This window comes from Pseudophryne corroboree, chromosome 3 (assembly GCF_028390025.1).
Source record: "Pseudophryne corroboree isolate aPseCor3 chromosome 3, aPseCor3.hap2, whole genome shotgun sequence".
Lineage (NCBI taxonomy): Eukaryota > Metazoa > Chordata > Amphibia > Anura > Myobatrachidae > Pseudophryne > Pseudophryne corroboree.
The window spans coordinates 680643404-680715492 of record NC_086446.1 but is presented as its reverse complement, the minus strand read 5'-3'; positions in this window follow the sequence as shown (position 1 = coordinate 680715492).

Here is a 72089-nt window from a genome sequence, read left to right as displayed (position 1 = left end):
GGGTTGGGGAAGAGGCGGTGATAGCCTCAGTTGTCCAAAACGGAGGCATGTTGTCTCTGTTTTAGGGAAGTGCCGAGGCCAGGATCTCCTTCAGAAAACAGATATTTCCTAGCCTGATCTTGGTAGGAGCTGTGTCCGGCTGATGTAGTCACGAGTGATCTGATGCTGCGCCCTCGGACACAGCACTGGATCTTAAATGTTACTTATACCAGACACCGCCTGCTACATTACCATATCTGTGCATTGCAGCTGCTTCCAAGTAAGTGATGCACTCTCCAACCATGCAAATATGTAATAGCCTGTGAGGTCCAGGCTGAGTGGGAAGTACTGTGAGCATACCCGTATTTTTAAAGCAGCAATCATTTACAAGGGAAAACCCAGGTCAGTTTTGCCTTGTAAAAATCAGGGCATATTTGCAGAATTTCCCGCACAGTGGGCAGATCTCAGGCTATTACATATTGCCCCACATCTGAATCAGACACCAGAAGCATATGAAGGGACCTATGTCCTGCTTTGCACAAGGCAGAAACTAGGATTTTCGTCACCCGGGGCAAGGCGGTAATTTGCCGCCCACCACCCCCACCCCTCAAAAAATAAAAAAACAACCAAATTGGAAACAAACAAACAAACAAACAAACAAACAAACCCTGTCAGACTAAAATAATCATATTATCGAAAATTTTGAAAAAAAAGGGGGATACAAATGCCCTAAGCGTAACATGCCCCCCCAGCAGCGTGTTCCACTACATGCCCCCTGTGTGTCCCCATACATTGCACTACACTACACTGCACTACACTTACACTGCACTACATTCCCATATCCACTGCACTACATCACTATACTACATCCCCTACATGCTAAACTACATTACTACACTACAGCGTGTCCTCTCAATGGTGTGTAGCCGGCAGCTTGTTATCGGTTGGTGGTGTGCAGGCAGCCGGGATCATAGCCTACTGAAAAACACTGCACCAACGTCTCGCTAGTCGCAGCACTGCACAGCAAAGAAGAGAGTTTAAGACAGTAGCCGGCATAGGAGAGATCCTGTCACGATCCTGACTGTAGTTCTCGTATTCGGTGACTTACCCCTGCCATCTGTCCTGGATCCTGTGCCTTTTTGCTCACTGAGATAAACAGCATGCCAATACCATGAGTTTCCTGAGTTCTCTGCCTGGAAGGTAATAGTTAACGAGCTCCATCTGTGGTGATCTTCTGTGTGAGTCTGAATTCAGCAATCTGAAGTTTGGGCCTAAAAGGCCAGCATCCTGTGTTTGCAGAAGTTCAGGCTTCAGTGTTCTCTTGGCCTGCTAGGCCTCGCTCCACTTCACAGCCTAGTCTAGAGTACTCACATGACAGTGACTGTTTCACCTGACCCAGAGCTGTCCAATCCTGTGCCAGCCTGAGACTCTCTGAATCACCTGACACTGCCTACCAATCATCAAGGACCAGGAAGTATAAGTCTGAAGGCTGGAGTTGGAAACGCTGCCAGTTCCTCGTGTCACACACAGCTCTGTGTGAGCTTTGAAGCTGAGCTCCCTAAAGGTAACCCTTGTACTTCAGTTCCTGTAAAAACTGTGTTCCTTTGTTACCCAGTTTGGATTACATTTGTGTTACCATTGATATCCAGTATTTCCACAAGTCTCAACTTAAAGGCACAGTACAGTATTCCTCAGTCTCAACTTAAAGGCACAGTTGCAGTGTTTCATCTTAAAGGCACAGTACAGTATTCCACAGTCTCAACTTAAAGGCACAGTCACAGTATTCCACAGTCTCAACTTAAAGGCACAGTTGCAGTGTTTCATCTTAAAGGCACAGTCGCAGTATTCCACAGTCTCATCTGAAAACCACAGCTGCATTATTCTACCGTCACAGCCGCAGGGTTCTTCAGCCTCGTACTAGAGTTACAGCCACACTCATCGTTCTACTTTCAGTTGCGTTTCCAGTTATATCCGGTACCAGCCCGCATTACAGTTGCATCCCAGTCTCACCGGTAACCAGCCCAGTTATCAGTCTCACCAGTAACCAGTCCGTCTTACTATCTTGCCAGTAACCTTGAGTACATAAGCCCCTACTCCTGTGACACTATATCCAGTACAGTCTCACCTATACATTCATCATCCTGCTATCAAAGTCCCTGGTGATCCAGTGGTCAGGATACAGCTTCCTCTGCCGAGGCCCGGGTTCGATCCCCGGTCAGGGATTGCTCCTTCTTTTCTCACTGATTCCTACAGACCAGCCTAATATTCACATAGTCCTCCAGTTGCCCGCACAGACTTCACTAACACCGGGTTCACAAAACCACAGTCATGACAGATCCCAGGTACTGGAGCTCATCTGCACAGCATTGGAGCCAGCTGTGGGCAGACAGGTGGGTCTGAGAGACTGCCCCTGGAGCCGTCTGCTGTCTTACTGGAGCAGCACATCACCGCTGGTGAAAAACAAACAAAACCCTGTTCCTCTGTAACTCCTCGGCGCCCCCCTCAAATCCTGCACCTGGGGTACACGCCCCCTTAGCGCGCCCCCGTTCCCCATTTGCGGCCCTGCTTTGCAGTATCCACATCTACTGATTGTCTGGCTTTCTTGGGCACATCTGTGTAAGCTCATCACCAAAAAGGATTATCCCTTCACAATATAATGTATTGGATTTTATTTTTCATTATTTATGCATTGTTGCATTTATGGTATTATACTATGTGATGTTTCCTTTGTTATGGCTCCAGTGTCATCTGATACTTCCCCAGACATGACTGACTACAAATTACAAGGGAAGTATTACTCCTTTCCTACCACTCACGGCTTTGTCAAATTTGTAATAATAGAGTCATAAATGTAAACTGTATCCAGATCCTCTCTATCAAGTTCAACTCTTAAGGATTTCATGGATCCGTTTAAAGTTTACGCTACTTGTTTCCTGCACCAATGTTTTGGTATATCAATGTAGTGTCTCAATACATAATACCAGTAAAATGAAGAAAGAAAAACTGAAAGCAATATTAAATGTTTTTCCTACAAACTGCATTATTAAAAATTCCCTCCAATGGCCAATAAGGATACTGTTTCGTAACACATTGCAATTAATATATTACAAATAACAGTGCACAAATGAACATTACCTTGATACCAAAGTTACTTCCACATGTAATGCCACCTAGCATGAATGTGCAGAAGTGAAGACCTTCAGTGATGTAGGATGAATAGAATCATGTCAGATACGTATACTTACAGTCGGAATGCCAGCTGTCTGGATTTCGGCTTCAGTTTCCTGACCCTGTTGGAATTCCGGTGTCGACATTCTGATGGGTGTTGGGTTTCTGGCGTCGGTATTCCGACTGCCGGGATCCTGACATCCAATATCTTAACCGCATCCCCTGCTGACACAGGAGCCAGGAACAGGTAAGGTAAAAGTTGTACTATCAATGAGCAGGTGCAACTCAGAGGTTTAAATAGGGTGCTCTGATCAGTTACTGGATGCTCAAGTCATGTGGGAACTAGCTCCTTGTCAAGTGGACAAACACGCAGTCAGCTGATCAATCCAACATGGCGTTTCCCATGCAGTGTCGGCTTCAGGAGAAACTCCATCACTTATATCGTAACTTGACACAGCATGTTTATATTTGCTGTTCAGACCAGTGGAAGCACACCAGCCAATTAAATTACAGCGCTGTGTGCATTAAGAGGAACTCAGAGCCTGTTGTGTGACATTTCACTTCTAGAGAGAGTCTTGAGCATAGATCAGGACCAGACTCCAAATCAGGTTTTCCTACACCCTTCAACTATTTTTAAATCCCTTGGGACCTGATAATCATGCAGTTTACCACTAAATTAAATAAGAAAGCTATTTACTAAGCACCTAACACTGGAGATTTCAACAATCTATGGGAACATTGCAGTTGTGTAATCAATAGACACATATGTATACATACAGTATACTCTAATAATAATACTAATACGTGAAATCTTTAAACAAACATTGCAGATTACACAAGTATTATTTTATAGCCAAGAGAATCACAGAGCAATACAGGTACTACCAAAATGAGGCTAAAAAAACATAAATTAAAGGCATCCCACCATTACAATTGTTATTCCAATTAATTTGATTTTATTTAATTTCCTATTCATTTCCATTTAATCTAAACAACAGGATAAATTATTAAACATTTTTAAGTTTGACCATTTCATTAAGGCAGAGGGGTCAAAGCATTGGTGTATTTATAATGTGTGCATTGTGTGCAGTGCGCATCGGCCCCTGAGGTCAGTGGGGCCCACACGGCACACACTGCCGACGGCAGCAGTGCTGCAGAATGCACTGGTAAAATGGTGTGGAAAATGGCTGCTGCAACATTTTTACAGAGATTTGTAAATGTGCATTAGAGTCTGAGCTTCTAGGGCCCAGACTATGCAGCGCTGCTGACAAAGAGGAGAGGCCCGGATGGAGGAGGTTGCACATGGGCACCCTCCTCTCTTATAATGACCCTGGGTCAGTGCCATATTAAAGTATAAGCTCACTGAACAACTGCCCATGGCCCAACAATTCTAGATGCCTTCAAGCAGGGGTGGATGGTGGCCACACAGAGTGGCGAGGCAGCATTCTCCACCTGCCTCCCAGCCTGCAGCCAGACAGTGAATGCCTGTGAGCATGCTAATTGGTTGATTTGCTTGAGCTATCCACTTATCAGAGTGCTGATAGCCATTCAGTGTATGTAAGAATGTGGAGAGACGACACAGAACTGCAGGAAGTTATCATTTTTTTTTACATTTGGTTTCTATGAAGAGCTTTGTAGGGGCCCAGGGCATTAACTGCTGTTAAGACAGCCCTGAGAGGGGTACCAAAGATTGTAATTAAAAGGTCCAACAATTTACACATTTACACAATTAGCCCTCCTCCCCCTTTGGACCCTCCCTTTCACTTGTTCTGTATCTTTAACTTACAGTGATAAACATGTCTTGATAAACTAGTCACACACCAGAGGCGGCGTTCGCCGTGCTTACCCCTGCGTGTCTGCTGGTCGGTGTTGCGGCCTCTGCCTTCGGTGGGCCACGGGCTCCGGCGTCTGGTTGGCGCGGCTACCGGCGGTTCTCCGGGGCATGGGCGCCGCCATGACACCCGGTATCACGTGGACGGGGGGCAGGTGACGTCATCAGACTGCTCTGCCAATCCAGCGCTGGCGGGAGATTCAAAGTCAGACGCCAGACAGAGCTTCAGTGCCTGAGTATCGTCTTTCCCTGACGTAAATGCCAGTGCTCCTGTTCCCGGCAAGGATTCCTGCAGTCGTACCCCAGTGCCCTCGGCATTTCCAGCTGCCAGTTCACTGCTCCAGCTTCGGTGTATTCAGCAGCCGGTAACCTTCCTGTGTTCCAGTCATCCGTGCTCCTAGGAATCAGAGTCTCAAGTCTCCGTTCACAAGTTCCATAGTCCAACAGCGTCCCAAACCCCTGCACTTCAATTCCTCACTTCATCAGCGTCTCAGTCTCCTTTCTCAAGTTCTACAGATCCACAGCGTCAGAAACCCCTGCACTTCAATTCCTCACTTCATCAGCGTCTCAGTCTCCGTTCACAAGTTCTACAGATCCACAGCGTCAGAAACCCCTGCACTTCAGTTCCTCACTTCATCAGCGTCTCAGTCTCCGTTCACAAGTTCTACAGATCCACAGCGTCAAAAACCCCTTCATTTCAAATCCTCACATCATCAGCGTCTCAGTCTCCGTTCACAAGTTCTACAGATCCACAGCGTCTAAAACCCCTGCACTCCAATCCTTCACATCCTCAGCGTCTCAGTCTCTATTCACAAGTTCTACAAACTCAAAGCGTCTGAAACCCCTGCACTTCAGTTTCTCACATCATCAGCGTCTCTGTCACCATTCACAAGTTCTTCAATCATCTACATTAATAATCATCATTCATAAGGTCCACAGGTTATCAGTGATTTTCAACATCACCCACAGTTTCTTCAATTACCAGCATTCCCATTACTGCTCACTTAACCCTCCAGTGGGTCTGGACTTTCACTTCATTTATTCCGTTGGCATTTGACTTTAAGTTGTTTTCTTTTGCAATAAAGCTCTTTCTTATTTCAGCGAACTCCACTGTCAGCGTCCTGTATGAGGAGATCCTATATCAGGCCCTCCCTTCTCCAACTCAGTTGTGGTTCCTCTTCCCAACCATCGGAAGAATCCCCGAGTTCACAACACCCTCAGTCTAGGCCAGTGACAGTATACTCAGGCCACATGGACCCGGGGAATCGGAACCCAGAGGCAAGCGCCATGCAGGACCTAGTTTCCCGAGTGCAGAGTCAGGAGGCAGCACAGAATCAGGTGATGCATTATCTCCAGGAATTTTCTGGTCGGCTGGATCAAATTCAGACTTCGCTGGCTTCAGTGGTTCTAGCTCCAGTTCCAGTATCCGCTCCAGTGGTTGTCTCTGGCAATGTTTCCTCCTTGTCCAGAACCAGGTCACGCCTTCAGCTTCCCACTCCTCCTCGTTATAACGGGAATCCAAAGAATTGCCGTGGATTCCTCAATCAGTGTGAGGTACATTTCGAACTCCTCTCACACAACTTCCCTACGGATCGGTCTAAAGTGGCATACATTATCTCATTACTTGAAGGTTCAGCGTTGGAGTGGGTGTCACCGTTATGGGAGCGTTCTGATCCGTTAGTTTCCAGTTATACCAACTTCTTGGCCTCGTTCCGAAGGATCTTTGATGAGCCTGGCAGGACGACTGCTGCCTCAGCTGACTTGCTCCGAGTTCGACAAGGCTCTCGTACTGTGGGACAGTATGTAATTCACTTTCAAACTATAGCTTCTGAACTGAGCTGGAATAATGATGCCCTTCGGGCTGCTTTCTGGAACGGGCTCTCGGATTGTTTAAAAGACGAATTGATTACTACAGATTTGCCAGATTCCTTGGAACAGTTGATCTCACTCTGTGTAAAGGTGGATCTTCGTATGCAGGAACGAGCTGGTGAACGTAGTCGGTCTGACCGGTCGAAGCTCCGATCTCTTCCTTCTAAGCAGACAGTTAATTCCAGTCCAGACGAACCCATGCAGATCAATCGGTCTCGGCTATCCCTAGAAGAGCGTCGGCGTGAGGGTAGACTTTGCCTCTACTGTGGAGCCGCGGATCATTTCCTCAAGTCTTGCAAGTCTCGCCCAGGAAACGGGCAGTCCTAGCCTGTTCCGGAGAAGTCAAGTTAGGAGTGGTTTCTCAATCTTCTCCGGCAGTGGATTGTTTACTTTCAGTGTCTTTGTTTTCTGAATCAGAAGTCAAAACCGTTAAGGCTCTGTTGGACTCAGGAGCTGCGGGGAACTTTATTTCTCTTTCCTGCGCCCAGAGTTTGGGCTTGATGTTACAGTCGGTCGAACGACCTATTACGATAACTGCTATTAACGGTGTCCAAATTCCTAATGCTTTGATTACAAGTCAGACCATGCCAATTAAGCTGCAAGTGAAAGCTTTGCACCAAGAACAACTGGAGTTCCTTGTGATTCAGGAGATGTCTCACGATCTCGTCCTTGGTCTTCCCTGGCTCAAGCTTCATAACCCTCATGTCGACTGGAGGTCGACACAAATAATTTCTTGGAGTCCTTTCTGTCACTCGAATTATCTTACTCCTGTCTTCCCACTTCGTGCATCGGTTAAGTCGGACGTGGAATCTATTCCAGAGGCTTATCGAGAGTTTACAGATGTCTTCTCGGAACAGGCGGCTGATAAATTACCTCCGCATAGACCCTGGGATTGTCCTATTGAGCTTATTCCGGGGAAAATGCCACCTCGAGGTCGTACCTATCCTTTGTCAGTTCCTGAGACTCAAGCCATGACAGAATATATTAAGTCTAATCTACAGAAGGGATTCATCCGACCCTCCACTTCCCCAGCGGGAGCAGGCTTCTTCTTCGTGAAGAAAAAAGATGGAGGCCTGAGGCCATGTATCGATTATCGTGATCTAAATGAAGTCACCATTAAGAACAAGTATCCTCTGCCGCTCATCACAGAGCTTTTTGATAGAGTTCGTGGAGCTCGAGTCTTTACTAAGCTTGACTTAAGGGGAGCATATAACTTAATACGTATCCGACAAGGGGACGAATGGAAGACGGCCTTCAATACTAGGGACGGGCATTATGAGTACCTGGTAATGCCGTTTGGCCTCAGCAACGCCCCCGCCGTCTTCCAGGGATTCATTAATTAAGTTTTCCGGGACATGTTGTACCTGAATGTGGTGGTATATTTGGACGACATCCTGATATTTTCGAAGAATCTCTCTGAGCACAGATTACAAGTTAAGGAAGTACTCCTTCGGTTGCGTGAGAACCATCTTTATGGCAAAATTTCCAAGTGCACTTTTGAGGTCCCATCTATTCCATTTTTGGGCTACATTATTTCTGGAACAGAGTTGCATATGGATCCGGAGAAACTTTCTGCCATTCGGGACTGGACTCAACCTCTTTCCCTGAAAGCAGTGCAACGATTTCTAGGATTCGCAAATTACTACCGGAAATTTACAAGGGGTTTCTCTACTATTGTGGTGCCTATTACTGCCCTAACCAAGAAAGGGGCTGACCCAAGCCTTTGGTCCTCTGAAGCAGTAGCTGCGTTCGCACAGCTGAAGGCAGCCTTTACGTCCGCCCCGGTACTTCAGCAGCCAGATTTCCTAAAACCATTCTTCCTGGAGGTTGATGCTTCTATGGTAGGCATAGGTGCCGTACTTTCACAGTACGCCCCAGACGGGAAGTTACATCCGTGCGGTTTCCATTCTCGCAAGTTCTCCCCTGCTGAATTAAATTACACCATTGGAGACAAAGAGCTGCTGGCAATTAAATCTGCTTTAGAAGAATGGAGATATCTTCTGGAGGGTGCAAAACACTTAATTAGAATTTTTACGGATCACAAGACAAGAATTTATGGAATCTCAAGACGGCCCAGTGCTTGAATCCCCGTCAAGCAAGATGGGCGCTCTTCTTTGCAAGATTTTCGTTCATCATTAAGTACCGGGCTGGAACTCTTAACACCAAGGCGGATGCCCTATCCTGTTCCGTAATGGCTTCGGATGAGGAGAATACAGTCGAAAAAGCATTGATCCTCAGTCCCGTCTCTATCTCTGCGGCTCCCACTGAGTTGGGTCCTCCTCCTGGAAGAATGTCTGTGCCAGCTAAATTTCGACCAAGACTATTGCAGGGGGCTCACATTTCCAAGTTTTCTGGCCATCCGGGAGTTCAAAAGATGTGGGAATTTCTGCGAAGATCTTACTGGTGGGACACTATGAAGAAGGACGTCCAAGAGTATGTCAACTCGTGTCCTCAATGTGCTCAGCACAAAACTCTACGTCTGCCGCCTGCGGGATTGTTGCACCCATTGTCCATTCCTAAAAGGCCTTGGACCCATATCTCTGTGGACTTTGTTACTGTACTGCCTCTCTCCAAGGGTCATAACACTGTCTGGGTGATTATCGACGGATTCTCTAAGATGGCACATTTTGTTCCGTTGACCGGATAACCATCAGCTTCTAAGTTGGCTTTGTTATTTATTCGGGAGCACTTCCGCCTGCACGGGTTACCTCTAGAAATAGTCTCGGATTGAGGGGTACAGTTTACGGCAAGATTCTGGAGAGCCCTCTGCTCGGCTCTACAAATAAAACTCAAGTTCTCATCTGCTTATCATCCACAGACCAATGGGCAAACTGAACGCGTCAATCAAGATTTAGAGACTTTTCTCCGTGTTTACCTCTCTCCTTCACAAGATAACTGGGTGGAGTTGTTGCCTTGGTCCGATTTCGCCCATAACCATCTATATCACTCTTCGTCTGGTGAGTCTCCATTTTTTATTAATTACGGATTTCATCCCCAAGTTCCGGAATTACCCATTTGTCCTCCAGAGGAAGTTCCTGCTGCAGCCTCTACTCTTTCAGCCAAATCTGGAGTCGAGTTCATGCCAATCTCAAGAGAGTTTCCGGTCGCTATAAGTTCTTTGCAGATAGGAAACGACGGGCAGCTCCTCAATACAAGGTTGGTGACAGGGTATGGCTCTCTACCCACAATCGTTTAAAGGTGCCCACTATGAAGTTTGCTCCAAGGTTCATCGGTCCTTATCCCGTGTTACAAGTCTTGAATCCGGTTGTCTGCAAATTGGGGTTGCCTTCCCATCTCCGGATACCAAATGCCTTCCATGTCTCTCTTCTTCTGCCTCTTGTTTTGAACCGGTTTCATTCCAAGTCCCCAAGGCCAACCTCTGCAGAGGCTGAGGAGGGTACGGACTTCGAGATCAAAGCTATTCTTGATTCCCGCTATCTTCACAAGAATCTACAGTATTTGGTGGAATGGAAAGGTTTTGGCCCCGAGGAAAGGAGCTGGGTCAAAGCTACTGAAGTTTCGGCTCCTCGACTGGTGCGGATGTTCCATTCCAGACATCCAACAAAACCTGGAAAGTGTCCAGGGGCCACTCCTGGAGGAGGAGGTACTGTCACACACCAGAGGCGGCGTTCGCCGCGCTTACCCCTGCGTGTCTGCTGGTCGGTGTTGCGGCCTCTGCCTTCGGTGGGCCACGGGCTCCGGCGTGTGGTTGGCATGGCTACCGGCGGTTCTCCGGGGCATGGGCGCCGCCATGACACCCGGCATCACGTGGACGGGGGGCAGGTGACGTCATCAGACTGCTCGGCCAATCCAGCGCTGGCGGGACATTCAAAGTCAGACGCCAGACAGAGCTTCAGTGCCTGAGTATCGTCTTTCCCTGACGTAGATGCCAGTGCTCCTGTTCCCGGCAAGGATTCCTGCAGTCGTACCCCAGTGCCCTCGGCATTTCCAGCTGCCAGTTCACTGCTCCAGCTTCGGTGTATTCAGCGGCCGGTAACCTTCCTGTGTTCCAGTCATCCGTGCTCCTAGGAATCAGAGTCTCAAGTCTCCGTTCACAAGTTCCATAGTCCAACAGCGTCTCAAACCCCTGCACTTCAATTCCTCACTTCATCAGCGTCTCAGTCTCCGTTCTCAAGTTCTACAGATCCACTGCGTCAGAAACCCCTGCACTTCAATTCCTCACTTCATCAGTGTCTCAGTCTCCGTTCACAAGTTCTACAGATCCACAGCGTCAGAAACCCCTGCACTTCAGTTCCTCACTTCCTCAGCGTCTCAGTCTCCGTTCACAAGTTCTACAGATCCACAGCGTCAAAAACCCCTTCATTTCAAATCCTCACATCATCAGCGTCTCAGTCTCCGTTCACAAGTTCTACAGATCCACAGCGTCTAAAACCCCTGCACTCCAATCCTTCACATCCTCAGCGTCTCAGTCTCCATTCATAAGTTCTACAAACTCAAAGCGTCTGAAACCCCTGCACTTCAGTTTCTCACATCATCAGCGTCTCTGTCACCATTCACAAGTTCTTCAATCATCTACATTAATAATCATCATTCATAAGGTCCACAGGTTATCAGTGATTTTCAACATCACCCACAGTTTCTTCAATTACCAGCATTCCCATTACTGCTCACTTAACCCTTCAGTGGGTCTGGACTTTCCCTTCATTTATTCCGTTGGCATTTGACTTTAAGTTGTTTTCCTTTACAATAAAGCTCTTTCTTATTTCAGCGAACTCCACTGTCAGCGTCCTGTATGAGGAGATCCTATATCAGGCCCTCCCTTCTCCAACTCAGTTGTGGTTCCTCTTCCCAACCATCGGAAGAATCCCCGAGTTCACAACACCCTCAGTCTAGGCCAGTGACAGCGTCTTCAGTCCCTTCAACATGTTTCCCCAGTGGTGAGGCCACCGGCCGCAGTCACATTGAATAAGACATATTAACTAAATAGAATTACAATTCAGAAAACCAGGGCTGTAAGTAGTGTGTGTGTAGAGTGTGCACCGCACATAGCACTGCAGAGTAGGGGGCGCTGTTGGCAGCGTTTGTCAGATATCAATTATCGATTTACTTTCACTTGTAGCTTCCCCCCTTTCCGAAGCCCAGCATCTCCAGACCGCACCTGTCTCCTACCCCCACCGCTTTTTTTGGTTAATACCTATACAGCAAATCTCATAGTTTTTATGCGGGATCAAGTGGCTCAGTGGGTGGGGTGTTTGCCTGGGATGCATCAGTTTGTGGGTTTGAGTCCTGGGTGTGGAATTATATTAAAATGTGCTACTTAATGAGGGATATGGTGGCTGAATGGCAGCAACTACTCGGGTTGAGTGCATGAATGTGGTATAAAGAGGAGCTGTGCTCAAATCTATTTTCTTGCAGTGCTCTATAAGTGTGTGTGTATAAAATATAAGTGTGTGTGTGTGTGTGTGTGTGTGTGTGTGTGTGTGTGTGTGTGTGTGTGTGTGTGTGTGTGGCAAGGGGCATCATAGCATGGGATTTCTCTGGGATCACTTTTGTCATGCCCCCCCCCCCCCCTTTTTAAAAAATTGGGTGGGGACAGGGGGGGGGGGGGGGGGGGAGGTTACGACAATTCTCTTTCTGGCACAGGACGCAGGGAGCCCAAAAGTCTAGTTACAACTGTGCAGAAAACTCTTAACTGGGTATCACTACATTAATGAAGCAAATTAAAAAAAATTTCCACCTACACGATCCTATGTAATGCATCTGTATTTCCATTTAAAACCCTTCAGGTTATGAAGGTATCAATGAGATACGTTTCAGTCATGCAGCTTAATCCTTCTCTCTTATATCTATGATTAAAAAACAAGTAACAGGATCACAAATATTTCTTACTTAGAATCAGGGACGGACTGCAGCTGCTTCACAGCCTTGACATGAGAGTGTGTGTGCGCCGCAGGTACGCACGCCCACAATGAAGAGGCATGGCCACACCTCACAGGGGCATGCCACAAGTTAGGAGGGCCTGGCCTTGCGGCATGCACCCAACTATCTGTGTGCCAGTAGGGGGCAGGGTGGCAAGCGAAACAAGGCTATGCTGAGCATGGCAAGCCCAGATCTCAGTGTTGCCGGACCATCCCAACAGGCCATCGCCTCTTCTGTTATTTGCCAGAAGTACCAGATGGCCAGTGCAGCCCTGAGTAGAAATAGATAAACAACTCAACTCACATTATTCTAGCCTATGTTCCCTTCTATAAACAAATATCTACATCAAGTAATACATAAAAAGACAGCAGCTCTGGGTTATTTCCCTTCGGACTGAATAAAATTGGACAGCAGTAAGGTGCAGCAAATTATGTGGCTCATTTTTCAACGAGTTATAAACTCGTTGTGAATGATAAAACTCATTGCATATGATAAATGGTGCTCCAGCCAATCAGCTCATAACTGTCATGTGTTCAGCTCCTGTCATGTTTTTGAAAAATGACAGTTTGAAACTGATTGGTAGAGATGTACTGTATCAAGCAGTGAAGAGAATGCATACGCTGCCTATAGCCACCAACAGCTTATACTTATTTTATAGAATGTACTTGATAAATGTTACCTAATTCATGTCCGTAACCAGAGGGAGGGGGGATGGGGCACATACCCTGGGTGCCAGATTTGAGGGGGTGCAAAAGACCAGGGCCTCCATCATGGCATTTTTCTTGATAAAGTCAAACGCCAAATAACTGCCTTGCCCCAGGTGATAAAAGTCCTAGTTTTGGCCCTGATTGGTTGCTATGTGCAAGTTCCCCACTTGCCCACTTCTCCACTTTTTTCACTGTTTGATACATCTTCCCCACTGTTCCAGAGGGCACTGGTCTTTATAACACAAATTCTGAAAAGCTAATAAATAAGAGTACAAAGATCAGGAGCTTCCAATGTCCAACATAGTCAATAACAACTGGGATAAAAAGTCATAATGAATAGAGCAATCCTCCTCTATTTTCTGTTGTCGTGTACATTTTTTTGCAACTTCTTATCAATCATATATCCCTCAGTACACATTGGAATAAAAGGAAGGAGACCAATATGACACAGGGGGTCATTCTGAGATGATCGCAGCTGTGCTAAATTTAGCACAGCTACGATCATTCACACTGAGATGCAGGGGAACACCCAGCACAGGGCTATCCCGCCCCGCATGTCAGTGCCCCCCCCCCGCAGAAGTGCAAAGGCATCGCACAGCGGCGATGCCTTTGCACTTTTACGAGTAGCTCCTGATCAGTGCAGCTTTAGCGTGCTGGCCGGGAGCTACTCATCTCTCCCCGGCCCACTGCGGCTGCGTGTGACATCACACAGCTGCTGTGGCCCACCCCCCGTTCGGTCCGGCCAAGCCTGCTTTGGCCGGACCGCGCCCCCGAAACCGCAGCAATACGCCGCCGTACCCCCGCCCAGTGACCGCCTCTGCCTGTCAATCAGGCAGAGGCGATTGTAGCGGCGCGCCGGCGCAGCCTTCGGGCATGCGCATGCGCAGTTCTAATCCGATCGCACCGCTGCGATAAACTGCAGCGTGCGATCGGGTCAGAATGACCCCCGTAATACTATGTCTTCAAGATGAATGCATCCAGTGGGACAGAAAATTAATAGTGAATAAATAGACCTTTCATGCACCGGAGGGTAAATGAAGACACTGACACACAATGGGGGTAATTCCAAGTTGATCGCAGCAGGAAATTTTTTAGCAGTTGGGCAAAACCATGTGCATTGCAGGGGAGGCAGATATAACATTTGCAGAGAGAGTTAGATTTGGGTGGGTTATTTTATTTCTGTGCAGGGTATATACTGGCTGCTTTATTTTTACACTGCAAATTAGATTGCAGATTGAACACACCACACCCAAATCTAACTCTCTCTGCACATGTTATATCTGCCTCCCCTGCAGTGCACATGGTTTTGCCCAATTGCTAACAGAATTCCTGCTGCGATCAACTTGGAATTACCCCCAATGTACAATAATGCAATCAGTGCTCAGCACATGTTCCACTGACTCTTGTGCTGAGCCTAATGCAGTGCCATCAAGAGCTCTGATTTCCCAGGTTCTGGAGGGGGCGTGGCCAAATCAGGGAAGGTGTGACCATGCCCTCCTTTAAGAAAGCTGAATAAACCAAACGGGAGCAGCACCAGGTGAGTGAGGGACAGCACCTGCGAAGTGTGTGTGTGTGGGGTGTGTGTGTGTGTGGGGGTGTGGGGGTGGGGGAGGGGCAGGTGCAGGGGACACCCTTTTGTGCCTATATAGCAGCCACTGGCGTATGTATAATGGGTGCAGTGCCCAGGCTGGCATATGAATAAAGGGACCCTAGTGCCCAGAAATACAGTGCTGCCAGCTAGAGAGGAGGGGGCCCAGACAGAGCCTGCACACGGGCTTCCTCCTATCTAGAAACGCCCCTAATAGCAGTGCAGCAGATCGGGCAGTCAATCGCTTCTTGGCGCCACTGGCCTCATGGGGTTGACTCAACTGTGTGAGAGCTACAGGGTTTCCCTTGCAGTGGTGTAACTAGAATCTTGGAGGCCCCTGGTAAACTCTCAAAGTGGGCCTCCTATTGATTTCTATAAACCCTTAGGTCTACATGTTTTATCTTATCCAAATAATTTCTGAAGAAATACATGAGACGGCGCATCAAGATAGTGTCAAAGCTTTGTAAGTGTATCAGCTCTGCTTACCCAGCCTAGTCGTTATCAGTGGCGGCTGCTGCCCCTGGGGTGCAGCTCAGACCACACCCTCCAACATGACCCGTTCCATTATGTACAAAGTGCTCTGTTCCTGGTCTTCTTTGCCAGTGGCAGTTATAGAGGTAGGGCTGCAGCACAGTCCAAAATTCAAATAGGGGAGCCACACCAACTGCCATTAAGTCCTGGCTGGTGATGTTTGGGGTGGCAGTTGGTGTGGCTCCCCTAGTTGAATTTTGGACTGTGCTGCAGCCCAACCTCTGTAACTGCCACTGGCAAAGAAGTCAAAGAACAGAGCATTTTGTACCCAATGGAATGGGTCATGTTGACCTTAACATACCATAACATACAGGAAGGTGAAGCTTCACTTCTCCTTCCTGTATAAACCCACCCACAGACTCCCATTACCTAGTTAAACAGGAGTCTGGGGGCAGTCTTATAGAGGAAGGAAAAGCTGAGTGCTGCTGCATCTAGAGTACAGCTGCAGCTGTGAAACACACAGCACTGCCACTCCCTGTGGCCATTGTATTGTTTTATTAGTCATGACGCTAATTGAACTGAATAGTAACTTAATAGTACCATGTACACATAAATGAATTGCCAAATCATGTATTTAGTCTACAGCAGGCCTGGCCAACCTGTGGCTCTCCAGCTGTTGTAAAACTACAAGTCCCATCATGCTTTGCCACAGTTTTGCTATTAGGGAATGCTAAAACTGTGGCAAGGCATGCTGGGATGTGTAGTTTCACAACATCTGGAGAGCCACAGGTTGGCCAGGCCTGGTCTACAGTATTTAATTTTGGGGTGGGCCCCCTTCACCTTGTGGGCTCCTGCACACTTGCCAGACTAGCCACCCTATAGTTACGCCATTCCTCCCTTGCTAATGTCTTAGAATTATCCTGGTAGAGTGCACCCAATCCCCTTGCTCCGCTCTGGCTGCAGAGCCAACAGTTCAAAAAGATTTGAAATACATGGGGCACTGAGCCCCAGGCAGGTGACTGTACCACCCTGTAAGTAATCCAACCATGATGATTGGATATTTGTTCTTTTTACCCCACCCGCTTCAGAACAGAGGACAAACCGTAAGAAAAATTAGAAAAAGAAAATACAAAAATGTGTTTGTCAAATACACCATGAAAATTATCTGTAGGTCTTGTCGTAGCCAGACTGTAATAAACAAGCACTGCAATACTGTAAATAACAATGCCCAATTTGTGCATACTGTATACCTCAGATAATTACAGTTGAGACCGCACATATGGTAATTAAGGGGGTAATTCAGACCTGATCGCAGTAGCAAATTTGTTAGCAGTTGGGCAAAACCATGGGGGTCATTCCGAGTTGTTCGCTCGTTATTTTTTTCTCGCAACGGAGCGATTAGTCGCTAATGCGCATGCGCAATGTCCGCAGTGCGACTGCGCCAAGTAAATTTGCTATGCAGTTAGGTATTTTACTCACGGCATTACGAGGTTTTTTCTTCGTTCTGGTGATCGTAATGTGATTGACAGGAAGTGGGTGTTTCTGGGCGGAAACTGGCCGTTTTATGGGAGTGTGTGAAAAAACGCTACCGTTTCTGGGGAAAACGCGGGAGTGGCTGGAGAAATGGGGCAGTATCTGGGCGAACGCTGGGTGTGTTTGTGACGTCAAACCAGGAACGACAAGCACTGAACTGATTGCACTGGAAGAGTAAGTCTCGAGCTGCTCAGAAACTGCACAGAGAAGTCTTTTCGCAATATTGCGAATCTTTCGTTCGCAATTTTGATAAGCTAAGATTCACTCCCAGTAGGCGGCGCCTTAGCGTGTGCAAAGCTGCTAAAAGCAGCTTGCGAGCGAACAACTCGGAATGAGGGCCCATGTGCACTGCAGAGAGAGTTAGATTTGGGTGTGTTATATTGTTTCTCTGCAGGGTAAATACTGTCTGCTTTATTTTTACACTGCAATTTAGATTTCAGTTAGAACACACCTCACCCAAAGCTAACTCTCTCTGCACATGTTACATATGCCCCCCCCCCCCCCCCCCCCCTGCAGTGCACATGGTTTTGCCCAACTGCTATAAAATTTGCTGCTGTGATCAACTACCCCCTAAGTCCATTATGGCTAAAAGTATAATAAGTTAATTACAGATGAGGCGTACACTCCCGGCGTGACTAGGCGATCCGTCCGCCTAGTCACACCGGTAGTGCATAGAGACGCTCTCCCATTCACTAGAAAGGGGTGCGTCTTCATCAGAGTCTCCATCACAGACATGCGCGCGCCCTGGATGGAGACTCTCTCCCATTCTAGCGAATGGGGCGCGTCTCCGTCACGGGCACTCTCATCGTCGGGCGCGCCCAGGCACAGTCTGTAGTTGATGTGCAATATCTGAAAACAGTACAAAAACAGTACAAATTTAAAAAGCGATAACAGCTGGCAGAGTAAAACCAAACTTTTGTGAAAATGCTAAACTTCTGATGCTTCTACCTAGGCCAAATACTAAGGAGAAGGGGCCCCACGGGCAAAAACTTTTGAGGGCCCCTACCAATAAAATAGTCAATATGATATGCTAGCAATGTTATAAAAAGTATAAATGTTTTACAAATGTGTTTTACACATTATGCCTCACAGAAACCGCAGTTCACATATTCCACAACTGTGATGTAACTACGTGTGCCCCCCCCACCCCCCCCGGTGTGTGGGGACCCAGGGCCATCGTACTGGCCACCTTGTTGTTAATCCGGCTCTTCTACAGCCAGTGAACATATCACTGATACATGATGTGGTGCTGTAGAACCTTGAAAATGCCTGATTACACTATTTCGGCAAATACATAATACAAAACTACACTGACAAAGAACATGTGACACGTAAAGCGCATGGCAATTTATAGCTGCATACATTATACAAGGGGCAGATTCTGACAAGACATGAATGAATAAACTACTATACAATTGTACACGATATTGGATTATAGAGTCCTCAGAATATAATGTTTTTGTAAAAAAAAAAAAATGTCCTTAATGAATAAATCTACATTTCTTATATTCTATAAAAATTAAGTTTTATTATGACACTAACTAAACGACCTCTCGCGGGGAAGGGGTGGTGGTGGGGAGTGGTTGAGGGAGAACTCATCAACACTATTTTAGCGGGATAGTACTGGTATTCGGGCACAGTGCCGCTGTGCCACAGTGTCCTGCAGGCGGGGCAGATTGGGAGAGCCTGTGATCACCACTGCTCTGCTATGCAAAGCTGCTAGTGATTATTAAGTAGATGCTGTGCACACGCGCACAACATTAAATCAATGCAGGGAGGTGAGCTAAAATGACAATAATGGGGGTTCTGCAGACCTCGCTCCTCCCTCCGATGACCCACCCCTCCAACAGAGGTCCCACCCATTTTTTGAGTACAGGTGCACCGCTGTCGCGCCAGATCCCAGGTTCATACCTTCACAAGTTGGGTGGTATGCCAGCGGGTGCTGGTTCACCGGGATTCACTTCTGGTCCATTTATGCTGGGACATAGATGCACCTGGTTCCCGTAACTCTTTCCTGGATTTACCTGCAATGCAGGTAACAGGTGTAAAGAGCTAGGTGCATCTAAACATTGTTCCAGTAAAAAAGGACCGGAAGCAAATCCCCGGTCAGCCAGTCCGACGCTGAGTGGGGTGAGTAGATGTCATCCAGCAAGTCCACTCCCTTTTCTGAGCATGTGCACATGAATGTCCCTGCTTCATGACTTTGTTGTCATTTTTTCTTTCTATGTACGTCCTGCCCACACACACTGTGAAGTACACAGGAGCTGGGCATCAACATCAATCATACTTACCTACTCTCCCAGATTACCCGGGAGGCTCCCGAAAGTCGTGGGGGGGGGGGGGGGGGGGGAGTAGGCAAGTCTCCCAGATTGCCACCACCCCCTGCACCTATGCAAAACTCCCCCGCATGCTGAAGAAGCCAATGACGTGATTTGCTCCGCACCCTTGCCAACAATGCCAGTAATCTTAACATTGTGGAGTGGGGTTGTGCCACAATGATGCAATTTTGTCGTCATCCCCGCTCCACTCCCTTTGCATCATCGCGCCCGCCGAACAGCGGTGCAAGTGGGCGGGTACGGGAGGATACGGCGTACCCTTAAGAATTTAGCCGTGGGTACGCCGTACCCACGCAGACGGGCTGCTGCTCCTCACCACCGCTCCCCTCCCTCCCTCCGCTGCTGACTGGCGCCGCTGCTTGAGGGCAGGAGAGCGCAGCATTCACTCTCCTGCCCCTCAGTGTCTTCCTTCAATTCAGCGCCGGCCGTGAGCCAATCAGAGCTCACCGACCGGCAACCAAGGCTGCCGGACCGCGAGCTTTGATTGGCTCACGGATGGCGCTGAATTAAAGGAAGACAGTGACACCCGCACCGACTGAGGGGCAGGAGAGGCGCAGGCTGTGCTCTCCTCCCCTCACACACAGGATCAAGACACCAGCAGCAGCAGCAGCGGTGAGCAGCAGGGGAAGGGGTACCTGGCACTGGGGGCATATCTGGCACTGGGGGCATATTTGGCACTGGGGGACATGTGTATCTGGCATTGGGGGCATATCTGGCACTGGGGGCATATCTGACACTGGGGGGACATGTGTATCTGGCACTGGGGGCATTTCTGTATCTGGCACTGGGGGCATATCTGGCACTGGGGGGGCATTTCTGTATCTGGCACGGGGGGCAATGTATATCTGACACAGTGGGGGCATTTGTGTATCTGGCACTGTTAGGCAATGTATATCTGGTACTCTGGGGGCATTTGTGTACCTGGCACTGTGGGGCAATATGTATCTGGCACTGTGGGGCAATGTGTATCTGGCACTGTGAGGCAACGTGTTTCTGGCACTCTAGGGGCATTTGTGTATCTGGCACTGTGGGGCAATGTGTATCAGGCACTGTGAGGCAATGTATATCTGGCACTCTGGGGGCATTTGTGTATCTGGCACTGTGGGGCAATGTGTATCTGGCACTGTGAGGCAATGTATATCTGGCACTCTGGGGGCATTTGTGTATCTGGCACAGTGAGGCAATGTGTATCTGGCACTGTGGGACAATGTATATCTGGCACTGTGGGGCAATGTATATCTGGCACTGTGGGGCAACATGTATCTGGCACTATTTGGGGTCATATGTGTATCTGCCCCTCCCCCCATATGTGTACCACGCCCCCATTTTAATTGGCCACACCCATTTTTTGCGTGCGCACACAGTACCTATAACACATTTTTTCTACTTGCACCACTGCCGCCGTCACGCCCCCCATATGCCGCGCTGCACCTGCCGCAACACCGACCTGGCTGCCTTCTCCCAGAGGAGGCAGCCAGAAGGTTGGCCAGTATGAGAACAATACTACTGCCAGGTCTCACTGAGGGGAATATTGAGTAATAGCACTTTCACATCACATCAATAACCCGGATTATTGTACCGCAGTGGCCATTTTCCAAGTGATTTCTGTCTGCAGCACAGGGCCGCCATCGTGGGACTCCGGAGGCATAAGTATAATATATGGGTGCAGTGGCCTGTGCACCCATTATAGAAACGCCTATGAGTAGGGAAGCTTTAGTGGTGCGTCTGCATAACTCAGTTGCCAGCTGTCACTTATTTCCAGGTACTCTCAAAGGTCTGTCTTAGGAAATGTCTCTATTTTTCAGCATTAGCCAACTGTACACAGTATAATTCCTCTTATTCAGCATTCTGGACCCTGTTCTTAATATTACTTATATTCCAGTTCTTTGGTTTTATAAATTAATATGTATTAAAGTTGAGTATTTAAAATGACAAACACCAGTTAACATGTTACTTATGATGGGATCGTAGACACTGACAAACAATGGTATAGGTGCACCTGCTGAACAGCAAAGTGTGTATGATAATTACTAGGCAGCTGCATTGCCTCCATACTGTATATGTTTTTTTTGTGCATTGATGTTATCACAGTAATCACATCCACACCTTGTAGCAGCTACCTTGCAGCAATCCTTTAGATGTTCAGTCTTCAGAATCCTCGGATCACCTTGTCAGACAAACAAACTGAGTATGAGTCATAAACAGACGTCTGAAAACACCAGCACTGTCCATGAACCGGTTCCAGAACATTCCCTCTACAGAGAGGATGGGAGTTAGTCATGATTGCACTTAGGGGCTTATTCACAACCATGATGTACAGCAGCTCGTTGCAGCCCCCTTGTTACTGGCTTTTAGGAGACTAGTGTAGTCAGACTAATTAAATGTGACACTGGTTGCTACTACTAGCTATAGGTTATTGCACATTATTGCTCTTCGCAACACATTATAAAATACATTTCAGTTATTGTGTAATGGGTTGTTGTGCTAAAATATAACTGACTGTGAGACTGAACCTTACAGTTCTCATTCCTGTGCCAGTGCAGAGCTGAATGTATGCACTCGGAGGACTGAATGCAGAGCCATCCGCTTTGCAGTGGCATCTACACTTGAGAATGAAGGGGAGTAATTTAAACCCCTCTCACACCGCATATTGCGGGTCACACACGGGAGCCGTACATGGGAGCCGTACACGGGTGTGACCCGCCTCAGACCATTTCACATGCCCCTTTCAGACCGCCAACTTGTAACCCGGGTTATTGCACATGAGCGCGCAGTAACCCGGGCTGCTGAGTGGTCTGAAAGGGCCCAGGGGATATAGAAGCTAGGAGGTGACTGGCTGGTGCCTTATCTCCGTGCTATTTATCACTCCCCAAAGGGTGGTCTTCAGGTTGCCGGCAGTCAGGCTCCCATCAACCACCATACCGGCGCCGGAATCCTGACCACCAGCATACCATACTACACCCCTCCCCAAAGGCTTGATAAATGGGGGCCAAAATGCTTCCACCCAGTGTAGGTGTAGGTGAAAGGAACCTTTTTAACTGCTATTATATATATATATATATATATATACTAGATTTTCTTTATAATGTTTTGCACAAAGATTATTTACAACGTTTTGAACAAAGAATTTACTAAAATATCTGTTGGAATTTGGTACTGAACGATTGATATTAATCTATTCCCCATCATATATAATATACATAGAAAATGTGTTTAATGCCAAAATTTATATGACTTTCTGCTCTTAATTTATTCTATTAGGACATACTATAAATGAGTACAACCAGTACAATTTTTCTGGAAAAATAGGTTCAGGAACTATGGGGTGGATGTAGTTAATTTACAGAAGGATAGGATCCCGACAGTCGAAATACCGACACCGGAATCCCGAAGGATGCCATAAGACCGGCGTCTAAATCCCGACGGAGGTCAAGATGCTGGCGTCAAAATACAGACGCCCGGAATACTGATTGTTTTTTCAGTGGGAAGCGCTCACGTCCTGCCACGGGGAATTGAAGGTTATGTCAGGCATTAGAAGGGGGGTTAGAGTGCAGGAATGGGGAGGGTATGGTTAGGTACCGGGGAGGGGGATTAGTGTTAGGCACTTAGATGGGGAGATTAGGGTTAGGCACCAATCAGGGAGGGTTAGGTTAAGGTAGCGGGGTAGGGAGGGTTAGGGTTAGGCACCACCGAGGACGGTTAGGGCTAGGCACCCACAAGGGAGGGTTAGGGTTAGGCACTTAGATGGGGAGGTTAGGGTTAGGCACCAAGCAGGGAGGGTTAGGTTTAGGTAGCGTGAAGGGAGGGTTAGGGTTAGGCAACAGCCGGGGAACCACCAAGGACAGTTAGGGCTAGGCACCCACAAGGGAGGGTTAGGGTTAAGGTAGGGAACAGGTGAGGGTTACGGTAATTTCTGGGGGGCTCTCGGGATTCTGATGGTCAGGATGACACTGCCGGTATTCTGACCGCTGGCATCCCGTCCATCGGGGGTGGAGATATTAAAAAAAAGTTATAGATACAGTAGATGATAGATAGTTTTTGAAAATAAGGCACTCAAAATGGACTTTGAATAAAACTTATTTTATGGAAGATACATTTTGGCCCAGGACAGGTTTGGGAACCCAGTTCCTGATTTTGTCATATTTAATGTGAGGTTTAGGAACCTGCTGGTTCCTGCTGAAAAATAGCACCGAGTATAACAAACCTCCATTTACTGTACTTTGGCCCTCATTCCGAGTTGTTCGCTCGCTAGCTGCTTTTAGCAGCATTGCAAACGCTAAGCCGCCGCCCTCTGTGAGTGTATCTTAGCTTAGCAGAATAGCGAGCGAAAGATTAGCAGAACTGCTACTAAATAATTCCTTGCAATTTCTAGTAGCTCCAGACCTAGACTGCGATCACCTCAGTACGTTTAGTTCCTGGTTTGACGTCACAAACACGCCCTGCGTTCGGCCAGCCACTCCTGCGTTTTTACCTGGCACGCCTGTGTTTTTTAGCACACTCCCTGAAAACGGCCAGTTTCCGCTGAGAAACACCCACTTCCTGTCAATCATACTATGATCACTCCAGCGATGAAAAAACGTCGCTCGAGCTTGTGTAAATCTACAAAGTTTTGTGTGAAAGTACTTAGCGCATGCGCATTTTCCACCTAATCGCTGCATTGCAAAAATCGCCAACGAGCGAACAACTCAGAATGACCACCTTTGTTCCTATACTAACCTACAGAAAATGATTCACATCAAGAAATTATCATTATTAGGAAAAAATACATTAAGTGCTTTATGCAGAATAAAACCAGTCTTATCAAGATGGCATGAAATCAAAAGCAATTTAGGAATCAGTTATTAGAATTGCATTTCTGTGTATTTTATTTTGTATAAATGCATGGGCATACTAATCTTCTAACCACTTAACTGACGATTTATTTAGCCGAAAACCGTTCCGAAATTGTCGGGGTTTTTTTATGAGTGAATTAAGTGAAGAACATGACTTTAACCCTATCCCAAATGATTGTAGTTAAAAAAAAAAAGGATTCCCCCCCCCCCCCCCCCAAACATCAAATCATCGTTCGGGAACATCGCGACCATCGGAAACATTGCGACTATCACGGCTTTCATTTTGAAAGCCGGGATAGCCTGCAGGAATGCAGGGGGGGTCTGGGGGCAGCTAGGGAGGGTTCATTTACTCTCTCCAGCGGCTGCCATTGTCTGCAGCGGCTGGAGGGGGGGGGGGGGGGGTCCTGCCGTGCTGACTGATCAGCAACACGGCAGACACAAGGGGAGAGTGCAAGGAGGCAGAGGGGCCTTCCGCTCCCTCTGACAGCAGCAGCGGAGGGAAGTTTCTCTTCCCTGCCGCTGCTAACACTCTCTATCTGACTGGTCGCATTCTGGCCCTCATTCCGAGTTGTTCGCTCGCTAGCTGCTTTTAGCAGCATTGCACACGCTAAGCCGCCACCTACTGGGAGTGAATCTTAGCTTAGCAAAATTGCGAATGAAAGATTCTCAAAATTGCGAATAGAAATTTCTTAGCAGTTTCTGAGTAGCTCGGGACTTACTCTGCCATTGCGATCAGTTCAGTCAGTTTCGTTCCTGGTTTGACGTCACAAACACACCCAGCGTTCGCCCAGACACTCCCCCATTTCTCCAGCCACTCCCGCGTTTTTCCCAGAAACGGCAGCGTTTTTTCACACACTCCCATAAAACGGCCAGTTTCCGCCCAGAACCACCCACTTCCTGTCAATCACACTCCGATCACCAGAACGATGAAAAAACCTCGTAATGCCGTGAGTAAAATACCAAACTTCTTAGCAAATTTACTTGGCGCAGCCGCAGTGCGAACATTGCGCATGCGCAGTTTGCGGAAAATCGCTGCGATGCGATGAAAAAGAACGAGCGAACAACTCGGAATGAGGGCCTCTGTGCGACCAGGTCAGATAAAGCACTTGCAGGCATGGTCGCATCTGATGCGAAAATGCCAGGCAAGTGGTTAATTATTTTATAGTCCATTGACCTATATATTTAATTTGTAGATAATAGCACATCAGTAATTTCATTTAATGTAATATACTGTACATGTTACAATTTGGAGAATATTTAAAGACACATATCTTACAATGGTTTGCTAAATACATATGGCCTTACAAGAAACGATCACAGATCTGTTTGCATCTTTGTGACTACAGTACCTCTGTATTTGTGTATATATTGTACACTTGAAGGTGAGACTCCTTCTGTCTGCACTAGCACTACACCCACCTGCCCTTAGGTGATTTTAATTAGTGTATGGTCCTTGCATAGCAGTCTACACATTAGAATGGGCACTATGAAAGCTAAATCCTGGATACATTTATATAATGTGTCAGGATTAGGGATATAGAGACCCACCTGGTAAAGGTTCGCCTTGCCGTGGTAGGTGGGTTTGAATTTTTGGCAAAACATGTGCTAAGAAACCTTATGATTACTCAATGTTACATTGTAGAGTTTATTCTAATTATTCTGATTATCACTATTCTTAGTGTATGAAGCATGTACCTGCATTTTTCTCTTATCTTTGTGACTGCTTCAGATGTCCTGATGCAGAGTCTCACATAATGATATTCATGTAGGTGAGAGATTTTATGCTACTGCGCATGCACCAAAAAAATCCTTAAATACCCCTACAATGCATGTGCTACACAGTGTGTACACACCAAGGCACTGTTGCTATTGAGATGCATGGTAGCAGAATGTTTTAGAAAAGTGCTGGGATAAACAGAAGCACAGAACCAGTCTGCCTTATGGGTGTTTCATGGGAGTGTTGCAGGTGCGTCGCTGAAGTGGTTGCATATACGGATGCTCATAGGCATGCGCAGGGGGGGTGCCTGGTGCGCACAGGCACCCCCTAATGTCCGGCACCCCTCTTACACACGCCTGTAACGGAGTCTTTGCCAAGCTTGCAGTTTTATTCCTGACTGTGTATGCCCACCCACACTCTACGCCCGCTAGCACGGATTGCCCGCTCTCTATGGCCGTCCGCCTGTCCGCTATGCCAACCCACCCTCGCTCTCTACACCTGCCTGCCCACCCCCGCTCTCTACACCCGCACCAGCCCTCCAACCGCCACATCCCTCTCTTCTCCTGCCCGCTACGCCCAGTCAGCAGGCTTGGCGATAGGGGAAGAGACAAACCGCTGCAGGGGCAGTAGAGGGTGCATTTGTCAGCTGTACCAGCTACTGGAACCCACATGTGAACAGGACTGCAGGGAAGGAGGGGGTGAAGGAGAGAGAAAGGACGGCAGTAGTGGTCTATGCATGGAGTGGCAGGCGGCGAGGAGCGCTCAGCTGCGAGCGCACCCACAACAAGTAATGTATAATTTATAGTATATAATGTATTTGGAGAGGCACTATGTGTCACATAATGAGTGGGGGGGGGGGGCACTGTGTGGCATATGTGTTTAGGGTGCACTATATAATGTGTTTGGGAGGTACTATGGGGTCTATTAAGGCCGGGGCATAATGTGGCGTAATGTGAATTTTGCCTCATACTGTGTGGCGTAATGTAAATTTTGCCTCATACTGTGTGGCGTAATGTGACTTTTGGCTTATACCATGTGGCATAATGTGAATATCGGCTCATACTGTGTGGCGTAACGTGAATTTTGGCTTATATTATGTGGCGTAATGTGAATTTTAGCTTATACCATGTGGCGTAATGTGAATTTTGGCTCATACTGTGTAGCGTAATGTAAATTTAATCTCATTCTGTGTGACTTAATGTGAATTTCGTCTCATACCGTGTGGCATAATGTGAATTTTGCACCAAGGCCCACCACTCTCTAGTTCCACCACTAGGTCAGAGATAGGTCGGGGAAGTGTAAGCAGCGATAGGATGCAGCGACAGCTAGGACTCAGGATTATGCCGTAGCGGACAGTCAGTAGTGGCTACTGGTCGCACCATTATGTTTCATTTTATTTCTCTGGGGTGTATGTATCTACTTGTATTATTAGGAACTAGGGATAAATTAGATTACGCCATTTGATTACTGAGAGAATGTAAAATAGTGTTAGACATGTCCCTGGGCAGTGCTGGACACGCCCAAAAGGCGGTGCTAGACACGCCCCTCCAACAGTGCACCCCCTAATAAAATTAGCTGCGCACGCCTCTGCGGATGCTCAGTCATTCACACTGGAGGTAATAATTTGGATGGAAACCCTGTACCTGCCATGGGGCTGGCACAAGTTTTAATTGTGGCATATAAAAATCCACAAGTACAGCAGTGACTACAGAAAGTCTAAGTCCTTGCACACTCATATGCACAGATGTAGTCCAGGTAAGGACTTTGTTGCATCAATAAAGACAAGGATGGGTAACTGCCAATAGACTCAGAGGAGGTCCAGAGTCTCGTGCAAATCCCACCCATTGTTTTACCTGAATGAAATGGAAAATACATTAAAGTAACACAGCGTTTGTGCTAAAAACATGCAAAAGCTGCAGGAGGGGTGTATAGTAGAAAGGCTCCCACTGCATACCTTTGTGATCTGCTGCTGTGTCCTAAGCTGCAGCATCAGACCATCTGCGTGAACATCAATCATCTGAGTAACCTTCAGGTTACTAGGATGGCCAGTGTTTTCACGCTGCCGTGGCCTGTGAAGCTGCGTCGGAAGTCACAGACCCTGGTTTTTGCACACCTACAAAACAGGGCTGACGGGTAAAACGCTCCCTGTTTATGCCTCCTCTACACCAAAATGGCTGCTGGCTTTCACTCACCTGACACTCGTCCGATGATGCCGGATCCGACCTGCGCAGGTGCAGACCAAAGGCCAATAAAAATGCAAAGCCCTGCCTGGAATATATAACGAGCTTATTCAAAAGCATAGATGAAATCCTGGAGGGCAGTTTATTTAGTAAAAGTTGCGGGAAGGTATGAACAAAGTAATAATCTAAATATATGTGAAGGTTAACAGCTCCCTGACATTTAACAATGTTCTTCTTTTAACATTCTTTAAAGATAACTCCAACTAAAATGTAATGTTACTCAGGGACGTGCGGTGAGCTAAAAGGCTAAGGAGGCACTGGCTAGCACCAGAGCCAGATTTACACACAAAATATGAGCCAAATTGTACATGTGGGCGTTATACACAGGTGCAGCAGTATAAACTCCTGGAAATTTGGTGAGTTTTGATCAGAGATGTTCGGAAAAGATAAACAGGTGAGGCACTGCCTCTCCTGCCATAGACTTTTTACTCCAGAGTTTTGGCTATGAAAAGTATTAGAATAATGCAAAAAAGATATTTCAAACATATTCTTTGTATTTTTCATATACTTTATACAATCAAAACTCTGGTACATATGTAAGTATTGTCATACTTACATTTGAGGCTCTGCCTCACCCCATCGCACATCACTGATGTTACTCAGCAGTTCCCCCTCACCAGCAGAACCTGTGGTGTCTATACCAGGGATCAGTTTACATCTGAACAGTTTACATCTTCTTTGAGGAAGCCCCTGTGAGAGGAGCGAAACGCGTCAGAAGCAGAGCATTGGACCCTTGTACCAGCCTTCATTGCACCCCCTAATTACCACATCAGCCAGCGGTAACATCTGTGGACAAACCGGAGATCGGGAGATCACAACCGCGACTGTGGTGTCTGCTTACGGCACATAGAGGTGTGGACTCATAGAGCTTGGAAGTCGGGTAAAACACTCAACACAGCAGGCGCCAGTGCAGCGCCATTCCCGCAGCCCAAGACCGCCTCGTCTGTCATTGGATTCTCCCGTGGTACAACAACCGGTGTGAGCTACACGTAAGGCTCCAGTGTGGAGTGATCATTTCTGCACAATAACATTTCCTTATAACGAGTGGCAGCTTATAGAGGAAATTCAATACACAGCAAGGGTGCAAATCACAGTTGGCAATTTGTTTTTTATTTCAACATATGGACTGAGTTTTATACATTTTTTGATAAAAAATTTTTATTCTCTGTGCACAGAGTTTACCTAGATCCACCTCCTTTAGATATGCAAAGATATTGTTAGTGATTTTATTGACCGGTCTAATAGTTTATTTGAGAGTATATATATAGATACATATGTCTATTTTTCACTAAATAATAAAAAATATAGATTATATGAAATTATTAATTTGTTTTTATTTTGAACTTTTGAGCCATACCATATTATTTATAGCGCAAGAGGGGATTTGTTTAGTGGTTTAGTATACCAGGGATCAATTTACATCTGAACAGTGGCGACATGGTGCTGTTTGGATCTTTATCAAGATATCATTATAGTTCTGACAGTGTCATAGGACTATCGTACAGGTTTTGGATACCTGCGCTCACCCTCTATTTGGTGTTTGTATGTGAGAAATGATGTATCTCTATGATCTGTAAATACCTTTATAAGTCACAATGCTTAGTATAACAGATGGTACAATAATTCATATATAATTGATGATATTGTGATTACACATAAATGCCCTTATTTGCAAATAGTAACATGCATATTGTGTGAACATCCGATGTATCGGGAAATTAAACACAAGATGAAATAAAATATGGTATTGCCGCTTGATGAATATCCTAAAAAAAAAAAAAAAAAAACATATGGAGAGGGCATGACTTTGGCGCCAACCTCGTCCTATGGCGGCGCTACATTGATGACATAATTTTCATCTGGAAAGGGACACAGGACTCCCTGAATTCATTCATCCAACACATGAATAACAATGACAGGAATCTCACATTCACAACTCACACTAGCAAGGAGAAGGTTGAATTTCTGGATTTGGAGATCTTCATTTAAAGACAATTCATTACAGACAAAAACATTCAGGAAGGATGTGGATGTCAACAGTTACATCCTAGCAACCAGTGGACACGACAACACATGGCTTCAAAACATACCTAAGGGGCAATTCATGAGAATTAGGAGAAATTGCTCAGATGTGGGTGATTTCAAGACACAAGGGAAACAGCTGGGGGACCAATTCTTGGAAAAGAAATACGCCCCCGAACTGGTAGACAAAGCATTTGCAGAAACATTACACTTAGACAGACAAACACTACTACAGGACAAAACTAAACCACGGAATTCCCCAGGAGAGAGGACCTACTTCATAACCCAATATAACAGAGCAGCCAAACAAATAGAGAAGACATTGCAAACACATTGGAGTATACTAAGGAAAGATGAGGACCTTAATAAAATCTTGGATGACAGACCACACATAGTCTACAGGAAAGCCCCTGACATTAAGCAGAAATTGGTAAGGAACCATCTCAAACCATCAGCAAAGGTACAAACTACGTTACCATACACAGAACACCATACGGGCTTTCACTATTGTGGCAAATGCTCAGGCTGCAAGATCACACACAAGACCACCACAAAGAGAATAGAGGAATTCCACTCCTCCACGATAAATGAGTCATTCAAAATCAAACATGAAGTCTCATGTGAAAGTAAGGGGGTGATATACCTACTGAGATGCCCGTGTGGGCTAGAATATATAGGCAGAACCATCAGACCATTCAAAAATAGGATATATGAACATATAAGAAACATCAAAATTGGATATGAGAACCACAGCGTATCAAAACATTACAAAGAAGTACATGGGGCAAATCCCACCACTTTGTTCTTCATAGCAATAGAGAAACCACTCAGAAATTGGAGAGGTGGGGATTTCAATAAAATATTGGATAGGAACGAATTAAAATGGATCTTTAATCTCAAAACCATGGCACCGAAAGGTCTCAACATTGACTTTAACAACAGCATACTAGTCAAATAATTATTACAGGTTGGAGCACACTATCGGACACTGGAAAGCCAGACACCCATATCCACTTATACATAGACATGAATACATATGCATATGTGATATGTTTGTAGAAAATTATATCTCTACTTAACCGTAGAACTACTATTCATGTATGTTGATACATATGACCAAGAAACCACTATCTATATATGGGACATACACGTTGTAGTCAAACACCATACCATAAAAGTAAAAAAGTCTGGCACACTTCTGTTTAAAATTAACAAATTCACTAAGTGAAGCATTTCCATGGAAACATCAATAACCCATTTGGAACCACACCCACTACAACATCAATCACCCATTTGGAACCACACCCACCGCATCCGATTGGTCAGAAAGACCAATAAAAGAACCCCATGGGACAGCACTCTGAATCCTTGAAGAAGGCCAGTTGCGGCCGAAACGCGTTGGAAACAAATCCATGCAGACACCTCAAGCTTGCCAGCACATCACTGCAAACTACATCCACAAGACTCCTCGCCGGCCGGCGAGTGGAGCGGCCGTTGAGACCGCACAGGACATAGGAAGAAGCGGAGCGTTGCGGCAACGCAACTTCCAATTGTTCAGTGCGGCTTCCGGCGGGACCCGGCAGCCTAGCAGCAGAGCCAGGAAGGCTTCCAGCCCTGTCTGCTGAGGAGCACCACCGGGGACGGATACAGCGGAAACAGCGCAAGTGGCCACATCATCACTCACCACAGAGTGAACAAAGAGAACTAAACATCACATCGTGAGGGTAAGTTGCACCTGGCAGGCCGGGACGCCGGCCTCCCAGAACACGACCTCCACCTACGATCAATTATTGACAAAAGAACCGCCTCTGAGCACACTGCTTAGACTCGCACTGAGGGGAAAGGAAATCCCTTCAGATAAAGACTGACTTATATATCTGGAACAAAGATACTCCTTTTCTCACAAGACTTTTTTTTTTTTTTTTTTAGGATATTCATCAAGCGGCAATACCATATTTTTTTTCATCTTGTGTTTAATTTCCCGATACATCGGATGTTCACACAATATGCATGTTACTATTTGCAAATAAGGGCATTTATGTGTAATCACAATATCATCAATTATATATGAATTATTGTAGCATCTGTTATACTAAGCATTGTGACTTATAAAGGTATTTACAGATCATAGAGATACAGGTATTTACAGATCATAGAGATACATCATTTCTCACATACAAACACCAAATAGAGGGTGAGCGCAGGTATCCAAAACCTGTACGATAACACTAGCCCTAGAGTCTGGACAACTCTCCAGATACCAGCAGCCTCCTTGAACAGGATACACATACTGTGCGCTCCACGCAAACCCCTTGATTCCAGTGTCATAGGACACCCACAGTTCTACTAGTTGGAGGGGAAATAATGGGTAAAAATTGAAGCCCACTGCTAAAGACCACTACTACACACCACCACCAATGGATCCAGATTTAGGGGGACATTTACTAAGCAGTGATAAGAGCGGAGAAGTGAGCCAGTGGAGATGTTGCCCCATCAACCAATCAGCAGCTCTGTATAATTTTATAGTATGCAAATTATAGATGTTACTTCAGTGCTGATTGGTTACCATGGGCACTTCTCCACTGGCTCACTTCTCCGCTCTTATCACTGCTTAGTAAATGTACTCCTTTTCTTTTGGACTAATCTCCTGCTTCAACCAGTACTTTCAGCGATCTATGGAAATCCACTTAAAACCTACACAGACGAGCCAATTGCATCTATCTCGTGGTACTGTGTGAGAGTTCATTAACAGGGTAATACCAGATGACTGTGTGTCTAATTTCATATGCTTATTGAGGAACAGTCCATGTTTTATATAAAAGTCCAGGATACTAAATGTGGACCTTGTCCTAATTAGCAGTTTTCAAACAATTTTTTTAATTCTCGGAGATATTGTTAAATCTTTTAATGTTTCTCATTATTTCATATGTGTCTTATTACTATTTTCATTAAAAATTATTTTTAATGCAATTGATGCATCGTGTTTATATGATTTAGAACAACAACTCATAGGGCTGGTACTTTTCCCATTCTAAAAATTGGAGTCTAGCCATTAATGTTTTGTTGGAACCATCAAACGCATTATATAGTTCATTTGTTTTTATTTATCATTATAGTTGCCACTTTTTTTTTTTTTTTCCCCTTTAAGTGGTTTTATACAGTATGTATGTCCCCCTAATATGGTGGTTTAACTTCTGCTCTCTAATTTAAAACATTAGAGACAAGCTGAAACAATCCTGTATTTATTTTCATTTGGAAGCTAATACAATCCAGATTGCCTAGGGACTGCTATTTAATATTACACTTGGCTCGTAAAACAGCTTCTGTTCATGTGAACTCACAAGACTGGCTAAACGTGTTTAGAGAAATATACCGATTGGACTCTTACTGTCTTGGTGTGATGTAACTGGATTGCACAGCTGCTCCCAGGCTTGGAGAATGAAAAACCAGTGTCTGCGGGGACAAACAAAACATTTTCATAGGATGGGGAAACTAAAACAATGCATTATCTAAAACAGATGTTGTTGTGTAAAGTATACTCTTCATCTATGCATGTAAGAAACACTGGAAGGCAGACAAAAGTTTTTTAGACAAGAATTAATTGCTCAGAACGTCCATCGCAACTCAGATACTGTGTCCGAAAACAGGTATGGATCATAGGGTTGACAGTAACTAGGTCTACAGTCATTAGGTCTACCACTATTGGTCGACAGTGACTAGGTCGACAGCTGAAATAAGTTGACACAGTCGACATGAACAAGGCTGACATGAATTAAGGTTGACATGAGTCCCCAATTAGTGCACTGTATCCCCTTGCATGGCACGATTCACTCGCCATGCTTCATGTTAGGTGCTGTGAATGCCAAATTGCTTTCTCACAAATATTTAAAATGCCTGCTCTAATATATATTGTAAACGCCTGCACATCTTATTACCATTTGCCATGAATATGCGCTGTACATCGTAAAACACTGCATCCCATAAGAGAAAACAATACACCCACACATTATCTGAGTTCCAAAGCTCATTGATGTATATATTTGTTATTAAAAGGATATGGATTCAATATATATTACAATGTACAGTATACCTATAATTACATGATTACAACTCACACAGTAAGCAGTTAAAACATATAGTTACAGTTACATACAGTTACAGGCCAGCGATACAATTACCATATCTTTCAATACATCCTCCTCTTAATATCTCTCTCAGCAAATAAATACAGGAACTGATCTGGCAATAACTCCATCATTGTCTAGTCCAAAACAGCAATTGACTTCCTGTGTGATCAGCAATGTGTTATCTAGTTTGGGGGAGGGAACTTACTCGTTCATGATGAGTCACTAGTCTCTTTGTATATGCTAAACAGGTTCAGCCTTGGGGACGTCCAAAGGGGCTGGCCTGAGGTTCCTGTCCACTATCTGTTTGGAATATCTATTGTTCTAATAAAAGTGATTTTAGCTTTTATACATTTAATCATAATTATTTGTTGCAATGTCCTACAACTTTATAACAAGTATCAAATGAATCTGCACATTAATCTGGTTGCTTAAATACCAAATATGACAGGTGCATCTGGTTTCGTTCAAATAATACACATACATGACATTACTTCATTATATATAATTTTAAATCATCATGATGTCTGGCGCTTGATATTATTATAGTTATGTACTGTATGAAATAAGTGTTGAATCCATCTCTGTGGCATGTAAATGCGTGTGTTACCATATATTGCTGTGCTCGCTGTGCGCATTTGCAAGTATAGCGACTCATAATGTGTGTAGTTTGTATGTTTTTTATGTAAGATTTTTGACTTCGACAGTCCACCCTTTGGCAGCAAACAATAACTGCCATCAATTATTAACATAAGAAAAAAAATATTTCATACAATAATCGGTGACCTAGACACAAGTATGTATGCATTTCGCAAATCAGACACTTGACTATATTTGGGACAGACAGGGAGGAGGACGAGACATCCTTTATATGCTCTCGGCGGCCGCGGGACCACTGGTTGGGTGTGGGACAACATTCAACCTATAGAGTATGCTGGGACAGTGCTTTGGCCTATAATGTCTGATTTGCGACGAACATTTCACACATACATGTACCTACATCTTTGTACACTGATGTTTGGGTTCGATTGAGGTTCTGCTGGGTAGATGAAGAAGACACAAACAAATTGTGACAGTGACATATAAAATTTTCATGATCTACATATTCCTATAATTTTCTGAACATTGTTTCCATTTCTGGAACGTATGCTAGGTCTGTTTAATCATTGAACAAGGGTTATAAGTAGTGTCCTTCCTAAATAACATAAACCTTCGGAGTTCGGGGAGAGCCACTCATAAACCTTTCTTCCACATATATTAATGAGCTCTTTATCTGCAATGTGTGAATAGCCATTGTCTGATTGTTCCTGATTACCTCTGAACTCCATAACTACTAGAACTTTGATTTTTCTCTGACTTTAAAAAACTGATCGGCTAATCCTGGGATCCTATAAGGAAATCACTCCTTCCTCCAGAACCAGTTCCAGTCCCACACTCGACTCCTCATAAAAAAACCTCGCAAAAATAGAATATCCTGAAAAAAAATGTTTGTCAGCGGGAAAGAGAGAAAAGAGAAATAGAACAAAACAACTCTTGTTCATAACAAATCAATTACAATGACTGGTCTTTCTGCAATCCTTTAGTACGCTCAGGTAGTGTTCAACAGTGCCGCCTCTCAGTCTTCACGGAACAGAGTCTCTGGTGATTCTTTTGCGATCTCACTCCATTTACGAGTTCCTTCCGGACTACCGACTTTCCTGCAATGGGAATCTTGGACCCAAGTCTCTCGGCTACTTTCATTGGGATAGTGCTGTCAACAAAACTTGGTATGGTCTTTCCCATCTGTCTATTAGGCAACCTGAGAGTAAGAACAATCACACAGTCTCTTGGTTCACAATCAAGACAGTTAGCATTTGGCATACCAGCAATCTACAGTTTCAAGTTCTTTTGTCAAGTTCTCAAATGCTGGCTCATCTCAATAAGGTACTGTACTGTCGGATATTGTGCGGATCAATCATGACATGAGGTTGTCTTCCAAAAACAACCCAAAAAAGACACAAATACCAAAACCAAAACAAAAACAAATTTCGAAGAGGGTGATTCGTTAAGTGAAGATCTGGGAGTGGTTCCGAAGCTACATAATACTAGTGGCAGTATCTATGATCACAATGGTACAATTTCAAGCTTTGCTCCTACTTCTAGGGGTACCATTATCTACACACAAATTTCTGCGCAATTTTTCTTTGCGGTAAACACAGCAGCATCCGTCGCGGCAGGAAATGCCTCTACCCAGTTTGAGAAAACATCAGTGCACACCAATACATAACAATAATTCCTAAAGGGTGTTAACTGTACGAAGTCGATTTGTATTTCCTGAAAAGATCCGTCTGCAGGAGGGATATGGGATGGCTCTGTTGGCATTGCTTTACCAATATTCTTCCTCAAGCAAGCAAGACAGGTCATTGCTCTCTTACATGCATGAGAATAGAATCCTGGCGCACACCAGTAGGCTCTCATCAGCCTGCACCTACCCTCTTTGCCTAGATGAGTCAGACCGTGTGCCACCTCAGATAGACTTGGAAGGTATGCTCTGGGGGCTACTGGCTTACCGTGTCCACCTGTCCACAGTCCTGAGGACTCCTGGCCATACCCCTTTGTCCTCCAGACTGCCTTTTCCTGTAGGGAACACAACTTTTTGTATCTTAATTTAACTATCGTGTGTTTGCAATGTAGAGTACCATGAGCATAACTCAAAAAAAAAAAAGAAAGAAACATCTCTAGAGGAGAGAAAGAAGAAGAAAATGAAAAAGAAAATGTCAGGTTTGCCATTCACCAACAGTCATATCAGTGTCTATACAAAATTTCCCTTCACCAGTATTCCCATTCTCCACCCTTTGTGCATGACAAGGCACACTGCAGTAATACTGGTGTCATCGTGGAGTTTGAACTGTAATTGGGTCCATGTATTGTACCACCCTGTGTGAACGCAAAAGATGAAGAGGAAACTGTAGAGAAACAGAATAGAGGTTGGTGACAGATGAGTTTGTAGAGGTGAAGAAGATTTTATAAAAATTTGACAACTGGATTGGGCACTACGGGGAAGTGATTCTCTACTTGGTCTATTCCCCTTAAAAAAATGTCTGTGTTTGTCGTATCACTATTGAGACTATCCCAACCATCAATCCTGTGTCCTGTCCATCCTAAGTTCATAGGGAACCCGGTATCTGTGAGATAATTTCCTCTACCTGTGATGGACATGCATCTAGAACAGTAGAATGCAACATTAGTCTTCGTGGATGTCTAACATACTTTGTACTTCCTGAGCGGGAGCATAGTATATGTATATCATATCTAACAAAATTAAGTTAATCAGGGGTTATTTCTGCTAGGAAAAAGAAGCAAGAGTTTAGAGGCCCCATCTTAACCCCAGCAAGTTTTGTCAAAGGGTAATGTTGCATTTATTTTGTTCTTCCCATTAGCCGCATCTGTGTGTTCTATATGGCTTATGATTCCTTACTATATGTCCCTTGGTCCCGTCTATGTGTTTAATAATGTGGCTTGTGTTTTCTGTCTAGGGAGTCTATATTGACTATGTGTCCTACTACTCCTACAATCTCTGGCAAAATGCCCTTCCATCCTACAAGTGTAACATATTATTGACCAATTGGGATCTGGGGTTTAGACTGATGGGTCTTTCCTGTATGTGCCAGTATACTTACCGTCCTCAACCTCTCCACCTGTTGTTCTCTGCGCCTAGCACTATTCTTGTGATGTTCAATAGCACACTATCTAAGATTAGCTACTGTGACCCCTTTCCAATTTTGCAAAGAAGTCTGCACCCTGACACTCAATGCCTTATTGAGCCCGTCCATTTGCACAGAGACAGCCACCTCCCATTTGCCGAATTAGTGTTTACAAGTGGTCTTATCCAGATGGAGAGTTTTCTATTACTGCAAGAGGCAAAAAAAAAAGTTTAACAAGCTTTTAGGTCATGCGAAGTATTCATTCAATCCTTCTCATCCCGTATTAAAGGTCTGTACATAGTCCAACAAACATTTCCGAGCTCATCTTGACTAGGGGCATTACTAGGAATGAATACTTCTTATATGGTAACTGAAAGAAATACCCGGGGGTAACCTTGTCTCTGTCCGCTTTCCTACTGGCAAATACTAATGTGTGGACAAGTTTTTCTCCATTTCTGACGTTACTTTCTTGATTTTTTTTTATATATATGTACACGAATGATACCATACTTACCTGTTCCACTGGTCTCAGCTACTTCCCCCACAGGCTACTGCTCTTCTTTTACCGGTTGGATACTTCTCTGGGTGCATGGGAAATGGCTGAAAACAATCAGGTCACCTTCTCCTCCTAAATAAAACTTCAACATTCATTAGTACATATATAGGTTACAGTCAGGGCCGGTTCCGGGGCTTCTTGCGCCCTGGGCGGCATTAGGGGGCATGGCTTCATACAGGGGGCGTGGTCAGTTACGCCCCCTGTACTGTAGTAGGCTGTGCGGTGCGCGATGACGTCATCGCGCACCGCACAGCAAAGGTCCTCTCCATGAAGGAAAACTAGACGCTAAGCGTCTAGTTCCCTTCGTGGAGAGGACTTTTGCTGTGCGGTGCGCGATGACGTCAACATGCACTGCACATCATTACAGTTAAGGTCCTCTCCAGGAAGGGAAGCTAGATGCGTAGCGTCTAGTTTTCCTTCACAGCGGGCAGCCAACGAAGGGAAACTAGACGCGTAGCGTCTAGTTTCCCTTCACAGGACAGCGGGGCAGCGGCAGCGGGGGGCACCACAGCAGCAGCGGATCTTGTCATGATGCGGCGCCCTCCGGATGGCGCCGGTGCCCTCCGGGAGGCGGCGCCCCGGGCAAAAGTCCTGCTTGCCCGTGGCAAGATCCGCTACTGGTTACAGTCATATTTTTCATATTTTTATTATTTTCTATAGTTTGTATGCTGGCCGTAACATATGGCGGTGTACTTGCATTCTCTTTTTTTTCCTACTTGTTTATTGTTGCTACAAGTTCAAACAGTTCTTATATTTCCATTCTTGTCTTATATGACTATGGTTAGACATACCACCTGCAATACCTTAGGATCAAACTCACCAACCCCTCTTGCTGCCACAGGTTTAAACAATTTGTATGTCTGACCCTTTGTTTTCAGGATTTTATCAGACATATCCTTATCCTTAAGTTCTGCAATACTTCTGGTTCAAAGCTGCCCACCTTAGGGAATGGTACCCTATCTTTGTCAGTCATACATAACCATTCATTGGAAAAAGCCTCCGTGTGTGAACCATACTTTTCACACATAATAAACCTTGCTGACCCTCTCGGTCGCAATTCTGACCTTCTCGGTCCCAAGTCTGACCTTCTCGGTCCCAAATCTTCTCTTCAGCCTGAACCCTAGCTACCAAACGCCCACTGCTTGTGCAATTGGATCCCATCGCAGACTTTTTGCCAATAAACGCAATCCCCAATGCACACCGCAGATAGATGGTGAAAGACACCTAGCGCTTTCACTCGCGTACCCAGTGAGGCCCTATTGGTTTCTATTTACTGGAAGTGTTAGGAGTGACTTACCTTTTCCAGTAAATATCTGCCGATGGAGATTTTCCTGAGAGAGACCAGCGAAAACTCCCTATACACTTTTTTATACACAAATCACGCTTGCGTTTGCTCTATACAGCGCTAATGATACCGCGATTTTACGCAAAAGCTCGTAAAAGGGGTATCAAGTTGCTCTATGTATTGCACCCACAAACGCGCGGTCCAATCGCACAGCGTATAGGTACTTGTTACCTATCTGCCGTACAACCATGGGTCAATGTACAAACTGTGAACCTCAGCTCGGAGCGTAACAAAAAACCTTTTTACTTCAATACTACACAATGCACAATTCCCTATTACGCTCCTCTGCAAATCTCACGATTTGCGTATTAAACCTTATACTAACGTGAGTCAGCCGCCTCACGCAACCAAGCCTCCACTTACTTGATGTACCACACTACGGAATCCCGAATTCCCTGGGTTCAAATCCACTCACTCCTACGTTCGCTCACTCAAATACACTTTTGTTTTTCTGTACAGAAAATTTTAATTCATTCAGATAGGCAGCTCTACCCCAGAGGCAATACAGTTTTTAAACTAAATTTAGAGTAACCTGCTTTTGAAATCTGATAGTTATGTGCTATTGTATTAAATGTCTACTATCCCACCTTTGAACTAAACAACACTATTGTGTAATTTGTATTTAGCGCCCGCATTCTTGCGCACTTTGCGTAAACACGCGACCGTGCGTGTCTCTTACGCTGCGTGCGCAGTCCTTTACTTTGTCCGAGACACGTGTACAAAACCCTGCGTCCGCAATAAAACAAATCACACAGCTCTATAAATGTGAACAATACTAATTATCATTGCCCACTAGACACAACTTGTTCTGTATAAACTTTTATGCAGACCTGTGTTTGTGTCTTTACACTTACTTCCTTAAAATACTGTTATTTCAAATTTACCTATATAGCAACAAATGTATCCTATTTCACACAGATCTATAATGACTCTAGCAATAATCAATAATTTAAATGATATGATTCAGATTGGATAGCTATCTTGCAGAACATACACTGATATAAATATACACATAATTATAATAATATTATATATATGTACCATTCACTGGTCTCCTATGAGACACCTTACCTCTTATTTGCATATCAAAGCTATTTGCTTTTCCACTGCTAAAAAAAAAAGCAGTTACACAGGTTAATTTGCATTTCAATGGCTATCCTATAGCAAGCAGATTCTACAAGTCTTGGAAGGAAAAGGAGAAAAAAAAAAAAACCCTTTCTTTCCTTTTTCTATCTGTGTGCAATTTTTTTACACCAAGCCAAGCATTTATCTCACCATCTACTCTCACTAGGCCCAATTGAAACTATTTGTAATTGACTATGGCATGGGTTAAATAAATGCATTCGTAACTCATAAATGGTGTTTGATGTGACCAAGGAAACGGATTTTTCTGAGCAGACTGAAAATCAGCTATTTAGAAAATGACCATCCTAAAATGGTCACTGCTCCTCTCCCTTCCACATCCATGAGGTTTACACAAAATGGTGGACAGGCCATGTGGTTAGTCCAAAATGGAGGACAGACCATGCGGCTTCCTTTGTCACAAAGAAATCACACATTATACAAGCACCAGAAGTTATTTTAGGCCTGAGTTAAAAAAAAAAACTATATCAAGGCTATGCAGCAACTTTTAAATGTACTTTTAAACCTACTTAACAGATAAACAATCCAATCTGAATCAAACACAATATGACTTACTTGAACAATAAAAATACATTTTAGCATCTTAAATATTATGAGAAACGAATTGTCCCTTGAAATTTCATATCATTGGCTTACTGATATCACAACAATAAACGTGGATGTTATTTTCATCAGCGTCGTGATGCGTCCATCAGAGCCGGTCGATTACAGCCGCGTTTGTAATGTACAGTGCATCATTAAGACCCTGATATCACGGACGAGCCCCCATCTGTGAATGCCAAATTGCTTTCTCACAAATATTTAAAATGCCCGCTCTAATATATATTGTAAACGCCTGCACATCTTATTACCATTTGCCATGAATGTGTGCTGTACATCGCAAAACACTGCATCCCATAAGAGAAAACAATACACCCACACATTATATGAGTTGCAAAGCTCATTGATGTATATATTTGTTATTAAAAGGATATGGATTCAATATATATTACAATGTACAGTATACCTATAATTACATGATTACAACTCACACAGTAAGCAGTTAAAACATACAGTTACAGTTACATACAGTTACAGTTACAGGCCAGCGATACAATTACCATATCTTTCAATACATCTTCCTCTTAATATATCTCTCTCTCTTAGCAAATAAATACAGGAACTGATCTGGCAATAACTCCATCATCGTCTAGTCCAAAACAGCAACTGACTTCCTGTGTGATCAGCAATGTGTTATCTAGTTTGGGGAAGGGAACTTACTCATTCATGATGAGTCACTAGTCTCTTTGTATATGCTAAACAGGTTCAGCCTTGGGGACGTCCAAAGGGGCTGGCCTGAGCTTCCTGTCCACTACCTGTTTGGAATATCTATTGTTCTAAGAAAAGTGATTTTAGCTTTTATACATTTAATCATAATTATTTGTTGCAATGTCCTACAACTTTATAACAAGTATCAAATGAATCTACACATTAATCTGGTTGCTTAAATACCAAATATGACAGGTGTATCTGGTTTCGTTCAAATAATACACATACATGACATTACTTAATTATATATAATTTTAAATCATCATGATGTCTGGTGCTTGATATTATTATAGTTATGTACTGTATGAAATAAGTGTCGAAATCATCTCTGTGGCATGTCCGTGTAAATGCGTGTGTTACCATATATTGCTGTGCTCGCTGCGCGTATTTGCAAGTATAGCGACTCATAATGTGTGTAGTTTGTATGTTATTTTTATGTAATAATTTTGACTTCGACAGTGCCTCGCTCAGCTACCGCTGCGCTTGGCACAGGGCACTATTCCAAATCGTAGTAAAAAAATCTCATGTCGACCTTTTTTCCATGTCGACCTATAGACCATGTTGAACTAAATGCCTGTCGACCTAAGTGCTGTCAAACTAAAGACCGGATACCTCAAAAAACGCAGCCACTGGCTGTGACACGCACAGAAATCGCTTGTCACATGCCCACATTTGACTAGACACCCCCCCCATTACCACCACAAACACTCACTACGTGTCAATCAATCTGCTTCCAAATCCTCACTGCAACCACCGTCCTTAATCCATTGTGGCACATGCGCAGTAGAAAAAACATTGCACGTTTGCAAAAACATCAGCATTGTGTCCTCCTATGCATCAGACCCTGTGTCTCTTTCTTTCTCACTGTCCCCATTCCCTATCTCCCTCTTCACCTGTGTTCGCCCATCTAATCTCTCCTCTCCCAACTGGCATATCTATAATGGGTGCAATGTGTGCGGTGCACACGGGTCCAACACTTACCCTCTGGAGTCCTGTGTCGACAGCAGCAGCGCTGCAGAAAACACAGTGAAAATAAAGCGGTGGCCAATTTTCTGGCATTTTGCGCATGCTTAGTAGGAAAATCACTGGGATAATGTCCGCTGCGCCATTTTCCCAGAGACCTGTGCCTGCATAATAGACTCTGACAGCATTATGATCGCCTAGTGACCCTAGTGCCCAGAGTCTATTTCCTTGCTGGCTAGAGAGCAGGGATGGAGACTGCACACCAGCCTCCTTCTCTCTTGATGCACCCCTCCCTCGCCCCCACCATGTCCATCGCCCACTCCTTTTCTCTCTTCCCTGCTGTTTCTAATTTAGTGGGTGATTCAGACCTGATCGCTGTGCTTCTAATGTTGCTGACCTGCGATCAGATAGTCGCCGTCCATGGGGGAGTGGCAATTCACCCGTGCAAGTGTGCGATCGCATGCGACCAGCTGCAAATTCGTTCCCACCTCACTCTGTGTGTGCAGTCTCTGCGCAGCCCAGGACTTACTCCTCCAGTGCGATCACAGCAGGCTGATCGGGGCCGGAGCTGACATCACTCACCCTCCCAGAAAACGCTTGGGAACGCCTGCGTTTTCCCTGACACTCCTAGTAAATGGTCAGTTACCACCCACAAACGGCCTCTTCCTGTCAATCACCTTGTGAACGCCTGTGAGAATGAAATGTTCGTACTATCCTGTCGATGACTGGTGATGTCCGTAGTTGTTGGCCGATGCGCGTGCACATTGCGGTGCATACATATGCTCAGTTATGAGGTCTGAATCGGGCCCTTAGTGTGATATTGTCTTAATAGATATATTGAAATCGGGCGGTGTGCTGGGTAATTGGGCATTTGGGACCTTCTCCTATCATAGACTACTTGTAAAAGTTATCTGTGTTCCTTTGACTAAAGAGCAATGTATAAGCCTGATCCTGAATCAGACGCACGGCAGATGTCAAATGCACCTGATTTTTTTCTCCATGTGTGTAAATCACACTGCACGTGTCCAACTCACACTGCGCATATGACCAGAGACCCAGTGCACAGAGTTGCATTCGCACAATCTCAGAAAATGTCTTCAAAATGTATTGGGGTGCTCCTGAGCGGGGACAGGGAGGTGGCAATGCAGACACATGGAGATGGGCCCTTATATGGGGTGGTCTTCTGTTTGCCGGAGGCCGGGCTCCCAACGACCAGCATACCGGAGCCGGAATCCCGACCGTCGGCATACTGACATCATTTCTCCCTCTTGGGGGTTCACTACCCCCCCCCCCCCCCCGGAGGGAGAATAGATAGTGTGGCGTGCGTAGCGAGCACGCCAGGGGCTCATTTGCACTCACCAGCTGTTGGTATGCCCGCGGTTGGGATTCCGGCGCCGGTATGCTAGTCGCTGGGAGCCCGGCCGCCGGCATACCCTACTACACCCCTTATATGGGTGTGTTATGGGCATGTCGCTGTAGTGGTTGCGATCTCAGACTCACAATCGTTCACATTGGAGACATTGCTCTGACAGACAATCTGCACCTACTGTGGCAGGAGTTGATGCAAGTGTTACCGACGGTTGCTCTACAAGATTATATAATAGATTATTCTCAGATTTATGTTCTGTGCATTTAATATATAAACTCCTGGGATTTATTTGGGTAATAAAAAGAGCCTTTTACTTTTGTTTGGCTTTATCAAAAACTCTGGCGTGAATGGTGATAAGCGCGGAACCTCCATTACATTTGGTAATATTCAGGCTTCATGTCGGTCATCTACTTTCCACACTACGATAGTGGTTACAGCACTAGACTGCATTTATAAACCTCCAGTTAATGGTACAACTACACCAATTAAATACCTGAACCAGGGCTGGATTTCCCACAAGGCAACCTAGGCGCCCCACCTAGGGCTTGGTGGGTCCCAAAGGGTCTGTGGTGGGGCCCCATAAAATCCAGCTCATCCATAACTGGGCTGTAAGTGTATTAGGTTATACACAGTTTGTTGGGGGTTTATTTCGTATAAAAAAAATTTGCAAACCCGGCACTTCTGGGTATAGCGTTTCGTGCATGCGCAGTCCGCAACCCCCGCAGGTGCACTGTACAGTGTGCAGTGACTGTGCACCTGTGTCTGTCTCTTTCCTCCTGTGTCTCGATTCATTGCCAGGCTGAGCAGTGAATCTGCTGGAGTACTGTGCCTCCCGCTGTAGTACTGTGCCTCCCGCTGTTGAACTCATATAGGCTGTGCCCTGTGGTGAGGGAGGGTGAACCTGAGCACTGGCCATGACAATGCATTATTCTTCCCTCACCTGCTGATTGCTGCCCCCTGACTCCATTAACCCTGTGTCCACTGCCATATATACCCTTACTCCATTAGCCCTGTGCCCACTGTCATATCTGCCCATGACTCCACTACCCCTGTGCCCACTGGCATAGCTACATATTTGTCCACTGTGTTATCTGCCCCTGACTCCATTACCCCTGTGCAAACTACTATATATACCTGTGACTCCACTAACCCTGTGCCAACTATTAAATATATACTCCTGACTCCACTAACACTGTGCCCAGTATTATATATACCCCTGACTCCACTAACCCTATGCCAACTACTATATATACTCCTGACTTCACTAACCCTGTGCCCACTCTTATATATACCCCTGACTCCACTAACCCTATGCCCACTACTATATATAATTCTGACTCCACTAATCCTGTGCTCACTCCCATATAGCCATTTGGGCAGTACAGATGGTTTAGTGGCTGCCATTACTGCCTCACAGCACTGAGGTCACGGGTTCAATTCCCACCGTGGCCCTAATTGTGTGGAGTTTGTTTATGCTCCCCCACGTACTCTCCTTTCCTCCTACAATCCAAATATATACTGGTCGGTTAACGGTCTTGCCCCAAAAAATGAACCCTGATTTGTAAGTGTGTAAGTGTACATGTGTTTAGGGCAGACTAGATGGGCCAAGTGGTTCTTATCTGCTGTGTATATTTCTATGGGTAGCACAATGCACTGTGGTATTAGGGATAGTTTAGGGTTTAGGTTTCAGGGCCCCAAACCAGTATCTTACCTAGGGCCCCATGAGGTCTAAATCCGTCCCTGACCTGAACCTACATAAACAGGAAATACTATGTTGTTTTATTATTGGTATAATTAGTATTCTAGGAAAACCTATGTGACCTTCAGTAAAATTTGTTGTGACTGAAACCAATTCTACTGGTATGGATTTTTAGTTGTCCCTAGGGAAGTTGTGATTACTGGTTCTGCGTTCTTCCATGTGCCAGCTGTCTACCACAAGAGACGGCTATTCTGCTGGATAGACTGCAATAACATGCCTGTACGTTATTCACAAACATACACATATTAAACAAACATGGCAATTGTTTTGCACTATGCAGCTCGTTTACAATTGAACACATATGCTGAGCTTTAAGAACAGTAGATGGGACAGATAAACTGGAGAACAGAGTAGAAGTTATTCAGACTCAAATTTACCTTACACAGACAACTGATACACAGAAGAGAACATTATAATTGTGAGAGATGTTGCCGGAGGATAAGGAAAAACAGAAACTTAGATATCCCAGACTCATTGCTAGCTGAAGGGTTAGGCGAACACAGTACATTAGTAATTATTCTGGCACAGAGCAGATTTCATTATCAAGGGACAGAATTCTCCATGCATATGGCCTTAAAAGTATAAACAGCAGGCATCCATGGGACAGGTTAGCTCAAAAAGCTTCTTTTAAAAGGAGGCTCTACTCCGCATGGTGCAAAACAAGGCACCACTTTTGTTTGAGGGCCACAAGCTGCAATAGAAGCTCAGCCATCTATCGCTAGAAGAGAGAAATACAAAGAAATCCTATAGAACTGGGGCTTTCCATTCAGTCTATCTGCAATTAGGAATAGGACAAGAGGAGTTAAGCAGGCCATATACCTAAAGATTTATTGTCCAATCTGGCTGGTTGGAACGAAAATCTGGTAATGGATAGGAGCAAATTACATTTGACCATTTGCTTCAAACCACTGAAAAAAGTCAGTTTTCCGGCATTTCGGAGCAAATGGTCAATTGTCATTTGCTCTCATGCATTACCAGATTTTCATTCCAACCAGCCAGATCAGACAATAAATCTTTAGGTATATGGCCAGCTTAACTCCGCTTGTCCTATTCCTTATGGCAGATAGACTGAATGGAGAGACCCACTTCTATAGGATATCTTTTTTCTCTCTCTTCTAGTGATAGATGGCAGAGCTTCAGTTGCAGCTTGTGGCCCTCAAACAAAAGTGGTGCCTTGTCGAACCAGCCATATTGAACAATAAATCTTTAGGTGTATGACCAGCTTTACACTTCTTCCTAACTTAGGGCCTGATGCAGAATTGGACGACTTCATATGCAGTTGTAAAGATGCCAGTGGCTTACTTGTGACGGACATTCTGAGCAATCCTAGGGTTGCTCAAATTTCCAGTGGTTCAACTGATGTGCAACAGATTGTGCGCCTTTTTACGCAAGCGGCAGATCAAAGGCGGCGTGTTGCTGTGGCATTAGCATATTTATGCAGATCTGCTGCGTACAAGATCACAGTAGCGACATCACATCTAATTCAGGTCCTTAGTTGAACATCCAATCCCATCTGCCTTTGCCCTCTTCTCAGAAGTCCCCAGAATGGAACAAAGTGGGCCCAAAACAAAATCCTCTAGCAACTAACATGCAAGAGGACTCTCCCACATGAGGCTCATGAAGATCCAGGGGCTAATAGTGTAGGAGTACAGTATAGCAACAGCTACAGGCTAAGGGGGTCATTCCGAGTTGATTGCTAGCTGTTTTCGGTCGCTGTGCAGCGATCAGGCAAAAAATTGGCACTTCTGCGCATGCGTATGCGGCGTAATGCGCACGCGCGTCGTACGAGCACAACGAACAATGTTTTTTTACAAGGTCTAGCGAAGCTTTTCAGTCGCACTGCTGGCCGCAGAGTGATTGACATGAAGTGGGCGTTTCTGTGTGTCAACTGACAGTTTTCAGGGAGTGTTCGGAAAAACGCAGGCGTGCCAGGAAAAACGCAGGCGTGGCTGGGCGAATGCAGGGCATGTTCATGACGTCAAAACAGGAACTGAACAGTCTGAATTGATCGCAAGCGCTGAGTAGGTCTGAAGCTACTCTGAAACTGCACAAAATAATTTTGTAGCCGCTCTGCGATCCTTTCGTTCGCACTTCTGCTAAGCTAAAATACACTCCCAGTGGGAGGCGGCATAGCGTTTGCACGGCTGCTAAAAACTGCTAGCGAGCGAACAACTTGGAATGACCACCCAAGTGTAGTGTTGGAGTAGAACAATAGCTATAAGCTAAGTGTTCATTTACCCACTATACTGGAATGACAGTAGGCGGCACTGTATTTTTAAAGTTATCACTGTGAATACCTGATCTGGAACTGGGGTCATTGATTGGGTCTCTTGCACTATGGGCCTAATTCAGACCTGATCGATAGGCTGCGTTTTCGTACAGCTGGTGATCAGGTCTGAACTGCGCATGCACCGCAATGCGCAGGCGCATCGCACTGGTACAAAGTGGATCACCTCTCAGCGATGGGTTTGTGTGAAGGATCCATTCGCACAGGCGCTTGCAAGGAGATTGACAGGAAGAAGGCGTATGTGGTTGGCAACTGACGCAGGTGTGTCCAAGCGTTTTCAGGGAGGGTTCCTGACGTCAATTCCAGTCCTGGACAGGCTGAAGTGTACGCAGTGGCTGAGTAAGTCCTGGGCTACTCAGAGACTGCACAAAATCTGTTTGTACATCTCTGCTACACGTGTTTGCACACTTGCAAAGCGAAAATACACTACCCTATGGGATTATGCGAACGCAAGACTGAAAAAAAACCCCTAGCGAGCGAACAGGTCTGAATTATTCTCTATATCTTCCCCCTTTATGTATCACAACAGCTTGGGCCAACATTTGCTTGATGACCTTCACCTTCTCTATATGTGGCTAATTGAGATTTGTCATTGATTACTCTACAGTACAACTTGAGCACAATTTAGGGTTAAGTAAGGCTGGGTACACACTTTTCGATATATTGGTTGGTCGATCGACGAACGATATATCATTAGCAGATCAGCGGGTGCGTACAGTTGGTATGTCTGTGAGTGACATCGTTCACAGACATATTGGCCGGGATGTAATGGGAGCTGATAATGCCACCCGGGAAATTAACGCACCACATCAGACATTACAAATATGTGTCTATTTTCCGGATCTCGGGTAATGTAATGGAGTGCATCTATTTCCTATCTTCAGTGTCTCGGATCTGAGATGTTGCAGTATTTAGACCGTAAAATGTCCTATATTTACGGACCAACCGGAATGCATCTTAAATGTAAGTGCATCATTTTTTGACCTACCGTAATGTGTTTACTAGTGTAGGAGGTCCACAGTGTGAGAGAAAGTCACCCATTGGCCCCCAAAAGTCATATAATTGAAGCATCACACACCCTATATTAACCTCACAAGCTACATGTTGTCCTTTGAAAGGTTGTAGGCAATTTGGAGAAGAGCAGGTGGTTTAAGAGTGAGGAGGTAGCAGTGATTGGCATTTTCTGTGTAGGCATGGCATCTATGTAAGTGGATAGAGAGAGGAGGAGGAGGCTAGTAGAGGTAGAGGAGGAAGAGGAGGATGAAGCCATATCCCAGCAGCAGCAGCCTGTGTCTGACATAGGGGCAGGAGAGGAGGAGGAGGAGGTGCAGGAGACTGTTGTGGAGGACACGGAGGAGGAGGAGGATGAAGAGGCTGGGACATCAGCAAATGGCAGGACCAGGGCTGTGCGCAGTGTGAGGTATTAGTTTGAATATAACTGTGCTCTAGTCCATGCTATGGTGCAGGTGTACCAATGCCTGCTGGGTGCCCAGTGTACAGGACTTCTGCATGCCAGAAGAAGTCCATGTGGAGGTCATTCCAGGACGCAGTCAATGTGGTCAGCTCCTGCTGTCAGGACATGAACAATGTGAAGAAGAGATACAGAGACATCAAAAGAGTCCTGAAGGCCAAAATGGCTGAGGAGCACCGCCAGAGTCTCGGGACAGGAGGCGGATGAGCCCCACCGGTCCATTACACGGCCTTCCAGGAGGAGCTCAAACAAATCATCCATCTGGAGGTCCTCCCAGGAGTGCATATAGTGGACACAGACCGCCCAGCATCCCCACCTCCTGGTAAGTTAACGGAAACTGTTGTTTATCATAGGAATACCTTTCACATTTTTTTTTCTCTCTACAGCTGCTGTACGCCAGCATAGAGCTCCACCGAAAAGGCAGCAGCAAGAGACGGACACAGAGGAAGCTGGTAAGTGTGTTTTAAAAATGCACACACATACATTACACACATTACATGGTTCTGCTGCCATATGTAGGTAAAGTGGATACCCATATACCCTTCTTTAAAATACAATTGTGGCATATTAAGGCCTGCAACCTTAACATTAATCAGGGTAGACACAGCCACATCAGGGTTTAAGAGACTGTGTCCTACCTTAAACTGATATATAAAGTAGTGTTTTTTTGTTTAAAAAAAAGGGCCCCTGAAAAGAGATTTCACATTGTAAAGTCAGCTAGCATGGTTTTTTAAGCATGTGCATTGGTAGGTGTTTTAGATTAGTGTAGGTTGTTTTTAGTCCCCTTTACAAGTGTATTTATTTAATCTTTTTGATTCCATTACATGACCTTCTCATGTTCTCCCAGCATCGCTGCTCCCCCCATCGCCAGCTGCTATGAGCCTACTACTTCCAGGGCTGGTGGTTTATTTAATGGGGGAAGACGAGGAGGAGGACAACAAAACCATCATCATTCTCACTCCTGCGGAGCATATGCCCCATGTGCCACCGCCACAGCAGCCGCAACCACCACCGCCTGGGCCACAGTCCAACATTCCCAATGTGGAGGAGATCACCATCTCCCTCCACCAATCGCATGAACACCAAATGGCATTTATGAAGCACCAGACCAGCCAGCTGGACTACATTGGGCAGATGGCCTTGCAGATCAATAATCGCCTGCAGGAATTGACACACAGGAGCGGACTGATGTGGTGTGGGATCAACTGCAGGCAACCCGGGACTACAAGCAGGCCATCCGGGAGCAATCCAGATGTTTGCAGCCCTGCAGAGGAAGCTGGTGGCTCAAAGAGCAGACCATGAAGGGCCAACTTCAACAACGGCCAGCTCCCTCCACTCAGGCACACAGAGCAGCTCACCGGTCCAGGGGTTTCCCCCTCCCAATAAGTTTTTGGTTTCCCCCCTTCTTTGTTTTCTTTCAAATAACTATTTTCTGTTGACATTTGTGGGCATTTTTTCAAAATCAAGTAAAGTGTCCTTTCAATTTATTTTTTTTTTAAACAAAAGTTCATTTGAAAGTGACATTTTTATTTACCCCTAATGTGTTGTTATTGTATGTTTAGGTAGATACACTATTTAGGGGATACAGTAATAGAATTGTGTTTTGTAGCACATGTAAAAACATGATTTAATGAGTACGTTTGACCTGATGGCCTAATATGATATCCTTTTACACATACTCAGGGCTGCCAAGAGAAATCCTGGGCCCCAGTACAACAACTTCCTGCCCCCCTCCCCCCTGGAGGGGGTGTGACCACAACATGCTGGTGGCATGGTCACACCTCTTTGGGGGCATGTCTAGCACATGAGAAGCAGCCACTCACAGGGGCATGACATGCGTCCCAGCTAGGGCAGTAGAGAACCTGGCTGGGCCCAGGTACTTTTCAGGGGGCATGGTCTAAGCACAGGAGGCGTGGCCATACATCCTTAGAATAAAATACAGAAAAAAAATGGTATGTGTGTTGGGCTGAGAAAAAAGATCCCACTGCTGCTTCCAGGTAAGGTGGGTGGCGGGGGTGAGGGGGGGGGGGACCTGGGCCCAGGTAATTTGTACCCCCCCCCCCCCCCCTCTCTTGGTGCCACTGCACATGCTGTACATATATAAATGTGTCCTCCTACATCTTTGCTGCAGTCAGGCTAAACAAACGCAATGTTCATCTTTTTGCACATTTAACCCCTGAAAATGTGTCATAGACACAAAAGAATGTACTAAGTTGCACAACAGTTCCAGCTGAATCCAATGATATGTGACATGCCTAGAGTATGTGTCTAATTGTATCTGCACAAAATATTGTTACAGTTTTTTCAGAAAAACACTAACATTTTAGGATGATACAGTCGCAATTATACAAATACTATAGGCATGCCGAATATCATTGGATTCCGCATCATAAGCTGCTTGTGTGACTTAGTACATTCATTTTTTTGTCTATGACACATGTGTGTTAAAAGAAAACCCACACAATTACAGTACGTGGAGTATTTGGAAATTACACACATAAGATAGGCATGCCACATATAATTGGATTCAGCTGGAACTGCTTGTGCGACAGTATGTTTATAATACACATGTCCCGGGGAAAATAACGAAAACTTACATACACGTGTATTGAAAAGTATTTATTTATTGCTAATGTGCTTGAAAAGTGTATTTATAATTGATTTGCAACATTTTCATAACCAACTCGGCCCCCCCCCAAAAAAAAAAAAAAACAACACCTGTAAATTCTTTGAGAGTTTTAGAGCTGTTTTGTGTCCGACTTGCAATATCGGACTCCATTTCATCAGCCGAGTTCTATACTTAACATGGGAAAAACATCTGGATCCAACTTTTTATCGGGCCTTCTACTTTAGGCCTGAAAACATCTGAAAAAGCCGCTTTACAACCGCTAATACATTAGCTGACTTTGCAAAATGCCCAATGTTTACGGCAATAGCCGCAAACATTGGACATTTTGACATTATCAGATACCATTACATCCCGGCCATTGCATCAGCTCCACAGTACAGCTGATGCGAATATATCATGCAGATATATCTGTGCATCTACATGTGTGGACGGGTGACCCGCTGACTGACCTGTTGTACCACCGTGGGAAATGTTCGTCCAATTGTGATGTCAGCCTGGACATAGGGGGTAATTCCAAGTTGATGGCAGCAGGACATTTTTTTAGCAGTTGGGCAAAACCATGTGCACTGCAGGGGGGGGGGGGGGGGCAGATATAAAATGTGCAGAGAGAGTTAGATTTGGGTGGGGTGTATTCAAACTGAAATCTAAATAGCAGTGTAAAAATTAAGCAGCCAGTATTTACCCTGCACAGAAACAAAATAACCTACCCAAATCTAATTCTCTCTGCAAATGTTATATCTGCCCCCCCTGCAGTGCACATGGTTTTGCCCAATTGCTAACAAACTTGCTGCTGCGATCAACTCAGAATTACCACCATAGAGCAGCCTTTTGGTAAGTACAGTATAAAGTATGTGTACCCAGTCCATAATGGAATTCCACATACAGTACATCCTATTAGATCTACATCTAAGCCACACTGTTTGAGCTTTAACATAAAAAACAATTTTATATCTGTTGCCGGCGCAGATCTTTTCATTTGGTTCCTTTAATTACGTTACTTTTCACCTCCGTTACCTACACCCCAGAAGAAAGAAGCCTGTTTGAGAAGATAGTCTCTTTGATGTGGAAGCTAACAAGCACATTCTTCTGCTTCAGTGAAGAACTTGTAGGAGGAGGTTCACTCTATGAATGTGTAGGAACATCATATTCCAGGACATAACTGAGGAATGGTTTTACAGTCAGCATTAAATGTGATGCATGTACTGATCAGTCGTGCATAATATAGAAGATGTGGGATATAAGTGCACAATAATGGAGCAAAGAGCGAGGATGTACTGCAACCCATTGCATGCAGCAATCTATAGCATGCTGACTGCGGAATGATAATACCTGATTGATTGCTGTGTATTGCATCAAGGGCCATATTCAGGTCGCATCCCTATTGCAATGCGACCGCAATTTCCCAAGTGTAGGTCCCATCCTGCCCATGTGCAGGCCAGCAGTCACATTGGCTGCGTACGCCTCTGCCTGATTGACAGGCAGAACGCTCCAAATGGGAGTGGGATCTTTCTCTGTTAAAATGTGTGTCGTAGAACCATAGGCTGCTATAGACTAATGCCATCTGCAGATGGCATAAGCTATAGGGGCTAAGCTCCGGAATGCATCACATTCCAGAGCTTGGTAAATCTGACTACATAGCAGCTCCCATAGACACCAATGGGGGCTGCATTTGCTGTCGGAAATAGACGGACCATGGCACATATCAGAGACGGTACACGGTACAAGTGGGGGATCCTTAATATCTTTGGGTGCCCCCCAAAAATGGCTATTTTCAGGAAATATCCTGCAAATATTGATGAATAAATATGCCCCTTGGTGTTGCAGACTGATTAGCTGTGTACATTAACACCTTGGGTCTAACTGGATCTGAGTCGCACAGTGCAAAGTACTGATGTTCATGCATATGCAGTAGGGTCCTGCATCGTTGGATGCTCTACAGCTGCAGACATTACTAGTGTGACAGTCTGCAGCCGTTTGGAGGCAGGGAGGGGGGCAGCAACGACCTCCTTTTCCCACAACACCTCACCATTTTGGAGGCATGCTGAAGCCAGGATCTCTATCTGGCCTCTTTGTAAGAACTGCGGCAGTAATCTTGTGTGCCCAGTGCCGTAACTAGGCATTTTAGCGCTGTGTGCAAGAAACGACAGTGGCGCCCCCCCCCCCATGTAAGATAGGGGCAGAGCGCGCCGTAGGCGCGTCAATTTTTTGTGAGGGGCGTGGCTTCACGGGGAAGGGGCGTGGCCACAAAATAATAGCAATTCATACTACGGTGCACAGTAGTCTACATTATTCAAATTACGCTGCACAGTAGCGCCACTACACCAGGTAGAGCCCTTTTTATACATTACAGCAGACAGTGTCCCCCTTTTTACACATTGCGGCAGCCAGTCCCCCTTTTTACACATTGCGGCAGATAGACCCTTTTTACACATTGCGGCAGCCAGTCCCCCTTTTTACACATTACAGCAGCCAGTCTCCCTTTTAACGCATTGCGGCAGCCGGTCCTTCTTTTTACACATTGCGGCAGACAGCGTCCCTTTTTTACAATTACAGCAGACAGCGTCCCCGTTTTTACACATTACGGCAGACGGTGTCCCCCTTTATACACATTGCGGCAGCCAGTCCCCCTTTTTACACATTACGGCAGCCAGTCCCCATTTTTTACACATTGCGGCAGCCAGTCCCATTTTACACATTGCGGCAGCCAGGACCCCATTTTACACATTGCGGCAGCCAGTCCCCATTTTTTACACATTGCGGCAGCCAGTCCCATTTTACACATTGTGGCAGCCAGTCCCATTTTTTACACATTGCGGCAGCCATCCCCCTTTTTTACACATTGCGGCAGCCAGTCCCATTTTTTACACATTGCGGCAGCCAGTCCCATTTTACACATTGCGGCAGCCAGTCCCATTTTTTACACATTGCGGCAGCCATCCCCCTTTTTTACACATTGCGGCAGCCAGTCCCATTTTACACATTGCGGCAGCCGGTCCCATTTTACACATTGCGGCAGCCAGTCCCATTTTACACATTGCGGCAGCCAGTCCCATTTTTTACACATTGCGGCAGCCATCCCCCTTTATTACACATTGCGGCAGCCAGTCCCATTTTTTACACATTGCGGCAGCCAGTCCCATTTTACACATTGCGGCAGCCAGTCCCATTTTTTACACATTGCGGCAGCCATCCCCCTTTTTTACACATTGCGGCAGCCAGTCCCATTTTTTACACATTGCGGCAGCCATCCCCCTTTTTTACACATTGCGGCAGCCAGTCCCATTTTTTACACATTGCGGCAGCCAGTCCCATTTTACACATTGCGGCAGCCAGTCCCATTTTTACACATTGCGGCAGCCATCCCCCTTTTTTACACATTGCGGCAGCCAGTCCCATTTTTTACACATTGCGGCAGCCAGTCCCATTTTTTACACATTGCGGCAGCCAGTCCCATTTTACACATTGCGGCAGCCAGTCCCATTTTTTACACATTGCGGCAGCCATCCCCCTTTTTTACACATTGCGGCAGCCAGTCCCATTTTACACATTGCGGCAGCCAGTCCCATTTTTTACACATTGCGGCAGCCATCCCCCTTTTTTACACATTGCGGCAGCCAGTCCCATTTTTTACACATTGCGGCAGGCGGTGTCCGAGAGAGAGAGACAGAGAGAGAGAGAGAGAGAGAGAGAGAGAGAGCGAGGGGGGGAATATACTTACCTTCTCCCCGCTGACAGGCTCCTCGTGCTGCTCCCTCGGTGGCGGCAGTGAGATGAGAAGGAGGAGGAGGGAGGGGGAGCAGGGAGCCACAGCAGCGCTATGTTATTGGTAGTAAGCGCCGTTGCAGCATCCCCCTCTCCCTCTGTATTGGCTGCCGGGCAGCCAATACGGAAGGAGAGGGGGATGCTGCAGCGGCGCTTACTACCAATAACATAGCGCTGCTGTGGCTCCCTGCTCCCCCTCCTTGTCCGCTGCCTCCGGCGCTGGTCTCTCTCCTCCAGCGCGGTGCACGGCGCACACAGAGGCGGCATGTAATGAGTCAATTTGACTCATTACATGCCGCTGGCCGTGCGCCCCCAGGGCAACTGCGCTGTGTGCCAAGCCCCCTTGGCACACACGTAGTTACGGCTCTGTGTGTGCCCCTCATGGATCATGCAGCCAGCCAATAGTGTTGCAGGTGATCTGATGCTGCGTCCTAGCAGGGGCGTTTCTACAGAGGAGGGGGTCCGTGTGCACCTCCGGGTGGGCCCCCTCCTCTACTGCGGATGCGCAGATCTCCAGAAGCATGGCGCCCGCCATGATCTGGAGACCAATTTGACTACCGCGCATGCACGGCAGCCATTTTAGCTGCGATTTCTGGTGCGATTGTAGCTCCTGGCGCTGGACTACGGAAAGGTAAGTATTAAAATGGGTGCGGTGTGGACCCCCCCTGGACCCAGGGACCTGTGTGCACCGCACCCATTATAGAAACGCTAAAGCGTCCTAGGATGCAGCATGGATTACTAATGCAAGAAGGAGGCGACTACAGATATCAGATGCCTCCTGCTGCATTACTATAATAGTACATGGCTAGAATACCTCCTCCGGCCACATCTGAATCAGGCCTTGTTTATATGTATTCAATTAACACAGGATAAAACATTTTAATGGGTCACCCTACACCAGGCATGTCCAAACTGCAGCCCTCCAGCTGTTGAGAAACTACACATCCCAGCATGCCCTGACACAGCTTTAGCATTCTCTGACAGCGAAACTGTGTCAGGGCATCCTGGGATATGTAGTTTCACAACAGCTGGAGGGCCACAGTTTGGACATGCATGACCTACACATTCGTTTCCAGTAATGAATCAGGGCACTCTGCAGGGTTTTACAAGTCAGTTAAATACATGTCCTGGGTTTCTATCATAGTCTCAAGTTTTAAAAATGTAGCTCATAAAACATCCCTATTTTTTACCATTCTCCACTTGCAAAATAAAATTCCTAATTTTCTGCCCCTTAGATGCCCCCTTACCATCGATATTTTTTTATTTTTTATCACCTGTGCATTAATATTGGATATGAGGATTTTTTTATTGCATGGAGCCTTTAGATCAGTGGTTCCCAAACTTTTTTGAATCATGGCACCCTAAAGTATCAGAATTCTTATCACAGCACCCCTAGGCCAAACGTTTCTTATTGAGAAATGTAGAAAAAAAAATATTAAATTAAGTAAATTGTGTTGTATGTCATCCTTATGTTCAGTTATGTGGTGCGGGACAGGATTTGCTTCTCTTTGTCCACATATTTTATGATTGGCAGCCACCAGCACTGGTTTTGCCTTTTACATTGACCATAAATAATTTGGTCCTGGACCACCAATCCAAGGCACCCCTGCAACTGTCCTGAGGCACCCCAGGGTGCCACGGCACACAGATTGAGAACCACTGCGCTAGATATTGTGTCTTTTACTTTTAGTATCTGCATAGTGCAATATCATAGGCACAAGGGATGCAACCTCCATAATGGCACCAATTAGCAGTAACATATCCAGAGCATTCATATCATTGACGGGATGTATATATTAGTGTATGTGAGTAATTTAAGCACTTGGAGAGGCAGATCAGGTACAATTAATGTGCATGTGAGAGCCCCTCTTAGATATGTTTGCTTTAAATTACACAGATGCTGAGTACATTACCTCTGTTTTCTGGATGAAAGTTTTGGAGTTGATTTTGATTGATGTACGATAACTCTAGGCCACATTCAGGTTTGTACACACATGCCTATGCAGTTGCGATTTTTCAGGCTTCAGACATGCTAATCATAGCAAGGGAAGCTGCCACCCAAAAAAGAATAGAGACGCCCACCGGGGCCATCCTCAGCAGCTGCATACACATACATAGCATCGTCACAATACCAAGGAACATCGATTCCCTGAGTGAGTCTATGGTCATGGAGACTGGCCACGGCAGTAGCAACGCTGGCACCTTCTTTCTCTGTGTACATGGTCACAGCTGAAGGCAGATATATGTCCTTAAAATGGCCGTGACACGCCTACATTTCTGCCACCACTCTCCGTTACCTCGCCCAAATGGTCCCTTCCTGTCAATCACTCTGCGTTTAAATTCTCACTGTGAGCAGCATGGCAAAGGTAGCTTGGCGCGTGTGCAGTGCGATCATGGTGCATGTGCAGTCTACATCAGTTGCGTGAACATTGGCATTCCGTACACTGCAAGCATAGTTATAGGCCCACTGTGTGCTAGATTTACAGTTGCACATCTCTTAAGTCGTAACCATGCTGATGTGGGGAACAAATGGTGCATCTATACATTCAACTTTAAGGATGGGATTTACTAAAAGGAAATTGCGGCCCAAAAAATTCCAAAAACGGCTGTTTTTTTTTTCAATTTGGCCACATTTCCCATATGTACCATGCTCCGGACTGTGATGAATTTCAGAGCTTGGTCCCATTGGGTAACACCATATTTATGTGGCTAAAATGGGGTACACACGGAGAGATCCATGCTTAAAATCTAAGCAATCTGACTAGTGTAGTGTATGCCCCACAGCGATAGCGAAGCACGGCCCTGTGCGTTGCTATCGCCGGTGCTAGATTGGCTATCGCAGGCACAATCTAGCACATCGCTCATTTCACCCTTGGTCTCCGTCCCCCCCTCGCTCACACATCGCACTGTGCTGAGCAGGGGGGAAGGGGGGGGGAGATGTGTGCTGAGCGGTCTGTAACAGATCGCTCAGCGCACAGCTATTCCCGCGTGTACTGCCCCTTAGCTCTATCACCTGACTCCTAAATACAAACAAAGGGGTGATTATAATTCACATATTGTGACTTACAGGGTAGGGTGGGGGTGATTATCTGTCTGTAGTGAACTGTCTGAAATGTCTGTAGTGCCAGTGACAAAGTGATGAGCACACAATCAATTATCTTGAAGAAGCAGAGTAAGCTGAAGTGTCACATTTGTTAAATAGATAATAAGCACTGAGATGCTTCCTTGATCGCTGTTAAGTGTTTTTCTTTCAACAGAAAGTTAGTTCAAACCTCAGTTTATAATTGCTTAAACAGAGAGAAAGAGAGAGAGAGAGAGAGAGAGAGAGAGAGAGAGACCATGATCGACTCATTTAATTCCCTAGGAAGCCCCTATGGTGGGTGTTTTGTTCATATATTTGTAAATCCGGTCATCAGGACACAGAGACATGTGAGTTCACTGCTGTGCTTTTTATTCCATCCCCAACTCCAGGCACACTGCACACTGGACCACCCACTTCCCAGCATCCCCCTGGTCCCAGGGACCATCACTGAAGATTCAGGCTTACACCTATTATACCCCTTTCACATCGCACAAATAACCCGGTATCGACACGGCATATTGCCGCGTCGACACGGGTCAGTGTGCGATGTGAAAGCACTCTGCCGGAATTAGCGGGTCGCCTGACCCGGTAATTCAACCCGGTATAAAAGAAGGATTATACCCGGGTTGAATACCGGGTCAGGTGTAGTGTGAATGGGAGCCGCGTCGATGCGACACGGTTCCCATTCACAGCATAGGGAGAGGCGGCGCAGGAGATGAGCTCATCTCCCAGCGCCGCCTCCAACCCCGCCCTGCTGCTGCTGCGCCCCACCGCTGCTATGGCAACCGACCCGGTATATTGCCGGGTCGGAAAGCCAGCAGAGGGGAGCAAATGCCGGATCCCACCCGGTAAGGACACGTTTCTTTTACCGGGTGGGATCCGGCATTTGCGATCTGAATGCAGTATTAGTAAGGGAGTGTCTACAAATATTAATACACAAACATCACACCCTTTTTTCTTTAAAGAAAACAAAACAAAGAATGTAGCGCCTATGGTCATCAATGAGTGAGAACATTCATTAGTACCACGCAATTTATTAATAAAACATAATAGTGCACTTAATTAAAAAACTAATTGTAAAAACAAGTGAGATGCTACTCCTGTAAATGTTGGAGATCAAATATGAAATGTTCAGCGAACCTGTTCCATTTATAAAAGTCCCTTAAGGATCCCGCACGGGCCAATGTCAGTCACAACCGTAAATGTATAGTTACCACCACAGTGTAGAAGGCGTTTAAGCAGAACAGCGTCCGCAGATGGCAATCCCTTATTCAGTGGTGGTAATTGAATTGTCCACGGTGTGAGTCGTCCCTTTTTAAGGAATCCATTTGATAAGGTGCAATAGTCAGGGGCTTGGTCCAGGTATTTGATCCTCCAAATAGTTAGATAGGTAGTAGACTTGCAGCAACAGATCCCACCAACGCGTTTCGTTGCGTTTACGCAACTTTTTCAAGGTGCTCCTGATCCTGCTAAAAATAATGACAGAAATACTACCATTGGATGATCCCTATTCACACATATAATTATATGTATGATAATCATATTGCAATTCATAGTATAAACTAAAAAACGTTTTTTATAAAGCTGATCACATGACCATTCGTTCTCATCTATAAATAGGTTAATATAAAAGGCGGGGTGGACCTGATAAAATATATTGTGGACACACTGGGTATAGATGGTTGCGTATAGCCACATTTTGCATATACCCCTTATGTTATACTAATATTGTGGAGAGAGATAGCTGTGTATTTGCTGTCCTCATCATGTGGCGCCGTGTCCGGGCGCACATCCCGATGACGCGGCATGACAATTACCGCGTCATCTTGTTGCGCCCATGCACGCAGCCCACATACGCTGGGTCCACACGTGTAATCACTTCATCGGGGGGAAGGCGCGGCATGGAAATCCCGATGTCGCGTCATCACCCCGCATCCACAGGAAACAATCCTATGCGCATCAAAAGTCCCAGCCGGTTGTCAAGGCGACGCACATACACATGCGTTGCCCGGGCAACCGTATCAACACTGGCTCGTGGTGAATAATAACAGTAATAATAGAAGAAGACAGGGGGGGGGGAAACCATAACAAAGTTACCACAATTAAATCATTATCAATTAGTCTCTAAGGTACATATATAACCCATATTTATCCCTATAATAGATTAGTATAAGTTAATTACAATTTTGTTTCATGATTTCAGTGTTCATAATACATTTTAAGTTATATGATAATCCACACTAAACGGATTTCAGCAGGCCATGTCAGAGATTAAACCAACATGTTATATTTAAACTTATAAATAGTGAGAATATATACTTAGCAATATACACAATATTAAATGCAAAAATTACATATCTGAGAGACGGATGTTTATATATATATATATATATATATATATATATATATACACACACAGAAGGGAAAGAAAGGGTGGAAAAACATATGAGTAGGAAAAAAGCTCACACATACAAGCGAGTTTCCCAGGTTTGCACCTAGTTACGCCAACCTCTACATGGGTGCGTTTGAGAAAGCCCATGTGTGGGGTGGTGACTTTGGCGCAAACCTGGTCCTCTATGGCCGCTTTATTGATGATTTATTTATCATTTGGGATGGGGATTTACTGTCGGCACAACACTTTGTTTCTAGTCTTAATTCAAACCACTTTAATTTGAAATTCACTCACTCCTATCACCCTCTCACTACTAACTCCCTGGACATAACTCTTGAAGCCAGGGATGGAAAAATCTATACCTCTAATTATAATAAGGAGGTTGCTACCAATTCCTATCTGCACTACCAGAGTGCTCATTACCCCCCTTGGAAGAAGAACATTCCGAAGGGCCAATTTTTACGTTTGAGGCGCAATTGCACCGAGAACGAAAAATTCTTAGAACAAGCTGAATCTATGATGGAGGCTTTCACAAATAGGGGATACCCACAGTCACCACTAAAAAAGAACATTAAAGAGGTCCTAGATTTAGATAGGAAAGAGTTACTTAGATCAAAGACATCAGAGAAGGAAAATAGAGTTACTACTAAGACTACCTTTGACCAATCGGAGGAGATAGCCTTTATATCTACTTTCAATAGCGAAAGCATGCAGATTTAAAGAATAATATGCAAGAATTTGGGGATCTTAAATCAAGATACCCTTCTTAGGGGTCATATATCTAGCAAGCCCAAATTTATTTTTAAGAAGAATCGATCACTCAAAAACATCCTGGCCCCCAGTTATATGAAAAATATATATACTTCAGAGGAAGTTGGGGGGAGTGTGAGGGAGACTTGGTTACCAGTGCGATCTATAGGCTTCCACCGTTGTGGGGCCACTAGATGCACTACATGTAAATATATACAGAAGAAAACCACACATATTCAGATTAGGGAAGAAGAAGAAGAATATGCCCTTACTAGTTTTATGAATTGTAATACTAATTACATCATTTATCTTCTGTCATGCGGTTGTAATCAAAGATATGTGGGGCGCACCACTAGGAGTATTAAAGTTCGTTTTTTGGAACATCGACGCAACATTATCAACAGAGTACAGATGCATAGTGTATCCAGGCATTTTAGGAACATTCATAATGGAGATGCAAGTTCTCTCTGTTTGACAGCCATCGAACATATAGAAATAACAAAGAGGGGTGGAGACCGATACAGAACTTTGTGTAGACAAGAACTATATTGGATGTTCAAATTAAATACCATCTATCCATCAGGATTAAATGAAGCAATGGAACTCAATACAGTTTTATAATCTATTACTTTCTGGGAAACTCGCTTGTATGTGTGAGCTTTTTTCCTACTCATATGTTTTTCCACCCTTTCTTTCCCTTCTGTGTATATATATATATATATATATATATATATAAACATCCGTCTCTCAGATATGTAATTTTTGCATTTAATATTGTGTATATTGCTAAGTATATATTCTCACTATTTATAAGTTTAAATATAACATGTTGGTTTAATCTCTGACATGTCCTGCTGAAATCCGTTTCGTGTGGATTATTATATAACTTAAAATGTATTATGAACACTGAAATCATGAAACAAAATTGTAATTAACTCATACTAATCTATTATAGGGATAAATATGGGTTATATATGTACCTTAGAGACTACTTGATAATGATTTCATTGTAGTAACTTTGTTATGGTTTCCCCCCCCCCCCCTTTCTTCCTCTATTATTACTGTTATTATTCACCACGAGCCAGTGTTGATACGGTTGCCCGGGCAACGCATGTGTATGTGCGTCGCCTTGACAACCGTCTGGGACTTTTGATGCACATAGGATTGTTTCCTGTGGATGCGGGGTGATGACACGACATCGGGATTTCCATGCCGCGCCTTCCCCCCGATGACGTGATTACACGTGTGGACCCAGCGTATGTGGGCTGCGTGCACGGGCGCAACAAGATGACGCGGTAATTGTCATGCCGCATCATCGGGATGTGCGCCCGGATGCGGCGCCACATGATGAGGACAGCAAATACACAGCTGTCTCTCTCCACAATATTATTATAATATAAGGGGTATATGCAAAATGTGGCTATACGTAACCATCTATACCCAGTGTGTCCACAATATATTTTATCAGGTCCACCCTGCCTTTTATATTAACCTATTTATAGATGAGAATGAATGGTCATGTGATCAGCTTTATAAAAAACGTTTTTTAGTTTATACTATGAATTGCAATATGATTATCATACATATAATTATATGTGTGAATAGGGATCATCCAATGGTAGTATGTCTGTCATTATTTTGGTCGTTTAATGAGATGAGAAGGTCAAATGTATCACATATGCAAATGAGCATCCATATTGGAAAGGGGTATAAAAACCCCTCATAGCAGGATCAGCAGCACCTTGAAAAAGTTGCGTAAACGCAACAAAACGCGTTGGTGGGATCTGTTGCTGCAAGTCTACTACCTATCTAACTATTTGGAGGATCAAATACCTGGACCAAGCCCCTGACTATTGCACCTTATCAACTGGATTCCTTAAAAATTGACGATTCACACCGTGGACAATTCAATTACCACCACTGAATAAGGGATTGCCATCTGCAGACGCTGTTCTGCTTAAACGCCTTCTACACTATGGTGGTAACTATACATTTACGGTTGTGACTGACATTGGCCCGTGCGGGATCCTTAAGGGACTTTTATAAATGGAACAGGTTCGCTGAACATTTCATATTTGATCTCCAACATTTACAGGAGTAGCATCTCACTTGTTTTTACAATCAGTTTTTAAATATGTGCACTATTATGTTTTATTAATAAATTGTGTGGTACTAATGACTGTTCTCACTCATTGATGACCATAGGCGCTACATTCTTTGTTTTGTTTACTTGTTGTTTTTGGGGCCTGACCAACCCCTTGTGTTTAGCTGCTGTGGTGCACCTTCCCATCTAGCGCCAGGATTAAACCACCTAGGTGGTTTATTTCCTTTTTTCTCTTTTCTTTAAAGATAAGCCCTGTACGCTTCAATGCAACAATTAACAACGTCATATTAAGAACATCATCTAACACGTTTCAATGAGTCTCTCAGGTCTGCGTATTTTCCCTTTTGGGTCTTTTATACACAGTCTGTGTTTCATCGACCATGTTGGACCTTTCTAGAATCGTGGTTTGTTCACCATTATCAGGATCATCATACATATCAGATGAAGGGTATTCTTCAGTCATGTTGTCTTCATTATGGTTAGGTTGAGATCTTAAATCCACCCGATTTCTTCTTACTTCCGTTCCATGCTCTGTACGTATAGTATAAGATCTTGCTGCTACTTGTGCTTGCACAATACCTTTCTGCACCCAAGTACCTTTCTCGTGATCTCTGAGATGGACTTGGTCACCTGATTTTAGATCAAATAAGCTTTTTGCTCGCCTGTCATGGAACAGTTTCTGTTTCGCCTGTTGAGGTTCCTTACTCAGTCTGACCAACGCTGAGTTATGTGTATTAAGCAGTTCATCATGTATCGGGAGATTTGCTGTAATCCTCCTTCCCATCAGCATTTGTGCAGGAGAAAGTCCATTCTGTAAAAGTGTACTGCGGTAGATTAAAAGACTTTTGAAGAAATCTTCTTTACCTTCTTGAGCTTTTTTCATGAGACTCTTTACAGTTTTTACTGAACTTTCCACCAACCCATTTGAGCGTGGATAGTGGGGACTTGACGTAGTATGGACAAATTCCCACTCATCAGCAAATTGTCTAAATTCAGCACTGGAAAACTGAGGACCATTGTCAGTGAACACTTCCATAGGAACACCATGCCTTGCAAAGATTGACTTCATGCAATTGATTACGGCTTTACTAGTAGTTGTATGTAGTGTCTTCACCTCAGGGTAGTTAGAGTAATAATCAGTCACGACAATGAAGGTTTTCCCATTACAATCATACAAATCTGCGCCAACTTTCTGGTACGGTCTCTCTGGCACTGCATGAGGACTCAGTGGCTCGACTTGTTGTTTCGGTCTATATGTAAGACATAATTCACATGTAGCTGTAGTCTGTGCTATGTCTTGGTTCATTATTGGCCAATACATAACTTCACGCGCTCTCCGCTTACATTTTTCTTATCCTAAGTGGCCTTCATGTATCTTGCACAGCATAGTTTTTCTTAGTCGTGCAGGTATTACAAACCTATTGCCTTTGTAAATAATACCATCGACAACTGTAAGGTCACTGCGGTACATCCAATAATCATGGATAGACAGCGGGCACGCATGTTTTTCTGCTGGCCAACCTTTCAGAATGATATCTTTCAACACTTTCATTGTGTCATCTGTCTCAGTTTCTTTCCTAATCTGTTCTTGTCTTGTAAGAGACACTGGTAGAGAAGCTACGATCAAATTAACATAGGCTTCTATCTCTTCATCCATCAGACTTTTGGGACCTTCACTTTTGTCCACAGCACGAGAAAGTGTATCAGCAATGTACATGTATTTGCCAGGACAGTACAGCAAGTGTACATCATATTTCTGTAGTCTGATAAGCATTCGTTGAATTCTCATGGGACAGTCATGTAATGATTTAGTCATGATAGCTATCAATGGCTTGTGGTCAGTTTCCGCTGTAAATGTTTGACCATACACAAACTGATGAAATCGCTCACATGCATAGGTGATCGCTAGAAGTTCTTTTTCTATCTGAGTATACCTTGTTTCAGCACTTGTCAGTGCTCTTGATGCATAGATTACTGGTTGCCATGTATCCTCATGTTCTTGTAACAGCACTGAGTCTAGGCCAAATTGTGAAGCATCTGCTGAAATTCTTATTCTTTTCGCAGGATCAAAGAATTTTAGCACTGGTTGCTCTGTAATGATCTGTTTCAAGTTTTGCCAACTTTCTTCTTGTTCATGTGACCACATCCACTCGTTATCTTTGTCCAACAACCATCTGAGAGGCTGTTCATTCAGAAAGTTGAGAAATAAACTTTCCTAAGTAAGTAATCATTCCTAGGAATCTTCTGACATCGTCTTTGTTGTTAGGACGTCCATGTTCACTATGGCTGATATTTTCCTTGGGTCTGGTTTTACACCTTGTTCCGAGACCACGTCGCCCATAAATGTAAGTGTATTCACGCCAAATTCACATTTGTCCTTGTTTAGCTTTTGATTCACTTTATTGACAAGTTCCATTACTTGTCTCAATCTAGAATCATGTTCTTTCTTTGTAGAGCCCCAGACAATAATGTCATCCATCATTGTTTCAACACCTGGAATATGTTCAAAAATCATGTGTATCTTTTTGTGATATACTTCTGGAGCAGACAATATTCCATATGGTAGTCGAAGAAATCTGTATCAACCTTCTGGTGTATTAAATGTACAAAGCTTTGAGCTGGCCTCATCCAGCTTCATTTGCCAGAATCCTGAAGATGCGTCCAATTTACTGAACTATTTTGCTCCCGCAAATTGCGACATGATTTCATCTCTGGTTGGTAGTTTGAAATGTTCTCGTTTAATAGCTTTGTTTAAATCTCTGGGGTCTAGACATATTCTGAGTTGTCCATTTTTCTTTTCAACAATTACTAAGGAGCTTACCCATTCAGTAGGCTCATCTACTTTCTGTATCACACCCAAGGCTTCCATGCGATTTAACTCTTGTTTCAGTTTTTCTCTCAGCGCAAACGGTACTTTTCTACAGGGGTGTATCACTGAAGAAACTTGCGTGTCTATATTTATTTTATGCTCTCCAGACAAACAACCTAAACCTTCAAACAAGTCTCTGTATTTTGTAAACATTGATTTGCAGTCATCTTCTACTTGTGATGTCACCATAAAAACTTTCTTTAGCAAGCTTAGTTTCTCACAGGAACTTAATCCTAGAATCGGTTGCACATTTTTATCCACAATCAGTAGAGATGTTTTAAACTGTTGTCCCTTATATTTCAGTGTCACTAAGCATGTACCTTTCACAGGAATTTCCTCCCCAGTGTACCCTGTAACTTTCACTTTGGCTGGGCGAATTTTAGGTTTTACTCTAAAAGTCTTATAGTCTTGAAATGATATTAAATTCACCTGCGCACCAGTATCAAGCTTAAAGGGAATGACAATCTCATTCACAGTTAAAGGGAAGATCCATTCTTTCTCATCTGCACTGCAAAGTTCAATGCAATCCACAAAGAATTCATCTGTTTGTTTAACAGCATGCAGTTTGGTTGTTTTACTTTTAATTTTACAGCATTTGGCAAAGTGATTAAGTCTACCACATTTCATGCAGGTTTTACCATAAGCAGGGCACATTTTAGGATTGTGAGCATTTCCACATCTACTACACATTTCCTTATTAGACAGTGGCTTAGACGGCTTCATTCTTGAGAATGGAGGTTTGCATGCCTCAGTTTTCTGCACTACCTTGTTACCAGTTTTCAGCTTCCTTGTGTAACTTTTTGGATTGAAATCTAGTTATTTCTGCAGATCTACACATAGTCACTGCCTTTTCTAGTGTTAGGTCTTGCTCTCTCCGCAATCTCTCTCTGAGTCCATTATCAGGTATTCCACAGACAATACGATCTCTAATCAGTGAATCCTTTAAATCACCAAACTCACAGGTTTTACTGAGTGATTGCAGCTCTGTAACATACTGATCAAATCCATCTCCAGACTTCTGATCACATGTGAAAAATTTATATCTTTCATATGTCACATTTTTCCTTGGCACAAAGTAATCTTCAAACTTTTGCATTATAGAAGATAGCACAATATTCTGCCCCTCATCAAACTGAAAACTATTATAAATGTCCAGCACATCCTCTCCTATCACATGGAGGAAAATGGATGCCTTCGTTTTGTCAGCCTCTGAATCAGCTCCACATGCAACAAGATATATATTAAACCTTTGCTTAAATCTTTTCCAGTTTTCAGACAAGTTACCAGACATCAGCATGCCGGTTGGAGGAGCTAGTTTATCCATGGTTACTCACTGTTTGAAGAGAGGAGCACACGGCAGGTTGCAGACACAGAGTATCACAGCCACAGACTGCTGCAAGATTCTTTCACACTCTGAGAGCACTAGCAGTCCAAGTTAAACTTCTTTTGACACCATGTTTTGTTCATATATTTGTAAATCCAGTCATCAGGACACAGAGACATGTGAGTTCACTGCTGTGCTTTTTATTCCATCCCCAACACCAGGCACACTGCACACTGGACCACCCACTTCCCAGCATTCGGTCCCAGGGACCATCACTAAAGATTCAGGCTTACACCTATTAGTAAGGGAGTGTCTACAAATATTAATACACTAACATCACAGTGGGTATACAGTGACAGGTATTAGATCATTTAAATATTTCAATAAGCAAGCTCACATGGTAATATCTATAATGGGTGCAGTGTGTGCTGTGAAATCATGCTCCTGGGTCTATGGGGGCCCACACCACGATTCCCGCATCCATTTATAATACTTACCTCTCCATCAGTACTGCAGATGTCACCGGGGACATGATAAAGGCACCATGTTTCCAGAGATCTGCTCATGAACACTACAGAAATTATGGGGAAAGTGGCACCCTCGCCATTGACGTTATGAGAGTCATCTGTTAGAGAACCTTGAGAGGACCTATCCAAACCCTGGATTACTGTCACCTGGTTTAATGGGGCAGATGATGTTTTATAGGTGCTTTCTATAGGTGTTTATATCAGACCATCCACAATGACCCTTCCCACCTGCATAAAACAATCTGCTGCTTCTGGACTTTCCTCGTAGTCTATGATTGTAGTCACCTGTGTTAAGTTGATTAAGTGATGAGAAGGGCGCTTTAACACAGGTGATTGCAATTGTATTAAGTGGGAAGTCCAGGAACAAAACATTTTGTACCTAGTGTAGGGGGTTATGTTGAAAGTTATGTAATCTTGTGTGGGGACTATTGTGTTGGAGGGTATTGATGTTTGTTGTTGCCTCATAATACATGAACTCTTTTTCACTGCCACAATAACCTGGGTTATTGCCGGGCCTACCTGGGTCGCTGGTCATTGGAAAAGGGTCCCAAAAAAATAACCTGGGTTCAGTTACCCAGGAATCCGAACCGGTAGCTACCAGGGTCAGACCTGGGTAGGATCCAGGTAACGGCACAGTGTAAACGGGTGACCCTGACTGGGTCCTGTTACAAGCCTTTGGAGATCCAGATCACCGGTGCTTAGAAATGATGTCATCTCCAAGCACCAGCAGAATAGAAAGACTGTACACGGGTGTAGTGTAAGGGCCTGACTCAGGAATAACCCGTGTTGAAACTACAGGGAAAAAGGGTTCTGACCCAAATCGGAACAGAGTTTAAAAACCCAGGTCCGACCCAGGTGTAGCACTTCTATTAATTGTTGGGCTATTAATTAAACCCCAGGGTCAGTGCTCTGCCTGTGGTTACTATTTCCATAATAAGGAGCTAAACACTGTACAGATATAGCCATGCTCATCATACTGCAATGCGGCATCCTGCATGGCGTTCGAGGCTGCGACTATTCACAGCCGGCAATCGATTAGGGATTAATGGAGCAATTGGCGGCTACGAATAGTCACAGCCTGGCAAGCCATGCAGCAAACCATGTTGCAGCATGCTGCATGGCAGAAAAGATGAGCATGACTACATCTGTACTTTTATCCACCAACAGCCACTAACTTACATATCAAGTAGTTACTCAGCCTCTTAGATTAGAAGTGGAACGCCCACTACATTTTCTAAACATCTCTGAGACCATGCGTCTTCTGTGCATTTCAATCACAACTCTGACTCTGGGCCTAATTCAGACCTGATCGCTAGCAGGCGATTTTGCACTGCTGTGATCATATAGTCGCCGCCTATAGGGGGAGTGTATTTTAGCTGTGCAAGTGTGCGATCGCATGTGTAGCAGAGCTCCGCTTTGTACCCGAGCAACGCGCCTGCACATTGCGGTGCATACACATGTGCAGTTTAGACCCTGATCACCGGCTGTACGAAAACGCAGCCTAGCGATCAGGTCTGAATTAGCCCCTCTCTGCATGCACAATGTAACAGACGCATGCGCAGAAGAAAGAAAATCACTCCACTGTTTTCAACACTGGAAGTGCATGCAACTCAGAGTCGGGCCCTAAGCCACCTGTGCTCAAGCATGGATATCCTATAAACCCATACTTGCCTACTCTCCCGGAATGGCCGGGAGGCTCCCGAAAATTGGGTGACGCTCCTGGGCCCCCGGAAGAGCAGGCAAGTCTCCTGATTTGAGGGCCCCCCTGCCCATCCACCCACTTTATGTGTAAGGTGGGCGGTCCGGGCAGTCAATGACGCGATTCTTGCTGAATCGCATCATAGCCACGTCCCCTGCAGTGTAATGCTGGTGATCGCGGCATTACAGAGCGGGGGCGTGGCTTAAAGGAGGTGTCACTGTAACCCCGCCCCCATCCCGCCCTTGCCCCGCCTCCGGTCCACCCCCTCCTTACGTCACAGCGCTCCCTGGCCCACCTGTTGAGCCGACCTGGCTGCTCTCTCCCTCAGAGAGCAGCCAGAATGTCGGTATGTATGTATAAACCTGGACCTTTAGGATGCCTTGAAGACAGAATTTGGGAGCCAGGAGTGAAACTGAAAGTTATTATTCAATATCACTTAAGCCTCCTATTTCACCATTCTCAAAATACAATTATATTTCAATAAAGACCGTGGGCAAAGTGGAAATGTTGAAGTGGGCGTATGGAAATATCAGGGGCTTTACTTAGGCATGCCCAAGTCCTGAGACCCCATGCTATTTCTAGACCCCCACTTCAAAATAATAATAATGCCGGGGTAGCTTACCAGTGGTATGGGCATTCTGCCCACGTAACATGCACCATAGGCCTGACTGTGCCTTGCAGTCACCCCTGATTAGCTGCCTCTCAACAAGCTGTGATTGGCTCATAGGCAACACCAAATTCAAAATGCTGCTGACTGCCTATTGATCGCT